Source organism: Durio zibethinus, chromosome 4, assembly GCF_047325235.1.
Source record: "Durio zibethinus cultivar Kanyao isolate XHJ-2024 chromosome 4, ASM4732523v1, whole genome shotgun sequence".
NCBI classification, from domain to species: Eukaryota; Viridiplantae; Streptophyta; class Magnoliopsida; order Malvales; family Malvaceae; genus Durio; species Durio zibethinus.
In genome coordinates, this window is record NC_143165.1 from 11,367,527 (window position 1) to 11,432,940 (window position 65,414).

The following is a 65,414-nucleotide window of genomic DNA, read 5'->3' on the forward strand; positions in this document are numbered from 1 at the left end:
TGACTCTTTAATTATCCAGCTCAAAATTGAGAAGATAAAGGTACACGAATAGTTTTCCATCTTGATTTTTCTTTTTTTTGTCATCTACCATTTGACTGGCAAGCTCCGAAAACTCTTCCATGAATCTTGCATTTAGGGCCCCAGACAAATCTAGGTAAATATATCCTCTCGAAAAAAAATCATAAAAGTATGGAATAACTATAGGCTCTGACTCTGGCTCATATCCCCCAAGATTAGCCATTCTTTTATCTTTTTTCTCATCCACCATTTTCATTTTATCCTCTTTTGTTGGCTTATATCCTAAGCCAAATCTGTCTTTCTTGTCATATACTACTAGTGGCTCTATGATTCCTTATAGGTTCTTTCCTAGTCTAGTTCCAAGTTACCATCCCATTTCAGTAAGCTGCTTAATGACCATTTTAGTAGTCGTAGACAGGTGCAATGAATATAATTTAGATCTTTCAGTCATATAGGTTGCGTTAGCAATCTCGAAAGATCTATAAGAATAGTCCAGTGCTTCATCTACTGATTCCACATAAGAAGTATTTACTGGTTGAATTACCAGTAAATCTTTTTTCCCTGTCACACATGTTAATTTTCTATCAATAATGAATTTGATTTTTTAATGCAATGAAAATGGAACAGTACTTGCCATATGAATCCATGGCTTGTCCAATAAGTAACTGTACGAGGAAGAGATATCCATAACTTGAAATTTCACGTTGAAAGTACATAGGCCAATCTATAATGGCATTTTTATATCTTTCAGTATCTTTTTTCAGGTCCCATCAAAGGCTCACACTATCATATGACTAGGTTTCATATAAGATCCATCAATAAGGAGTTTTGCCAGAGTAGTCATAGGCATAACATTGATGGATAAGCCATTATCAATTAAAACCTTAGCCATTATATGATTCTTGCATTTCACAGTAATATGAAGAGTTTTGGTACTTCTTTAACTTTCAGGAGAAATCTCTTCATCACTGAAAGAGATATAATTTGAAATTGTTGGTTTGCCAACAAGCTATTCTACATACTTAGCAAAAATATTGTGAGACACATATACTTGATTAAGCACTTTCAGTAGAGCATTACGGTGTGACCCTAAGCTTAGCAATAATGATAATAGTAAAATTCTGCTGGCATCTTGTTCAGTTATTCTACCACACTGTACTCATTATGTTTTATTAACTTTAGAAATTCACAAGCTTCACTCTTAGAGACTAGCTCTTGACATTTTTTTTTTTTGGACTGTAACAGGATTATTCTGATTTCCCTCATCTTCTCTCACCTTTGCTTTCATTTTTTTGGCTTTCTCTAGAGCTTCTAGAGTATAATACCTTCCACTTCAAGTTATATCTTTTATGCCTATTATGTTCGTAGTATTTGGATTGACTATGACATTATGATCGTACTTCTATGACACTACTTTGTCATTCTGGTATGAAAAAAGGCCAAAAACTTTAATTGTCACTATTGATTGGGAGATGGGTTTTTCTAGCCTCGGTATTGACTTTTCATCATAATAAATTGTTACTGGTCTACGAACAAACTTATTCTTTGAATCAATGGTAGACACTTTAGCTTCTATCTACTCTTCTTTTTCTTCATAAAACTCTATCTGACCCATATCCATTAACTTCTTCACCTTTTGAAGAAATTCATGATAACTTTCGATAGAATGCCTCAAAGCACCTTTGTGATAATTACAACTTTCAGTTAAGTTAATTGTTTCAGAGCAATTCTGAGGTTCTGTTAACTTTAACATATCAATCTTAACCAAGACTTTAAACACCTTAGCCATTGGAGTCTTAACTTCATTTATTTTTTCCTTCACGTGGCTTTTTTGCCCATTAATTAAGGCATTTATTGATGGTCTGGTATGGTTTAGTAGAGGGTTCCCATTAACATTTAGAGTCTCTCATTGGCTGGTCTCAAAGTTTAACACTCATTCATTAATTAACCCTTGCACTTTATGCTTCAAAACAGTATAGTTCTCAGTGAAATGACCTGAATTTCCATAATGATAATCACAATATGCATTGAGATCATACCATTTAGGAAACACAGGTTTCAGAAGTTCAACAATAACAAGAGCAAGTAAATGTTTCTCAATAAGTCGGGGATATAAATCTATGTATGTCATGGGAATAGGGTTAAAGGTGAGTTTTTCTTGGGTATTTTTTAGGGCCCTTGGACCATTACTGGGTCTCCATTCTTGTCTGGTAGGTACAACAGGACGATTGTATGTGGATGTTCGAAAGGATGGCTGAAACTGAGGTGAATAAGTTGGTTGTGGTAATGGTTAGTATGGCTGATATAGATGAAGAGTGGATGTAATATTATTTATGAGAAGGTAATGGGTTTGGTAGATTGGTGTAGGATAGGGCATGAAACCTCTGGACTATTGCGTAGTTCACCACTTAAGCTTCATTCTCTTTCTTTTTGGGAACTTCACTTTTCTTTACTCCACTCATCTCTCCTGTATCGAGCTTGCCATTCTTTATGCCACTTTCAATAATCTCACCTAATATCACCATATTTGTAAAATTCTTGGTTGTATTACCTATCAATCACTCATAGTACGATGCCTTCAGAGTGTTCACAAATAAGACAGTTGTCTCTTTCTCGATGAGAGGAGGTTGAACTTGTGCAACCACATCTTTCCATCTCTGTGCATACTTTTTAAAACTTTTTGTTACCTTTTTTTTCATACATTATAGAGATAGACGATCTAGAATTAGATCCATGACATGCTGATATTGTGTAAAGAATGCCCTTGTGAGTTTTTACCAAGAATGAATATGAGTCTTATCTAGTTAAACATACCATTTGGCTACTGATCTCATAAGGCTATCCTAAAATATGTGCATCAACAACTTCTCATCACGAGCATGTGCTACCATTTTACGATAATACATGGTGAGATGGGTTATCAAGCATTTTGTACCATTATATTTTTCAAATTTAGGGACTTGAATTTAGGTGGAATAACAACGTCTGGGACCAAACAAAGGTCAGCTGCATTTGTGGAGCCATAAAAATTCATTCCTTCTACTGCCCTAAGCCTTTCTTTCAATAACTTCATCTTTTCCTGGGCACTATTATCTTTCACTTTTTCAAGTATTTTCATCCCTAGCATTTCTCTCTCTTTAGGATCATCTAAGTCAGGAACTAAGATTGGCTTTGGTGGTTTTTTCGTCATAACAGGATTAACAAAATTTTGGAATTGTCCTAGAGTAGGTGTGGATGTCATTCCTGGATAAGGATTATGATAACCACCGGGAGTAGAAATTTGTACTCTAGTTTTTTTAGAATGGTGGATCAATCATGGCTTAAACCCTAGAGGGTAAACAAGATCTAGAAATTGCTATTGAAAGCTAGGATTTTCTTCCATTACTTTTCCTTTGTCAAGTTTTTTGAGCATATCCATTATTGTACTGAGATCCCCTTTTAGTTCTTCTTGAGCTTTCTCGATTCTCTCAAATCTACTAGCTTGTTCTTGCTCCATGATTCTTATTTAAGTCCTGGTATTGTATGAATGATGAGTAGGTTAGGTCAAAAATTTTGATGGGTGAGCTATTTTTCAATCTTTATTACCACAAAGTTTTTTTGAAAAAGAGAAAAAAATCATAATGCTATGTGTTGAAAATTTTATTTTTTCACTTATTTTATAAAAATGATCTACATGATACATGAATGCAAGTGAGAGATATTTGTTCTTGGATGATTTTCAACACTAGAAATTTTTATTGATTTCATATAACTTTTATTACATGGGATTTACCATCCTAGAATTATATCCATAGAAGCACTTGACTTGTTCATAATGGTCTTTTGCCTCATCTAAAAAGTTTACTAGGCGCTGTCCATATTCTCCTATGGGATTGACTTCTCTTTTTAATGCTTCTACTTTTTCAACCATCTCTCATGCTTTCTTCACTGCCTTGCAAACTTGATTAGTTATTTGCTCTATGTATTGTTGCCTCCCTAAACTTTTTGCTTTCCATCTTATGTGAGCATCTCTTTCTGAATCATATGTGAAGATCCAATCTTTTTTCCTTCTATGCCACTCATCTATTATTGTTGAACTATGGCTCTTATGGTCTTGCAGTTGCATCTCTAATCCTTGGATCACTTGGTGAAGTGATTCTTTTTCATTTAGTACCTTAAAGTGCTTTCTTCTTTCTTTTACGAGCATGGCTTTCAGCTTTTCCTTTTCTTTTTGGCATTCCACCAATCTTGCTGAGTTTGTAGAGTATAACCACTTCCAATTCTGACATTCTTGAGAAATTCTGGTGGTTTCTTTTTGCTTTTCTTGAGCTTTACCCTTTCATTGGTTCATTTTCTCTCGGAGCTCTTTCATTTCACGTTGTTGACTAAGTAAGACTTGGTGATGTTTTTGGTTTTGAATTGAACTCGTAATCTCTTATTTTCTTGATGTAGATCTTTCAAATCATTGTTGACCACATCTCGTTCTTTTATGATCTTTGTCAATCTACTCCCTTGTAATTCTGCTTCATATTTCAATTGTCCCACCTTTTCACGAAGTCTTAAATTTTCTCTTATTATTTTTTCTTTTTTAGATTCTAATTCTTTTTTAACTAGCTCAACTTTTGATAATTGTACTTTTGTCAAAAGATTAGCCGATTAATATGAGTTATCATCAGGAAAAAGTACTATGTCTCTAGGCCGCTTTGCTTTCCAAATCTGATAATCAGGAGTGACTTTGCCGATGAGAGGTTTTAATCTCATTCTTTGCATTTTCTTCCATTCTTAGATCAATTGCTCTGAGGTTCTTGGTGGATTTGGTTCCTTATAAATAATTCTACCTGAACCAGGCCATGAGTAGCAGGAACAAACTACTTTGCACCCAATTGCCTAAGCACCATCAACGGAGCGTAACTTACAACACCTTATAGCCCTAACAATGGTATCCATGGCTCGTTTCCTCCATGATACAACAAAGGCACATGAGACATCCAAGGTGCCATCCATTCAATTTCATCCCCGGTAAGCCTTCGTAAGAAAATGACCCATTTTTCTTTCGTCTTCAATGTTGGCCATTAACTTTTGTAAAACTCTTCAATTGGTGCCTTATTTCAAAAATACGGCTTTGAGAAAGCATTCTTTCTGCACTTGAAGTGACTTCTAACCTATGCATATAATAGCGATGCAAATCCTATGAATCATCTTTTTTTATTCCATCGATAGAAACTCAATGACTTGATGGTTTCAGCTAGGACTGCTGGAGTGAGATTAATTGTTTGGGTTTTAATTTGCTCAAAAAAGTCTACTATAATTATCTCAATGTAACCCAAAGTCTTTGTAAAAATTGCCATGCCATACAATGCTAGAGCAAACATAGCCATACCTTGATCATCATTTAAATGCCCCTAAATGAAGTTTCGAAAAAAGTCCCAACGGACTCCAAGATGTTCACCTTTAGGCTTTGTAAAGGAATCAGTGGTTTTTACTTTGACCTTCATAAGCTTAGCCAACTTTTTACGATAACTTGATTTCGATTTTTAGGTAAATACTTTATCTGGACACTATAGTTTTATTCCAAGCAAAATCGAATACTCTTCAATAGTTGGCATCAAATCTTCCTAATTAAAAGTGAAGCATCTATAGGATGGATCCCAAAACTATATAGCTGCCATGATCAGCTATTCATCGATCATTACTGGAATGAGGGAAGCAATCTGCCTATACTTCTTGTAAAAGCTTTCTTTTCTTTCTTCACTTAACTGACTCCAAATAGTAGCTAAGTCCTCTAAATCATTTTGTGTGAAATTTAAATGCACTTTCTCGGGTAACTCAAACACATAGCCAATAGGCAAGCAATCTCTATTCTTTTGTTGGGCTTCTTTCGACCAAATATATATTTCATTATACGGCTCACATGGGACACTAACTAAGGATAAGCAAATCTGTAGTTCTACGAGATCCATAAAAACTTCTTGAAAAAAATATGTCCTAGAGCAAATATCTTAATGTAGAACTGTATGATATGATTAATGCAAAAAAGAAAAAAAATAAAACAAAATTGAGTTATGTGAGGATGTGGTTTGAAAACAACTTTTTTTTTTAGTTTTGAGATTTTTTGTTTTGTTTTGTTTTGTTTTGTATTACACATAACTTTTATTCTTAGGTATTTCCTACAAGAAGGTGGATGAGGCTGTATGTAAGGCTGGTTTCCTAGGCTTATTACATGCTCGGTTTGGATTGACACGTGTCTAAAGGTTCTCAAATTATTCCTCATTGTCATCCACGCTGGATTAGTCAGGCACCCCAATCCTCATTCATTACAAGCTAGGAACAGAAAGAGTTCAATTTGAGTGGAAGTATTTTGCTTGCCATTACGGAGGTTATCACCTCATAAGGGCAGGTACTCTACTTCCTCCTATAAAGGACAAAGCCCAAGTATAGAGCTCATGCATAAGATGCACCGTGTCATTGTGTGTGCAAATATATACTAATTTATTGAGAGTAAAAAAATAAATAAATAAAGCATAAGAAGCATAGTAAAAGAAACGTGTGTGAATTTTTTCTTTTTGATTTGTTTGTTAGTTTTTTTTTTTTACCATTTTATTGAAAGTGAAAAATAAAAAACTAAGAAACCGAGTAGGACTATTTAAATCAAAATTTAAAGATAACACGTAATTAATTTTGGCTTGACTCTCGAAAATAAAAGGCATCCCCAATGGAGTCACCAAGCCTGTTGTAACGGTTTTACGTCTGCCCAATGAATTTGAAAACAAAATAAAAGATAACAACGGAGTCACCATTAATCTTTTTTGGCAAGGTGCGATTGACCACCTATTAAGACATATCCTTTTAATGAAATCTTAAAATTAATTTAAATTTATTAAAAGGATAATTTTAGGGTCTGCATAAGAATTTGGGTTCAGGAGTCAATTACGTGTGGGAAAGAATTAACACCCCACAACGCCTATTTAAAAATGGTACCACTTAATTATGTGTTATCCTTTGATTTTGATAAAAACAGTCTTATTTTTAGTGTTTGAAAAAAATAATTTTCTTGATTTTTTTTATTGATACTCAAATTTATTCAAGAAAAATAAATTAAGACCTTTTTTATTCAAATAGTTCTTAAAATGTTCCATTACGTTGGTAACATTAGAAGAACTTTTTCTCACCTAGAGATTTTTTAGGCATCACTTCTTGGAATACCTTAGAATCTCATTCTTGGAGGTCCAAATTTACTTTTCATAAAAAATATGTCATGCATGCAATGCAAATAATAACATGTTGATGCACACATTTTATTTTTTATTAGAAAAATTTATTAATTTTTATTAATATTTTTCGTTTTAAAAAAATGAAGAAAAAAGGAATTTTTATTATACTGAAGATTTTCTATAAATATTCTAATACATTGGTAATATTTAAAAAAAATATCTTATCACCTAGAGATTTCTTAAAGCATCTCTACTTAGAATACTTTTAGAATCCCATCATTGGATAAATTTTCCTTTTTTCTCATTTTTATTACTTATTCTTAATTTATTAATTAATTTTTATTTATTATTTTTTATATAAAAAAATTTTATTGTATTGAAAATTTTTTATAAATACTCTAATATACTGGTAGTATTTAAAAAAAAATCTTCTTACCTAGAGATTTCATAGGTATCACTACTCGGAATACTTTTGAATTTCATCATCAGATAAAATTTTCTTTTTTACTATATATTTTAATATATATTTTTTATTAATTATTATTATAAAACAACAAAATTTTATTCTGGTAAATTTAAACATTTTAACATGCATAAATATTAAGAATAATAATTAAAATAACAAAAATAATATATAAAAAAAATCTAAAAGAATTCAAAATAAAAATTTTTCTACCTAAACCAGACCGATCAATAGTCCGATCAATGCGCGGTTCGGTGTAACAATTTGATCATGTTCAGCGGTTCGATTTCAGTTCAATCAGATCGGTCAGAGTTAAAGATGAAGTTGGGTCGGTGGGTCAGGTGTGTGGACCTCAGGTCGGGTTACGGGTTGACACGTAGATCCTTAGGGTTTTAAAATGATGTCGTTTTGAGGTTTTATTGAAACGACATCGTTTGGTTTTGGCAGTTTCTATAAAAGGCCTAAAATTTTTTTTCGACATTTCCTTCATTCTCAGAAAAAAAGCCTCTCAACCCAAGCGCAGGGGGGGTCGACCAGTTGGTGTCCGATAGCTGTCGTTGTCGTTCCTGTCGCCATTGGTGGTCATTGGTCGATCGTTGAAAAATACCCAAAAACACCAAACGTTTCCATCAACCCCCTCTTGCAAGATCCAAACTCCTTTTTGCCAAAAATAGCCTCAATCAACGTAGATCGGGGTTTAAAGTTTCGGTCTCTTTTTTTTAAACTAAAACAAACTATTTTTTTGTTTCTGCAGGTATTCCTTGGTGTTGGATTCCTCGCCAATTCGGCAAGGACTGTGATTTTTTTGTATTTTTTTTGTTGTTTTTTTGGCAAAAAGTTTTTTTTTTTTTAAAGTCTCTTCCTCCCCCCCTTTTTTTAAGTTCAGCTAGGAGCTCTATTTATAGAGCATTGACCATGCCTTGTGCCTGAGTAGGTGGCACAGTGCTCGACATAGGGGTGTAAGCATGAGCTCCTCACCCTTTTTATTTCCTTTATCTTATTCGATAGTGGTAAGGTACAATGGTTAAGAGTATAGGGTTTGCAGGGTATGGGTGAGGGATGGGTGATTAGAGGGGTGGATGGCCAGTGGTGCCATGCAAGGCACCATTGCCATCAGCCCCTTCTTTTTTTATTTTTTTTTTGTATTTTGTATTTTTGTTTAATTTAATAAAACAAAGAAAATAAAAGATAGGTTGGGCTTAAAGAACAAAATGGTCTTCAGGCCCGATCGAAATCAGACTTTAGGCCCAATGGAATTGAAGCCCAATTGAATTGAAATCAGGTCTCGTTCTTATAACCCGAGAACTATTAATTAAAATCTAGACAAATTTGGTGTCTACATTTACTAATAATGTTCAATTCTGTATAATAGTAATTGATTCACTGGTATTGAATAGATCTTTAGTTTTTGCTATTGGTACTTCGCATCATTTATGCAATTTTTTGTCACATCGAATTAAGGCATTTTTTATAATGCTTGTTACTTGTTCAATAAAATGCTTCAATGAAAACATAGCAAATGAGTTTCCGTCCATTTAGGTTTATTTTTTCTTCCGTTGTTGCTTCTGAGTTTTAAAACCATGGTCTTTAAAAATATTTTATTTTAAAACCATGGATAAATTGATAAACCTTGTGGAGTTGGCTGTAGCTTTTATAGTTAAATGTTCAAACCTAAACATGAATGAATTTGATAGATCATTTTCTTTCAGTTTTTGTAGTTAGTATTTGCGTCGAGAAATGGATTAAACTTTATAGTTTAACTTTTCTTTTTATGGTGTGTTTGAGGTGGGGGTGTAGATACCCATTCAGAAGGAGACATGCCAAAATTTACACTCTTTCATATAGTTTTTTGACCCTTAACTGCCAACATCATGAACCAATTAGTTGATATTTTGTTAGCTCATCTTGACACATTCTTTGGCTGATTCCCTACATGCTATGTAAAGAGCTTTATTTTTTTGACTATTCCTTTAAGCACAATGGAATTGGATAAAAGAATTAGATGCAGTAGATGTAATGATGTAATTATGAAGACATGCTATTTTATATCTATTTAGTTATTTCTTTTTATTGAATCCTTTTTTATGCAACTATGATACTCACTTAATATTTTATTTCATTGTTTTCTTTGGTAGCTGCGCCTATGAAAGATGACTTTATCATTGCTCACTTGCAGTTTGTCTACACATGCTGCCATAGACCTATATTATCCTGATGGCTCTTTGTAAAAGCTTTCAGCTATGTGAATGGTAATCATTATTTGTCATCTTATTTATTAGAATCTGCTCTTTGGTAGTTTTTGTGCAATTTTTTCTTGTTGACTTCTAGTTGGCACTATATTTCTTTCTTGGAACTCCATCGAGGCATCAAGTTATAAGTAACCTCAACTGGATAAACTCTTAACTTTTAGATGGCTATGCCCTGTCTAGAAGTAAATATGAGAATATAAAGCTATAAGATGATAACAATATTAAGTTTCTTTATTGATTCAGTTTGTGTATAAATATTCAAATTGGAACAATGTAGAGTTCAAAACTTTTTAAGAATGCTTGAAAAGCAACTTATCACCTTTGTGAAATGAGTTTTTTGCTACCAAGTTTAGTATTGTAGCTTACAAATGGGAAATGTATTATTATACCTACCAATAAAAGGAAGATAGAATTGCCCTTTTCCTGCTCATTAACTTTTAGCATCAAACATGAAAGTTATGGAAGATTGTCTAGTGGTACTTTCCCATTGCCTTTCATGGTCTATAAAAGTAAATAAAGAACAAATTTGATATACTAAATAACAGATTACTTTTAAAATATTGATTCTTTTTTGTTGAAAATGTTGTAAACAATGAGTTTTTGATTGTCAAAGCAAGATTATTATTTTTTTTTAGAATGACCAAGAAAAGAATGGTGTAAAAGGCAGAGAGATACAAGTTGGAGGATGAGGATGTGAAAAAAAAGGTGAAGACCAAGAATGCCTTTGAGAACTATGCATACAATATTAGGAACACCGTGAAAGATGAGAAGTTTTTTGGAAAACTTGACCCGACGAACAAGCAGGAGATCAAGAAGACCATTAATGAGACTGTTGAATGGCTTGATAGGAACCAATTAGCAAAAATTGATGAATTTGAGGATAAGTTGAAGGAATTAGAAGGGTTATGCAATCCAATCATTGCAAATATGTATCAAGGTGGTGGTGGAAATGTGCCCTTGAGTGGTGCTTGTTAGGTCAAAAGCCCTAATCTAATTCACATCAGCGAAAGCAAAATCAAATAATCAATCAAACACACAAGAGACAACAATTTAACGTAGTTTGATCCAACTGACCTACATCCACAGATGAGAAAAAGATCCACTAGTTGTAGAGAACTACAAACATACAAATCAAATCATCAACCTCACTCAACAATAAATACTCATAAGACACTCTCAATCTCTTCTAGTCCTATGAAGTATTCTCAACCCAAACAAACACATACCCATATGTACCCATTCATCATATCTATGTGGACCCTCTCAATCTCCTCTAGTCAACTCTCAAACATTCAAACATACACACCTATAAGACGTAAATCCTCAATACTCCTATGGGGTATCTATTCTATAAAACCTTAAAACTTTCTTACATATTTTTCTCATACCTAACCCTATAGAGACTCCATCTATTTATAAGCATACAAATTTGCCTATTAAGAAATCTTTTTTTCTTAAAATTCTTCTTATACAAGTCAAACTTGCCTATTAAAAATCTATTTTCCTCTTAGAATTTTTCTTCTACAAGTTTTCTTGTCTATCAAGCAATATCTAGTCAATCCCAAATAAATTTCTTATGGGATTTGAGTTACTATATCCAACAATCTCCACCTTAACTCAAATTCCATCAAATCATTTATCTTTATGCTAGATATGCTTGGCTCCACCTGCAATGAAAGTTTCACAATCATCTTCTCTTAAGTGTCTTCACGTTTCACGTAAATCAATCATCAATCCTCAAAATTTAAACTCAAACTCTTTTTTTAAACTAAGCACCTCTAGACTTACCTCTTCTTATGTCTTGAACCATGCTCTGATACCACTTATTAGGCCAAAAGTCTTAATCTAATTTATGTCAGTGGAAGCATAATCAAATAATTAATTAAACACACAAGAGACAACAATTTAACATGGTTCGGTTCAATCGACCTAAGTCCACGAATGAGAAAAAAGATCTACTAGTTATAAAAATTACTAATATAAAAATCAAATCATCAACCTCACTCAACAGTCAATACTCATAAGACACTTTCAATTTTCTCTAGTCCTATAGAGTATTCTCAACCCAAACAAACATATACCCATGTGCACCTTTTCAACACAAACAAGTACATACCCATATGTACCCATTCATCATATCTATGTGGACTCTCTCAGTCTCATTTAATCCACTCTCAAACATTCAAACATACACACCCATAAGATGTAAATCCCCAGTACTCCTATACGGTGTCTATCCCATAAAATTCTACAACTCTCTTACATCTTTTTTTCATACTTAACTCCACAAAGACTCTATCTATTTATAAGCATACAAACTTACCTATTAAAAAACTCTTTCTGTTTAAAATTTTTTTTTGCAAATCAAACTTGCCTATTAAAAATCCTTTTTCCTATTGGAATTCTTCTTCTACAAGTTTCCTTGTCTATCAAGTAATATTTAGTCAATCTCAAATAAATCTCTTATGGGATTTGAATCACTATTTCCAACAGTGCTGAGATGTTGAAGAGTGGTGGATACAGCAAAACTGGGTATGGGGGTACTGGTACTAGACCAAAGATTAAAAAATTATCAAGTCTCATCAAGGGGATTTTAGAGGATGTTCTACATATGAAATTTAATGGTGTTGCCTCTATTTTTGCTATTTTTTTGTTTTTTTTTTTTTTTCCCCTAAGTGGTAGTTATGTAATGTACCAAGTGTGGTTTGAGAGTGATAAAATGAAAACTTTGTAGATGTAAACCATTCAAACATAACAACGAAATAAAAAGCTTTTGCTCCAACTTTCTAATAATGATTAATTAACTAGTTTTTAATAATTTTAATGCATGTCATTTCAAATTGTAATTCATTTAGTTCAAGCTATTATTTTTTTAAAAAATCAATAAAAAGGTATTTAAGTTTATAAAGGTAAGCTATAATTGATAGTAGTAGAAGTTGCAACAAATATCAAAACAAAATACACTACATAGATGAGGATACAAAAGATTATTATATCAAGAACTGAAAATGACACTATTAAATAGAATGATAAAAACAAAAATACTCCAATTCACACTTCATCAAGCAAAACAATAATCTGATAACCAACAAAAAGAATAACCAATCAAATAAATAATATAGTACTTAAGCTTCAATCATTACAATTTCCCAAAAAATTACCTTTTGTTTAATTATTTTTTCATGTTGGCAAAAAACAAAAGTTAAAAAAGTAGCAGCCATTTACAAAAAGTTCCTGATATACTAATTCTTCTAGACTGTGGTGACTTGAGATTTAATTTTATCTTTTTATGGAAGCATATCTAGCAACATATCCTACATAATACAAAATAAAATATCACTCGAATAATTAAAGCACATCATGAAAAAATATAAAATAAACAAAAGATCAACATACCATAAAATATTAAAGTTTCATCACATTAATAGTGCTAGAAGTTAACTTTGAATTGAACTCATTATTGCAATATTCGTAAAACCATATAAATAAAAATTGCTACTTTTAAAGTTAAAAAATATAGAACAAAGTAAAAAAAAAATAGGCTTAGTTAATTACTTACTTTAGTTGTTGATGCTTATCACAAGCATGCTTTGTATGACTTTGAGATTACAAGATGAACATGTCATACTCTTTTTACCACTTTTCTTAATACTATCTTTTTTCCTTATTGAAGGAGGGCATCTTTTGGTAAGAACATGTAAAAGATCTTGTAACGTCATTTCGGCACATGAAACATTTTGCCCTAAAAAACTACATAATCCATAATGAAATTTAACTTCTTAGCCTCATCAACTTCAGCATTCTCAATGATCAAATTATTAAGTTCCTCACATAAGTTTTTGATATCTTAAATTGCATTATGATAATGTTTACTTCATCTTGTTGCCTTTTTAAAAAGACCAAGATAGTGTAACATAACACTGTTGAACCACATAATAGATGATTTATTGATCTTATCAACAAGCATATTTTGTTGTATTTCTACAATAGCATTTTTCTTAGCATCTCATGTCCACATACATAAAATGTATTGAAAAGGTAATGAAAATACCTATTTTTTAATGAAAATTGCCAAAATGTGTTAACACAAAATTCCCATAAGTTCAAACTTGTGGCAATTACACATGGCATCTTTCAATAACACGATAAAAGTTACCATGTAAATAGGCTTCTCCTTACCAATCTCATGCACCTTGTATATTTTTGAATTACCATTGACTTCAATTTGATCAATAACATACTCTTGAGCATGAATCAATTCATTCTGAAACATTCTAAATAACTTTCTTCTATATATGAGAAATGTTTTAGCTTTCATAGGATATAATGTCTTCAAATTGGATTTCAAATTATAGTCTTCAAGCTTTTTTTCAAATTCTTTGTTGTACCGAGCATCCAATGCCTCTTTAAATTTCACCACAAATTTACTAACCAAAGTACTAGCATTAACATAGTCATTGAAAATTTTATTCAAACTGTTGCTTTTTTGAGTTGTTGACAGTCCAGCACAAAATGTGTTACATAAAAAAGCAAGTACCTATTTCTCATGAATGGAATAAATTATGTCCAACGAAGAAATACCTTGTAATTTATAGGTTTCCATAACTCTCATCCAAGTAGCTTCAAACTCATTAAGTGTAATTGTGTTGTGAATACAATTATTGAACTCTTTCTTAAAATCATAATTATGATGGTAAACATGACTCAAAACTTCATGAAACTTCTTCTTAATATTCCACATATAAAAATGGTGATTTGCATTAGGCAAAACTTTTGTAATTGCATTAGTAATTGCAGTGTCTTGATTTGTGATAATTGTTGTTGGTAGACATTCATACATAGCTTCAAGCCTAGTTCTCAATAACCAAAAAAATGTTTCTTCAGTTTCATCCCATAATAAAGCATATCCAAATAAAATGGACTAAAAATGATGATTCACATCGACAAAGGGAACAAAAGGCATCTTATACTTATTTGTTAAATAAGTAGGATCAAATGCTACCACATCACCAAAATGTTTGTATGCCATCCTAGATGTCGCATCTGTCCAAAAGCAATTTGCAAGGCAACCATCGATATCAGTTTGAATTGCATAAAAAAAACTTGGGTTTTTTTTATTGGCAATCATGAAAATAATCTAACATTATTTAAGCATCTTTTTTTTCCAATTACTTTCACCTTCTACAACTTAAATAGTTAAAAATATCATGATCAGTCATATTAAGAATACCAATCCCACCAAACTTATGAGATAAAATAGAAACTATTTTACTTGGATAAATATTGGAATCATCAATAACATCCATAAGATCTTTTTGAACTTTTGCTCGTACTCTATGTGAGCGACTAAATTGCATGCTATTTGGTGAAGCTAGCATATGATTATGCTCTGCATGTAATTGAGAAACAATCCACTTTTTTTTCTTTCTTGGATATTTAAAGCACTGCTTTACAACCTTCTCTTATCTCATCTGGTTCTGCACATAATCTATCTTCTTTCTTCAAGCATTTTTTTGCTCACACACCTTCTTTTAAACAAACAAATTCTTGATCAATCATTGCTTGATTAGTTCTTGATCTAGTAATACGATTTTTTCATATACCAAAGCCTTTGGATCTCATATATTTATTTTAATATTCTTGAGCATCATTTGATGACTCAAATTCTATGCAAACTTACGGTTCGAATAATGTCTCAATCCTTGATTCTTCGATGACATGCTCTATTGTATTTTCACCTACAAATACTTGTTTTATTTTCATGTTATCAATCTTATCATCCTCAACTTCTTTCATTTCCATCATATCAACCTCTTGTATTGACATATTTTACATTTTAATCTTGAAAAAAAAAGGCAAAGAAACAATCTAAATATTCAGTTTAATTAGGATATAAAAAACGTAAAAAGTTATATGTCATACATATAGGATATAAGACAATTCTATAAATTGCAAACTTTAGGAAAAATAAAAATGTTCTTGTAAGTTAATTTATATTTTAGTGTTTGCTTCGAGAATGATACCTTTTTGGTGCAAAAGAATAAACTCATTTGTATAAGAAAATAATAGTAATATTATGCAAGGACCATAATTTGAACCATGGCATGGATGTGATCTTGGCAAATTACAAAAACACACACTTGAATAAGTAAATATCGATACTTCAAATGTTCCCATTTGCTATATCTAAAGTGAGATTTCATGTGAAAAAGAAACTAGAAGTTCAAAGGTGAACCCTTTAGCAAAAATTTTCACACATTCTAAATAGAATAATTGTACAAACTAACCCTGTCAAAAATCATAGATGCTCAAAATGATAACCATAAATAAAAAAGGTATCCTCCCTCCCCTTATCTCTCTCTATATATGAAGAATAGGCAACCAATGAGAAACATACATCCTTGGTCCAAGGACATTTATTTTTGAAGTTATAGAACTTTATAGTTTGTATTTCTTTACAGAAAGCGATACTAACATACACCATATAAATGAATATATACATGTGAGTGTAGGTACAACAAAACAATCAGTAATCAACAAAAAAAAGATATAATTAGCAATATCATATATAATTGGCTTTAGTGATGAAAAACCTTCGCTCTAATGCTTGTAAAGTGCATTTTTTTTTTATTTATAGAACCTGAGGTCGTAGCCGTTAGAACTAAACTAGTCTAACCCAATTTAAAAATAGGAACTGAATTTGCATTAAGTCAAGTAAAAAACAACTAAAATGGTTGCAATAATAATCCAAAGATTACTTCCTAGCAAAATTAGTTTTCAACCAAAAAAAGAGAAAGGAAACTAAAAGTTTATGAATCATTTCTAGGGTAACTAATCAAACATCTAACCCATAATTTATTAGAAGAACATTCACATGTCAATTGTAAAATTATGAAAAATAATTTAATAAAATGTGCATTCAGCCCATTAGAGAGGAAAACTAAAAATTAATACTTGTGTGGAATAAACACAAAAAAAAAAAATTACCTTGCAAAGAGAATTGAAATTAATGAAATGAACAGAGGTCTGCAATGAAAGCTTGAAAGAAAGAATTGAGGGATTATGATAGAGAAAAGGTCTGAGATGGAAGGTCGAAAGAAAGCTTCTAAGTTTGGGAGACGCATGAATGAGAGAGGTGTGGAGAGAGATTGCAAAAGCTTGGGAATTAACAATAGTGAGTGTAAAGTTGACATTAACAGCAAAAAAGAAAATTTTTCTATAAAGATACATGGCAAGTAAAAAGAGCCACTTCTAAAGTTTTTAGTTTCCACTGATAGTGGATTGAATAATAATCTTATGAGTATTTAGGAATGTGAGGGTTTAGAGCAAATCATTGCCAATGATGATAATAATGAAAAAGATCAAATGTCATCATTGTCGTCATCACCATCATCATTATTATCAATGGGTTTTTTTAAACATATATGCTTCTGTTCACAACATGAATCAAAATCTGAAAGTTCAATAAGTTGAAAAATGTCTTTTCAGTTAGTATTGCTCTACCATGCTTATAAAAAATATGGTAGATGGTGCTTATGAACTAGAGCAAATAAAAGTAATGGTTCTCCTTACATTATGGATGTTAGATCTCCTTTAACTACCAAGAGGTCCAAAACTTAACAATTTTTTCTTTATGAGTTACCATTTTGTAATTTTTAGATATCCTTCATCATTCATTGGTTTTGTTGGGATTTTTCTTGAATCTCATAATCTCACATCAAAAGTTATAAGAGTTTTGAGTTTATCTTGTATCCCACATCGGGAGTTTACTAAAGGTATAAGGGGTTTCACTCTTATAAATAAGATATTTTGTTTTGGCTTGGTAATCTCAAATAGTTAGGCACAAAAAGAATAGCTAGGTGAGTAGGGTATTAAAAGGGTATAATTGGGTTTTGGGTTAAGTTTTGAGTAAGGAATTTTGGGAAACTTTTCTCATTCTAAAAGTCTCACAATTGTAAATATTTATTTGTTAGTGGATTAGTTTTGAAGTAGGCCACTTTAAGTTAGGCCGAAACAAATATATTTATGTGTTCTTATTTTTTATTTGAGCTTGCTATTTTGTTTGTGGGTGCTGTGTGTGTGCGTTGATTTTTCAACAAGTGGTATCGAAGCTGCAATGATCTTAAGGTTCATGAAAAGAAGAGGCTGGTCCAAAAAATCGTGAAGCAAATATTTCAAGATATCTGAAAAAAGTATATCTAGTATGTCTATGCCTAAGTTTGAGATTTCGTTATTTGATGGAAAGAGTAATTTTAAGTTATGACAAAGTACAATTCAAGATCTATTAGTACAATAAAGGTTGGATCAGGCATTAGAGAGTAGTAAGCCTTAAGAAATGTCTGATAATAATTAAAATAGAATTCAGAAGAAAACTATTAGTACTATTAGATTGACGTTAGCTCTAGAGCTAAAGTATAGTGTGTTGACTAAAAGTACTCTGAAGAGTTTGTGGGATAAGCTTGAAGGTATTTATGCTTCAAAGTTGTTGACTAATAGATTATGTTTGAAGATGGATCTGTATTCTCTAAAGATAAAAGAATGTACAAGTCTTCATAATCACCTGAATGAGTTTAATAGATTGGCTTCTCAATTATTGATGATTTCTGTTGATAAGTTAAAAGATGAAGAGAAGGCTTTAATTTTGCTGTCATCTTTGTCCAAGTCTTATAGAATTTTAGTTTAGACTTTGTTGGTGGGTAGGTCTATTTTGAAGTTAGATGATGTGATTGTTCTATTACGTGAGAACGAAAGGTTTATAGGAGCACAGAATTTATCATTTGTGGATAGTGTACTAGCTGTAGAGGGTTTTGATCGAGGGAAGACTTAAAAGATGATTGATGGATCAAGAGGGAGATCCAAGTCAAGAGATAGAGATTACAATGACATAGAATGTTATTATTGTGGTAAAAAAAAGACATATTCAAGTGTGCTGCAAGAAGCTAAGAAGGGATATGGCTACTTTCAAAAGGATGAATGATGAAAAGAAATTAGATAAAGGAAAGTGTGCTACTATTGCTTTGTATCTGATGATGATGATGTCATTTTGATGACTTATGTGGATAAGACTCAAACTTTAAAAGGTGATAAAGGTTGGGTTTTAGATTCAGCTGCTACAGTTCATATCTACAATGATAAGAGTTATTTTGTGGAATTTGAAGAGAATGAGAAGTATAAGGATATTATGGTTACTAACAACGAAAAGGTACAGGTTCAAGGCATTGAGAGTGTTCACCTTACATCTCACGAACAATGGTTTCATGAAAATACCCTTCCTTAACAAAGAGTCTATATATTTTAAGAAGGGAAAAATAGTAAATGGTTAAAGAGTTGAGATGGAGAATTTTGCGTTTATATGAAAAATCTGTGTAACTATCATTTATCAAAAAAAATGTTATCTGATAAAAAGAATATAAAATCTTACTATAAAATTTTAATTTTGATAAATTACTTAAACAGTTGAGTTCAGTGACAAATACAAAAAGAATAATTGAAAAAAAAAAGGATTAGTCAACGATATGATTTGTTGATAAAACGATAAATTTTTTATTTTAAAAATTAAGATTTAAATTTTGATAATCTTAAAGGTATAGCTCCCAATACTAGGAAATATGTTTAGCCAGCCCTTGTCTCGTTGTATTTCACCAAGGAATTGAATAAGAAAAATGGTAATCTATAACTATATATAACATCTATACCCTGATTCAATTTGCCTAGACACCTCTTTATTGGCTTAAAAAAATTATGGGAAAAATATGGGAAGAAAAAGATTCCAAAGCTTCTCCTCTTTTTTTGTTCTTCTTCTCCTTTTTCTTTTTTTCCCTTCTTTTTCCTTATTTCTTTTTTGTTGTCTTTTTCTTATCTCCTAGCCAATTCTGGGCCTTGCTTGGTCGCCGATCGTCACCTCTTTTCTCTTCTCCTTTTCTCTTTTGCCAGCCAAATCTTTGCCGAATTTACTGGGTTTCTTACAATTTGTGAGGATTGCGGTTTTTGCTTTTTTTTTTTTTTGTGTTTTTTGGTTATGAGTCTTGTGATGGGTTTTTTATAATATATTGTTTATTCTTTAAATCGTTTATTCTTTATAATTTTGTGATAGATATATGAAAATTTGTTTTGAGTTTGAATGTATTTGCTTTGTTTGTCTGACTATTTTTTATCATTTTGTTTGATGTAGAAGGAGGTGTGTTTTGAGTATAAATTTGGTTTGAGTTTATGTTGTAAGTTGTTTTTATTTCATGCATGAATTTCTTTGCATGTGCTATAAACTGATATAATCTATTGTCTTTCCAGTAAAAAATGTAAGCAAAAATAAAAAGGAACTGGGTTTTCTACAGTAGAATTCTCTGTATGTCGATAATTATCCTTTCCTTTTTTTTTGTTTTTCATGTTTAGTAAATAAAACAGGGGCCTTTTATTAATTAATTTTCAAAGGTAAAATTTTATATTATTAAATATTAATATATTTAAAATAAAATAAAGTTTAAATAGAAAAAATTTGATAGAGGAAGTACGTATAACATTGTCTGTGATTCGCTGTCGTAATTAATTTTTTTGCTGAAAATCTCAGATTCTACGAAGATGAATTTCAAGGCGTAATTTTTTGCATAATATTTCTGTCATGGTTTTCACTTTCATTCTCATTGGCGATAGAAAATGTTGAAGTTGTCATTGAATGAGCAAATAATTTTATTGTTTGGTTTACTTTTTAGGATCAAATTTGTTTGTTGTAATTTTTCACTACAGTTATTGGTTTATTTGGAATGGAGTTAAGAAAAGTTTGTAGCTTTACTTAGATTTTTGTTTGATCTGATGGTTGTATTTGTAGATTGAATGCTTTTAGATCTGTTAATTAGATTTCTGTCATGCTTTTAGACTAAGCTTTACTCGGTCTGGTATTGCTTAAACAGGGGATGATAGACTTTTTGGTCTGTTCAAGTGTAGAGGAACTGAAAGATTGAATGCCATAAGGTTGAATAGAAAAAGACTGCAAAATTCAAATGATAATTTAACAATGCCTGTTGAAGATGGATTGATGAGATGTGATGTAAATGGCGGATTATCAACCTCATATATCAATTTGTTTTACTGTTGGTATAAATAGAGAGTCAAACAATCTGAATATATATGCCTAAACTTTTAAAGGTGGCATAGAAACTCTGGCTATCACACAGAAGCATTTGGATAACTTAGGCGACAATGGCAGTGATATTTTACTTCAATAGACTACTACTATAAGATAATATAATATAATGTAATATTTGCCTGTTGAAATCTTTCTGCTTTCGATCCTTACTCTGATGCATCATTGAATTGCCTGCTAATCTTCATTGTCAATTTTAGGTCAGGCAAAACACAACTGGCACATACTCTGCGTTTCTACACAGGTTCCTTTCTCACCTTTGTGATCCATGACTGTGAGATCTTTATTAATCCTTTGAAATTAGGGATGAAAGAAAAAAGAAGAGAGTTAACCCTGCTAAATCAACTCCAAACAACCTGTGCTATTTGCTTGATTTTGGAGGAGATTCCATTTGTCCCATATTGGTTCTTTGAATAAGAAAACCTTGCAAAAGTTTAACATGGGTAATGATAGATATGCTATGTCTGAATCATAAAAATGCACAACAAATCACTTTTGCTCACTTATCCTTGGATTTGTTTTTAGTGAAAGGCAGGACTGCGAGAGTATATATAATATGACTCCTCAGTCTATCATAAATTGAAATATTATCTGTCAATCAAAAGAATTGTTTGTTGGTATTCAAAACATAGATTATGTGGTAAAAACATTATGTTTCGTGGATGGTATTGCTTTAGTTCAATTAGCTTACCATATTTTCGATATTCAAATTGAACTTTGTTGATGAGATCTTTATCTTGCCTTTGCAGCTTCCTACAAACATGCGAGGTGGGAATGGAAAAGTGGCTTACATTGATACTGAAGGAACTTAGTATACTTTCTATTCTTTTAAATTTTCAAATTACCTACTATAGTTTCTCTGGTGTGAGAAGTTAACTAAAATAAGAGTATTATCTTCAATAATTACAAACTACATTTACCGTGTTTTCTTCAACTACATGCACTGATCGAATTATACCCATAGCTGAAAGATTTGGGATGGACCCAGGAGCTGTTCTTGACAATGTAAGCATCGATATTAGTAGAACCTTAATTGAATTTGTAGAAACAGATGTTAATTATTGGTTATTTTCTATGATGGCAAAGATTGTTTATGCTCGTGTATACACATATGAGCATCAGTACAATCTGCTTCTTGGTTTGGCCGCAAAAATCTCTGAAGAACCATTCAGACTTTTGGTGAGTATCTTATTGTATGTTAAAACCCCATGTCTCCAAAAAGGTATTTTACATGGGAGTTTGTTTGGCTTTGAAGTTTTGTTTCCAATATTTTTTCATCTTCCCAAAATCATATTCTTTTGTTTATAGCACTATTTTTCTTGTGTTTCCTTTTTAAAAAAAAAAAAAATCTATATCATGTAAACCTTCAATGTTTTTGTATTGTATTTAGGATTAAAAACATTGATAATTCTTCTATTAAATTAACAGTTGCAATTTTTTATAGTATCCTTTCTGACATTCAAAATGAATAAATTGATATCTTCTAGATTGTTTTATGTTCATGTTTTTTAACAAGTGGGGTTGAAAAGAAAAGTAATTTGTAGAGAAAAGTAATTAATCTTATTATTTTGGAAACTTGGATTTGTCTGACAATGTAAGCTTTCTGCAAATTTGGATAGACTTCTGCAATGTGGTATTAGAGTAGAAGGAAAAGGAACAATACAGACAAGAAACACAAAGGACCAAAGAAACAAGCCAACTTAGATAACAGAAGAAGAAAAAACAAAGGAAACTGGCCAACCAGAAAAATTCTGAAGCTAAAAAGAAGAAAGCAACGGAATTATTGAGCTAATAGTCCCAATCTCCAAGTTTAATCCATACATCAATATATAATTGATTAAAAATGAAATAGCTGGTTGATAATAGTATAGTATTTGACATGCATATGCCCCTTTTTTTTTCCGCTTTAAACAACGTGACAAGTCCTATAACTGAGATTTCTAGAGTAAGTATGTAGTGACATTCCAAACTTCAAACTTGTTTTATATATGACACAGCACGAACCTTGATGCTGTATGTCTTGCTCTTACATGTTGTTCCTCACTTGGCTTGGCATGTTTGTGGTCCTTAATGTCCCTGTTGATCAACAAGGTTTTAGAGCACAAAACAACACTTTTCTCTATGGTGGGTAGAGATTTATGACTAAATTCGTAAGCAATCAAACAAGGAGGGAGTCTAATGCTGATATCGTGGATTTTGTTTGACGATGTTGTTTGCGCTCATATTTTCAGATTGTGGATTCTGTCATTGCTTTATTTCGAGTGGATTTCACAGGGAGAGAAGAACTTGCTAAGTGCCAGGTTTATCTTGAAATAGCTATTACCACTTAAATATATAAAACCTTGCTTTTGAGTCGATTCTCTTTCATCATATGAAAAAACGATAGATATTTATGTCGATTGTATTGCTCATGGCACTCGCTTTGCAGTATATATCATTGTAAACGAGGTCACAGTAAGAATATATAACTTGGTTCTCTTAAGCTAAAATTTTTGTTCACTTTAGTTCTAAAATGCTATGTGTTGTATGCCCCACAATATAGATAGTGTTTAGGGTTCGATTTGTTGTTCTAAGAAGATACTTTCCATTTATTTTAATTTTGTAGCTAAATTACAAATATATAATTTTATTTTACTTTCGTAATAAGCACAAACTTGAAATCTAATAATCATAATAAAAGAGACTCCAAATAAATTTAAAAAAATAAAGAAGTCTTTGATGCAACTTTTCTCCGTAGTTTCAATTGGTCAATGAGATTTCAAGTAAAAATTTTCAATATTTGTGGATAGTTGAAGGTTTTGTTCATTTGAAGCAAAGTTTATTTCTATTGCTTTGAACTCCGAAAAAAAATTTATCACTTGCATTAATGAAATATTTTATAAATATTTTAATTCTAATTTTTTTTGTAAAAATTAACAAATTGAAATTATAATGATAAAATTTAATATTCTCCCATCTCAAAATAATCGTCCCTAATTGATTTTTTGGTTAAATTAATTTGATTTTGATAATTATTTTTAATAAAATTTTAAAATTTTAAAAAATAAGATTTGCAAATTTTGAACTTCAAATTTTTTCAAAATATATTTTTTAAAGTTTTAATTTAATATAATATTTTACAAAATGAAGATGAAAATTGAATTAATTTGAATGAAAATCGATAAAATATAATTATTTTGGGATAGAAGGAGTATTAAACCATAATATACAGACAAATTTGACTTTAATCTCAAAATTTTTTAACTAATTTACTGTTAGCAAACCTCAAATGGTATTTGGATACAGAAAAAAATTTATTTTATGAAGTATTTGAAGCATATATACTAATTGTGTTTGGAAAATTTTTCTACCATTAGATAGGACCTTGCAACATATATGCAATACGTTAGACTTGGTAATATTTTAAGTGTTAAAAGACGTGTGGAATCTAATTAACTCTAATTAATTTTGATGTTCATTGTCTATATCCAAAATCAATACGTGAATCGACTTTTAGATATGATCAATCGAGTTGAATGGGATGATAAATTTTCTTCTCAGAGCCTGTAGATAACAAAATTTTCTAGACCAAATTTTATATGTAAGAGTATTATTAATAAAGGTGTTTTGGGATTTTTCATAAAAAATTTGGTTGCTCTAATTATACTTATATTTGAAGACTTTCGATTTGAGGTGGTGTATATTTTAGAGAGAAAGAGAAAAAAAACGTTAGAGAGATGGTGAAATGTGCAATTGGAGTTTGTTTGTAATCTCTCTTTTATCATAATGAAGATATGTAGCATCTGCAAATAAACATGACTTTCACGTTAAGAGAAAATCACTATAATTTGTGTGCATCTTTTGTATTCTATTTTTTTTTTATGTATTTATTTATCATTGTTTCTTTCAATTAAGTTCAGAGCTTTAACTCTAAAATAATAAGTTGTTTCTTTTCATTGTCTACCAGAAAATGACAGAACAATAAAGGATAGGTGCGACATGTGAGAGTTGAGATTGTAATTGCAGGTGGCAATTTAGTTGTGTTTACAGATATAATGAAATGATATTTAGTCTTATACAAAAAGGAAATGTCAAGTAATGAAATTTATCCTTGTACTATAATTAAAATGAATATTTAATCACTGTATAACATTACTAAAAAATAATCATGGACCCTTGTATGGTTGGTCATTAAATAGCATGAGGGTATAATCTGATACAGAATTTAATCTCTAAAATAAACTAAAAGTAGTGGGTTTTTATTCTATTTAAAAATGCTTATGATCGAATTTAATTCTGATTGAGCATAACTAGATTAATAATAAATTTTAGATTTATTAAGCTCGACTCAATCAAAAAGTGATCTTGATTTTAATCTTTCAAATAACAAAAATAAATTTTATAATAAATGTTAATTATGATAAATAAAACTTAAAAAATGATTTTATTAATTTAATATTTAATTGAAATTGATACATGTAGGTATAAAAAAATTAATATACACATATGTATTATTTATTTTTATATAATATATATATAACTATCAAGTCCGACTATTATAAAAATAAAAATTATAAAATTAGGCTTGGGCCATAAATGTTATTCACAAAAGCTTATCTATTTAAAAAAAAAAAAATTCAATTTAAATCTTGATCCATTTGGCAAACTTAATATTTATGTGTAAACACTTTCAAACTTTGAACTAATTTTCAGCCGTGAATGATTATTTTGATTCTTGAATAGATGTATCCGCAAAGGTCAATCAAAAATAAAATAAAATAATGCAGAAAAATAATTGAAAATATATATATAGGTAGATCAATTCAAAAGTGCATCAATGATGCCATGTCCCACTAACGAAAGCTGTGAATTGCAATCTAATGCAATTGAGATAAATGATAGATCAGTTTCCTTCAAAATTTCGAACAAGCAAAAAATATAATAATAAAGGTGTGAAATAAAGTCATTACTCCCATCTTCCAACTCCCAACTCCCATCTGCCAACTCCCAACTCCCAACTCCTAAGAAAAGGACAAGATGCTTGGGCCCTCATCTAGTTCTCTTCCATTAAGGATTTGAATAAGAAAAATGGTTATAGTTACAGTTCAAAGAAATTAAGGAAGTATTTGATGCCACATTTCTCAGTAGTTTCAATTGGTCACAGGATTTCAAGCAGAATTTTCCGGTATTCATGGATACTTTAAGGTTTTTCTTTTTCTTTTTTTCATGTGTAGGAAAGTTAGATTGTTACTTCAATTTTCTTTTAATTAAAAAAAATGACGGAATTAAAAACTCATGGAGTCTGAAAGTTCATATTTTCTAGTATATTTATTATAAGGTATAAGTAAGTAAATTTGATTATTAAATATAAAATATGGAATTATCATCAAAATTTTTATTTAAATGCAATTGTTCCCTTAATCAAATTTATTTTTTTTAAAAGAGATTTTAAGTTTAATTAATTCAGGCTCTTTAAAATAATAGATTCTATTTTATAAAATCAGATCAAATTCAAAAATACGATTACGTACAAGAAAAGATATAGCATCCCTATAACGTTTATCTAAAAAATGATACCAATTAATTTTATGTTATCCATTAAACCTTCAAAACATCTAAAAAATTTTCAAAATTATTTTTGTATTGAAAATTATCCTTAATCAAAATTTTAGAAAAAATTAATATCTTAACTTTTTTCTAATTGTTCAAAATTTTATCTTAAAAAAATTAATATTTCAACTTGTCTTAACATTTTCAAAACAATTTAATTTGAAGGAAAATTTTATATTTTAATTTTTTTAAATTTATTTTCAAATCAATAAAATCTTTTAATATATTGATAAAATTTATTTTTACAAAATTATTTTCAAACTCATAAAAATCTTCCAATCTATTGGTAGAAATTTATGGATTTTCTTTCTAAAATTTTATAAACAAACTTATAAAATATTTTGACATGTTAGTAAGATTTTATTTTAAAATGAATTTTTAAAATTTTAATTTAAAAAAATTTTCAATATATTAGTAAGATTTTAGTTTCAAAATGAATTTTTAAAATTAATGTTTACTTTTCTTTTTTTCTTTTATTTCTTGAAAAATACTAGCAAATAAATAAAAACAAATAAATGAATAAACAAAAATAAAAATAAAATACCCAAAAAAACAACTCAACTTAATCAACAGCTTGGTCAATGATCAACACCTCAACTAACAGATCAATCAACTTGGATAAACAATTGAAAAGGCCCGGCTTGGCTCTGGATCAGCTCTAATTGGGTGCATGAATCCTAAGTGCCAGGTCGCACGTGGATCAGCTACCGAAACTTGTTATTTATCTAAATAATTATGTTAAATTAAATAATAGGTTTCATTCAAAAATTAATACACATTTAGTTTAATAAATAATTTTAATGTATTTAAAATCTTAAACTTAGATTTGATTATAAAAATTATTTAAATAAGATTTAATGAAAAAAATATAAAAATTATTTGATAGATAATTTTACCTTTGTGGGATGGAATTATAATTCTATTTCATTTAATAAATTAATAAAAAATTATTTTATTAAAATTAGTTAATGATAAATTTGTATTATATGTTGATAAGTTTGTGATAGATTTTTAATAAATTTGTGTAAATTTTTTTTTCCATATGACCACACACACTAAACTATCATTATGATAGAAAATTGTGACAATATTAATAACAGGTTTTAAATTTGAAGATAAAATGTAATAAGAAATAATAACGAAATTAGTAATAGTATTTCGCATGGTGTGACAAAATTTGTGATAAAATTTATTGACAATATATGAAAATCATGATAGAATATTATAATAGATTTTTCAATATTGTAATAGAATATTGTAACATAATATTGTGGCATTTATTTTGAATTTAATATTTTAAAAAATTAAAAAATTTCAAAAAAAATTCAAAATATTTTTATCTTAGAGAAATTAAATTTCATATTTTATTAGAGTATATGAATTAAATTTCAAATTTCATGCTAATACAAAAATTAAATTTTAAATTTTATTTTAATATAAAAATTATTTATATAATTTAATAATTAATTTTATCTATCTCAATTATCATGTCAGCAAATCATGCTAATACATAATCAAAATTAACGTTTACATCGTTAAGCTAACACCTACGTCAACAATTTTTAATAAAAAATTTTAATAAAATTAATGAATAAACTAAAATTATTAAATTAAAATAATATAAAAACTAAAACTATATAAATTATAATATAAAAATTAAATTTTAAATTTTCATAAAATATAAAATCCTCTAGTATAATTTAACTTTACATCTTTTATCGTATGAGGCGTAATTCAATACAGAATTTAATTTCATAAAACAAACAAAAAAAGTAGTTGAGAAAGTTATTGTTAAAAAATAATTGAAAAAAAATAAAAATAAAAATAAAAGGATCAATAATTTAAAATAGCATTAATGATGCCATGTCCCACTAGCATCATCTTGTCCTTTTCCTGGCAGTTGGGAGCAATGCTTTTAATTCAAAATAGCATTAATGTTGCCATGTCGCAGTTGCCAGTTTTCTTCAAAAATTCGTACGAGCAAAAGAAAAAAAAAAAAAAAGGTGTGAATTAAAGGCATAACTCCCAACTGCCAAAAAAGGACAAGATGCTTGGGCCCTCGTTTCGTTGTCTTCCAGTAAGTACTTGGAAAATGGTAATAATGACGATAAAGGAGAATCCAAATAAATTAAATGAGTCTTTCATGAAACTTTTCTTTGCAGTTTCAACGGGACACAAACAAAATAATTAATAAAAAAATATAATAATTAATAAATGAAAATGAATAAAGAAAAAAATAAATAAATAAATAAAGTTAGAATTGGACCTTTGAATCAAACTCAAACAAATTGCAAACTAAATTTCAAACGGATCAATTAAAATTTAGAATTTTATTAACGAACTCAAATTAAATTTAAAAGCTCCAACTAAATGAAATGTTTATAATATTTATCTTATTCTTCTATTTTTATCTCTCTCCAATAAAAAAATGTTGTTATATAATTTTATGGATTTCTTTGACTTCTAATTTCTATTTTATTTCATGTTATATCTTTTATGATTTGCTTTTAAACACCAAAGAAAAATAAACGATTTTGAGATCGTCGGACGTAAAGAATTTTAAAAATCGAAAAAAATAAAAAGAATTATTACCAATCTTTTTTAAGGTGTGATTGATCATCCAAAAGTTTATCTTTTTAACAAAACTATAAAAACGGATTTAAAATTTATCAAAAAGATAAATTTTGATCTACGAAAATCAGGTTGGATTCAGGAGTCGATTACGTATGAGGAATGATTAGTACCCCCACAATGCCTATAAATTAGTATCAATTAATTATGTGTTATTTTCGATGTGGGATGAATAGTTTTAATTTGAAATTTAATAATAATCCCTTTCGTTTGAAAAAAAATTTGTTAAAACTTTTTATTTAGGAATATTGAGAAAATCTTTAAGTTAAATAATTATCTTCAAATTCTTCAAACATCTAAGTAGAATTTAAAATAACTCTTTTCACTTAAAATTTAACACAATAATCCTTAAAATAAAATAACACTCTTTATTGAAGATAATTGTTGGTAATTCTCTAACATCTAGGCAGAGCACCAAAAATTTTTTCTTTCGAAATGCTATTTTTGTTTTATTTTATAATATCACAAATATATTTTTTTAAAAGAATGTATTGTCTCTTTTTATTATAAGACACTTTATCATTCTATAGTAAAAATTAAAGAAAAAAGAATGCAAATGACTGCTAACGATAACATGTTAATGTATGTATGCCAATAAATATTATGCAGGATGAAACACAATTTTAAAATTCGGTTCTTAAGTATAATGAGACCACTTAAACTCTCCGATATCTAAGCAGAGCTTAGGTGCGATTATTTATATTTAAGATCCTAATTTACTATTATACTTTTTATTTATTAATGCCATTATTAATGCGAATTAAGAATTCGTGTGAAAAAAAAAAAAACTTAATGGAATAAAGTTTCCTAAATACCCCATCATCTAGGCTATATTTGGGAGCAAATCATTTCATTTAAGATTTTCACACGTATCCTTAAAGTTTCGAAATAGATTTAGGGTATAGGTTTAGGGCTTGCACGATTTTTAGGGAATGTTTAAGGGGTATATGCTAAATTTAGGGTTCAGACTCTTAGGGTTTAGGATTTTGGATTTTAGGGTTAAAGAAAACGCAAACATCTCTAAAAATCTCCAACATCTAGACGGACTTTTGGAGCAAGTTTGATTTTTATGATTTTTAAAAATTAATTTTTTGTTATAAAGAGTTAATATTAATTTGCTTAGTTAAAATATTAATTATTATTTTTAATAATAATTTCTCAACATCTAGGCAAAATTATTATTATTTAAAACACGATTGTATTCCTTCCAACATCTAGGCAAGGAAAAGTTATTATTATTATTATTATTATTATTATTATTATTATTATTATTTTATGCATATTTTATTGTTTTTTATTTAATACTTGGATTATTAAAAAAAACATTAATAGGAATTAAAAGTTTTTAAAAAACATTTGAATTTTATTATTGTTATTGTCATTTAATTATTATTATTGTTAATTATTACCATAAATCAAAAAGTATTTATTTTAATAAACTCTAAAAATTTTAAAGCGTGCAGAAATAATAATAATAATAATGTTAGAAAAATATAAATAAATAATATATAAAAAAAATTAAAAAAAAATTTTACCTGAACCAGATCGGTTAACGGTCTAATCAATAACGGTTCAGCTAAACCGAAAACAGGGGTGGTTGACAAGTAGTTCGGTTGAGCCGATTGAGTGGCGGTTTGACTAACGGTTCGACTGAGTCGATTCAGGGTTAGTTGAGGGACGGGTCACCAAGTCAATTGTTTAAATCTCTAGTTGGGTTCGGGTAAACGCGTGAATCCTCTTGGGTCCAATACGACGTTGTTTTAGGCTTTGTTTTTCTTATATAAAAGCCAACATTTTTTTTAACTCATTTTTTCCCTTCTCCAAAAAAAAAAAAAAGTTTTCAGTTCAGAAGCTTTCTCTGGCTTCACCAAAGTCTAGAGTACTATTGTTACGTCAGCCGCCGTATGGTTCACCATTGGTGGTCGTTGTTGGTGATTGTCAATGATTGAAAAATTTTACAATTAATCGAAAAGTTCCTTTCGACCTCCTGAGCTCAGATCCGCTATCTTTTTTAACGAGAAATAGCCTCTATTGACGTAGTCGAGGTTTAAAATTTTTTATGTTTTTTTTTAAGATTAACTGATGATTTTTTTTGTGCAGGTGGCTTCGGCGCTAAAGCTCCTTCCTACGAGGAGGACTGTGTTTTTGTTTTGTTTTTTGTTTTTTTTTTTATGGATCTATTTTGGGTTTTTTTATTTTTTTATAGGTAGGGATGGGGAAATGTTTGGGTTTCTAAGAATGGTTTTAAGCCTCTGGGTGTGGAAGTTTTTGTGTTTTTAGAAATGGAGGTGTGTCCTAGAGCTTGAAAGGGGAGGAAATTGGGTTCTTTATAAGGTTGGGTATATGTTCAAGACAATAGGTAGTTTAGGGCCTGTAGGGGTGGTTGTAGGAGTCTGTAGGGCGGCTATAGAGCTTTGGTAAAGGGTGGCTAGTCTAGTTAGGTCATAAGCGTGGTTGGTCTGATGAGACTAGTCTGGTGGTTGGTCTGGTTAGGTCACAATGGCCGTTGGTCTGATGGGACTAGGGTGATTGGTCTGATAGGACTGGATAGAGGTGCCGTATACCAACCCCCTATTTTCTGTCTTTTTTTATTAATTAATTGTAATTTTTGTTTAATTAATAAATATTAAAGTAAAAAATAAAATAAAATAAAATAAAATATGTTTTAAGATTAAGAATGAGATTGGGTTTCAAGCTTAATTGGATCAAATTGGGCTTGAAGCCCAATTGGGTCAAAATCAGGCCTTGGAGCCTAGTTGAGCCAAAATCGAGACTAGGGCCCAGTCAAATTGAAATAGGCCTAAGCCTAAAAATCCAATACCCATATGCACTTTAAAACGAGACTTGATTAGAAATCGAACAAATTTGGTATCTACAACTGGCTCTCTTTGCACATTACTGAGAATCAGTAATAAGGTAAAGATAAAGACAAAGACGTCAATTTTGTCTGAAACTAAAAAATTTTGCTGTCTTTTTTTTTGTTTTTGTTGTTTTTTCTTTGTTATCATGAGTCAAAAAACTAAGATGATCAAAATTAAATCGTGAGTCGATGGATAACGAGATCAAAATTTAACTGTAAGTCTAAAAATAAAGAGACCGAGATTAAATCGTAACTCAAAGAAATAATGAGGATTGAGATTAAACCATGACTTAGAAGTAAAGATATCGGGATTGAATCATGAGTCAAGAAAATAAAGAGACCGAGATTAAACCGCAAGTCAGAGAAATAATAAGGATCAGGATTAAACCGTGACTTAGAAAGAAAAGGATCAAGATTGAACCGCGAGTCAAAAAAAAAGAGATCGAGATTGAACCGCAAGTCAAAGAGATAATATAATCAGGATTAGACCGCGAGTCAAAAAATAATAAGACCATTGAACTACAAGTCAAGGAATAACGATGACTGAGATTAAACCATGGTCAAGAAAATAATGATGACCAGGATTAAATTACGAGTCAATGAATCACAAGGACTAGGGTTGAACTGTAAGTCAAAAGGATAAAAACGACCGAGACTGAACCACGAGTCAAGAGGATAAAGACGATTGGGACTAAACCACGAGTTAAAAAAATAATGATGATCGAGATTAAATCACGAGTCAAGGATTAATGAGGACTGGGGTTGAACCGCGAGTCTAAAGGAATAACAAAAACTGAGATTGAACCACAAGTTAAGAAAATAATGACGATCGAGATGAAATCACGAGTCAAGAAATCACAAGGACTGGGGTTGAACTGCAAGTTAAGAGGATAAAGACAACTGGGACTGAACCATGAGTCAAAAGGATAAAGACGACTGGGACTAAACCACGACTCAAGAAAATAATGACAATCGAGATTAAACCATGAGTTGAGAGAATAAATATGACCAAGACTGAGCTGTAAGTTGAAAAATAGGGGATTGCTCACTCTATAGATTGACAGTTTCGATTTTAAAAATCGTGCTAGAGATAACATATCATCTTCAAGGCCATCATCTTTGTTTTGAAAAAAAAAATGTTGATTCTTCCTGATGTCTCATAAAAAACCTTTTATGCAACTTATCATAAGGTATGAGATGTATACAATGATTATGATGAATGAAAAGACAAAGATGTAATCAAAGAATTATATCATGCATTTTCAGCCAAGTTAATTCAACTTTTTGGTTTAATTCTTTCAAACTTTAAAAGTCATTTTCAATAGCTCGTCCTTCTAAGTCTTTCGATTTATGTCTAGAAATCTCCATCTTCTGATGGACCTATTTGGCTTTTAGTTGCTCTAAAATCTTCTTTGAATTCTTTCTTTATTTCATCCATTTTCTTTATTTTCAATGATCAATCAATTTCATTTCATTCTTTTTGACCTTGTATTATTATTTCTGTCATTCTTATATTACATTCTCTTTTCGAGTGATGTATTAGTCTATTATGAACTTTATCAATCGTTATCTTAATTTTAAATGACAAATGCAATGATTTCGGGTTCAAGGTTGAGTGTGAAACATGGTTAGTAATGGGGTATTTTGGGTTTAGAAAGATAAAGATAAGTCTTTTGAGACACAAAGAACAGTTAACTCAAAAGTATTTCAAGAATCAAATGTCAATTCTCTAGATAATGAACATTTGAACGACCTTGGCCTATTCAGACCAAGTCTTTTTCAAAAACTCATTACATTTACGATCTTGTCACGTTTGATTTCATATAATCAATCCTTGCCCCATATCTGTGACTAATGAGAACTTGCCTTTTAAAAGTCCTCTCTCTTAATTCTGGCAAAGATTTGTCCATTTGGTGCCACTTCTTCATTCTTTGAAGGATTTTCTCCTAGCTTCACCTTCATTTAAGCTACCTTTTTAGGTTTTTAGCTTAAATGACCTTTTTTTGGTTCAAACCACTCTTTTCAGGTTTTCAGTTTAACTCATCTCCCTTTTTTCTTTTTTTTTTTGTATTTTTTTTGTATTTTTTTTGCATCTTTTTTTTAAGCAAAATATTTCTTGATAGTGTCTGAATTCATAAGATTTGATAATTCATCACCATCCATTTCTGCAAGGATCAGAGCTCCACCAAAGAATGTTTTTTTTACCACATATAGACCTTCTCAATTAGGCGTCCATTTTCCTCTATTGTCATGTTGATATGGCAAAATCTTTTTTCAAAACCAATTCACCCTCACAAAAACATCAAGATTGTATCTTCTTGTCATGTGCTCGCATGATTCTTTTTGGTATATTTGCCCATAGCAAAGTGCCGAGAGCCTTTTCTCTTCAATAAGGTTCAATTGCTCGAAACGATCTCGAACCCAATTTGCTTCGTCTAATTTTGCCTCGATCAAAACTCTTAGGGAAGGAATTTCTACTTCAATCAATAGTACAACTTCCATCCCATACACTAACGAAAATGAGGTGATCCCTATACAGGTTCAAATTGATATTCTATAGGCAAGTAAGACAAAAGATAACTTTTCATGTTATTCTCTATATGTATCAGTCATTTTTCCAATATTCTTTTGATGTTCTTATTCGTAGCTTCCACTGCACCATTCATTTTTGGGCGATATGGTGCTAAATGATGATGTTTTATCTTAAACTGTGCACACAATTCTTTCATCATTTTATTGTTTAAATTGCTAGCATTATCTGAAATGATCCTTTCTTGGAGCTCATAACGACATATTATTTCTCTTTTTATGAATCTGCACACTACTAATCATGTAATACTAGCGTACGAAGCTGCTTCTACCCATTTGGTAAAGTAATCGATTACCACAAAGGTAAAGTAATGCCCATTTGAAGCTTTTGGGATTATGGGTCCGATCACATCCATTCTCCACATAGAGAAGAGCCATGGTGGTGCCAAGACATGCAGTAAGACTGGAAGGGAATGAATTTTATCTACATAAATTTGGCATTTACGATACTTTCTTGCATAATTGATGTAATCATTTTTCATAATAGACCAGTAGTAACCTGCTCTCATAATCTGTTTGGCCATCATATACCCATTAGCATGTGTTCCACAAATGTTTAGATGATCTTAATATAAGAAGCCGCATATATTTTAGTAAGGGCTGTTTACTAAGTGTCCAACCATAAAATGCACTATGGGGAGCCCTCCAGTCGGACTCCTAAATGGACGCTAAATGATGACAAAGCATAAAGTAAAATAAAGATAGATTTTCTATAAATCTATGAAGTGACAAAAAAAAAAAAGCTTTAATTCCAAGTAATGGTATCAATTTTGATCCTCAGCTTAAAGGATAGAAGATCCCGTGCAGCATTTTGTGCTTTAAGGTCATAACCGTCCAGGGATCATTTAGCTCTTTCGCCTAGTTTAGGATCTAAAACATTTTACAGAATCCATCTGATTCAACTAAAACACTCTACAAAATGCGAGCTAGCCCAGAACCTGTTAGTAAAATGCCTGTTGAATTAGACCCTCGAAACCTGTGAATGCTTGTTGGAATCATGCATTTCTTTATCTCAATGATAAGTGTCTCCAAATCTAATAGCTGGCTCTTCAGTGCGAGATGCTTGGGTTTCCCTCTTGTTTTTCGAACAGCCTTGAAGAGGAGTGCAGTGTATCGGTCTATGTCAAACCTCAAGGCATAATGGAAATAATAGATCAAGAAGCAGGTCGACGCTCGGGTCAGGTCGAATCTCGACAAAACGTGCGGATCCTCTGGGTCACGTAAGACAAAAACGACGTCGTTTTGGGAGGGTATATAAGGCTCTTTCCTCTCTTTTTCGACAGAAAGCTTCTCTTCTCTCTCTCTCTTCTTCCTTTTTCCTCTCGCTTCTCTCTAAACAGTCGAAAAACTCCGATTGAATGTTCACCGGATTCTAGAAAATATCACCGAAATCTAGGTTTTTCGTCGAAAGTTCGTCGAAAAGTTGGTCGGTTTCTGGGATCCTTCACCGAAAACTGGGCAGCTAGCCGAAAACTTCAAAGTTGACCGGAATCTTCGTCGAAAAATGCAACTTTCACCGAAAATTTCAACCGAAATATGAAATTTTCCAGAAATTCCCAGAAAAAAAATCTCCAAAAATCTCTAAAAAATTTCTGCTAATTCCCAAAACACTTCTAAACATTTTCTTAGCTTTCAAAAATTTTCTACATGCTCTTTTTCTCTCAAATCAGTAGCTTTTGCTCACTGTTTTTTTTCTTGCTTCTGTTCCAGAGGGTCTCTTTTATAGGGATTGATCAGGAGTTTCTGATCAATCCCAATTCTTCTTTGGATCGGGATTCAATCATTGAATCCAACATGGACTCTTCTGATTGAATCCCAATCCAATTTCCAACCAGATAAATCAAAAAATAAAAAATAAAAAATAAAATAAAAGGAAAAAATTAAACGAAAATAAATCAGATAAATCAGATAAATTAACAGATAAATTAAAATTAAAAACAGATAATTACATAAATATTAACAGGAAAAAAAAGAGAAAAAATAAATAAATAATAATAATAATAAAGATATATACGTATTAATAAATACATAAATAGCTAAAATAAAAATAAAAGAAAAAATATATAAAAAATAAAAATAAAATAAAATAAAATAAAAATAGAATAAAAATTAAAATTAAAAATAAATAAAATAAAATAAAATAAAAAATAAAAATGAAAAAAAAAAAAAGAAAAAAAAAAAGCATAGACTTACCTATTTGGGTCAAGCCCAATTGATCCGGGCCTGGACCAAATTGGGTGTCTACACTCGTAATAAACTAGCTTATTTTTAATATTATAAAAAAAATTCTTTTATATTTTGATTATTTAATGATTGTTATAAATTTAATTTTAATAATATAAGAGCAGTTGAAACATTGATCACGCGTTATAATAAGGTCATTATAATAAAAACTTTTTATTATGTAATTTAATTTTTTCTCTAATTAAATACAAAAATCAAACATTCAAATAACATAAAAAATCATCTATTATTGAAAATTTACATTTACTCAAAATTCATTTTTTTAAAAAAAATTTAAGATTTCATAAATCAAATTCTCCTTTATAAAAGTATGAATAAGACACATCCTCTTGCCATTACACTTCTTGAAAAAGCATCTTCGTCTTTTTCTTTTTAATTTCCTAAGAAAGAATATTATTTAGTTGGAATACTTCTTTTCGTTGAAATCATGATGAATTTAATTATTTATCTTCTTCTATCAGTCCATTTGATAATTCATACTTTACCTTTAATTGAAATATATATTATGTCATAACAATTTAAGATATATTAAAGTCTATACTTTAGAGTAGTGTATAGACTTTAGCTAGCTCTCTTCCACTAAGATTTGAATAACAAAAAATAATAATAATTATAACAAAAGAGAATCCAAGAAAATTGCGTGATATTCGACTCTTAAGTTATTTAAAAGAGAATTTAAAAATTGGAATCGAATGAACCAAGAAGTTAGTGTCGAAATTAATGCTACACAGTTTAATATTTGAAATTGAGGATGGCATTTCGTTGAAGCTAAAGATCAAATCAATGTGGAAATGAGGATTTCAAGATAAGGGAATACGTCGGGGTGAGGGGGTGGTCCCCGACGCAGACCAAAGACAAGCCCTTGCTCCGCTCGTAAGTCGTAATTGGTTGTTGTGTCTCATACGTTTATTTTTAGGGACGTGAAAGACTAGATACGGGAAAGATAAAATATTTATTATTTTTATTTATATATTTATATATTATATTTGTTTTTATATCTATATTTAATAAATTTTTAAATTTATTTTGTTTTTATAACTATTTAATAGATATAAGTAATTTTTATTTTTATAGTCTTTAAAAAAATAAAAAAATTATTTTTTTATTTTTTATTTTTAATTTGTATTTATAGATAATTTTTAATAAATATCTATTAATTTATTTTTTAATAAAAATATATTTATTTTAATTAATCTAAAATAATAATTTATATTATTTAATAAAAAAATTATTTATTAATTATATATAAATATATACAAAATATAAATATGAAACAAGTGTTATATTATTTTTTTCCATACTTGTTTTCATATTCGTATTTTATAAAAATTTAAAGTTATATTTATTTTTATTTATATAATATAATTTTTATTTTTATTTTCGTTCAGATGAAAAATTAAATTTTTTATTAAATATGAATAAAATTGAGATCTTATGCCTCTTAAAAGCCTCGCGTCATAAAACCACTGTTTGCGCCGTGAATGATAAGGAAACAACTTTTTTTTTTAGAAACAGTAACAGGGATTACACCGACAAAAAAACAAACAAAACTTTAACAAACCTGTTAGGGATCGTTAAAGCGCACGTGACCTGCATGTGCGGTCAATTTGTTGCTAATACATGTGCCATTGCACTTTTATTTACTGGTTAAATAATTTAGTAGAAGAAAAGGATGCTTGGGCCCCTTCTCTTGCTGTCTTTCACAAGGATTTGAATAAGAAAAATGGTAATGACAATGTAGGAAAATTATTAGGTTTTTAATGTTATTTATTTTGATGTTGATTTCAATTTTTAAAATTAATTTATTTACATTTTTTCACAAAATTTTGAAATTATATTTAAAAAAATTATTTGATAAATTAATAGTAAAATTTTTAATTTTATAAATCAAATTAAAATAATAATATATATTTTTAAATTAAATTTTTTAAATATATAAAAGATGTGTTATTTTGTTTATAAAATTAAAAAATTTTACTATTAATGTATTTAATAAAATTTTGTATATTTTTTATACAACTCTTCAAATAATTTTTAGATTTTTTTAATTTATGAAACAATTAATAAAATTATCCATAAATATCAAATTATGAAATTTGTCTCTTTATTTTAATTAAAATGAAGATTTAATTTGTTCGGCATTAAATCTTGTTTCGCATGTTGCATAATTTATCACTTATATTAATAGAATATTTTGAAAATATTTTTTATTTTATTATTTTTATTTAAAAATCAATAAATTAAAAATCCAATGACAGTTTAATATTAAACCGTAATATAGTGATAAATTAAAGAAGGTACAGCTTCGAAGAAGAGAAAGAGACGTTCAGGCCCTAATCTAATCGCCTTCCACTAAGGATTAGAATAAGAAAAATAGTAATTACAATAATAATAAACAAAGACTCCAAAGAAATTGAAGAAGTCTTTGGTGAAACTTACTTTTCTCGGAAGCGAAGTTCTTTGATGGTTGAATTTTTTATTCAATTGAAGCAAAGTTGTTGGATCTTGAAACTTCACATTTCTTTGTTATTTCTATCTTTTCTTCTTTTGTATTGCTGCCTTACCTTTCGCTTACAGCTCTCTCCTCAAACAGTTTCCATCGAGGCAATCAAGCATCGTCTTCTATCATTATCTCCACATCTTCCAGCTAGTTAGAGTACCAAATCCTTTGCTTGATTTCTGCTTTATTGCTCTTCTTTTTATAACTCAACAAAAAAAATTTGGTGCTTTTTTAATTTCCTTGATTTTCTACTTTGCTTTTATAACTAAAAAAAGCGTTCTTTTTTTTTTTTTGGCTTTTATTGATTTCTAATTTTCTGTTCTTTTAACAGGGAAATAGAAAAAAAAAAAAAAAAACTGGTCCTTGATTTTCCTTTACTGATCCATACGGCTTTTGAAGATCCATCTCAAGTGAGGTATGCTTCAATAAACCATTATATATAAATTTTATTCTCCGTAATTTTTGCTATGCTCAACTTCATTTCTCGTTTGCCTCGATTAGTCTTCGATTTTTCACTTTCTTACTTGTTTATGAATTTACTTCAAAATAAAAAATAATAAAATATATATTTTAAAATTTTTAAAATAATTAGTATCTCTTAAAATAGCTAAAAAGTATTATTAAACAAAAAATATGATTCTATATAAATTAATAAAATATTAACATAAAAATAATTTCAAGGAAAATATAAAAGAATTATTTTTTAAAATGAAAGAATAAAAAAATATTGATGTAAAGATGTGAGATCTAGAAATAATAAAATTTGTTTCAATTGACATAAAATTTATTAAAAATATTGTAACATTTTAAAAAATAAGTTATGAAAATTTTAAAAGTAATAAAAGGTAAGAATAAGGTTTTACTTGATATAGAAAATGAAAAGGGGTAAGGATACAACTTTTTAATTTAAAGTATAAAATAAAAAAATATTATAAATTTTAATTATTGGATTAATAAGTTTTTCACTCATGATTTTTTTTTTACCTTTAATTTTAACCAGGCAAAATTTAAGTGTTGAAAGATATTATTTTAACATAAATAATTACATTAGTAATGTAAAATTTAAATTAATTATTTTTTTAATTAATAGATATATAACATCAATGGCTAAACAAATACTTTCAAGGCTAAAATGATAACATAAAAAGTTAATATTTTAAAATTTATTGTAAAAAATTATTAATGTAAATAATTGAGAAGAATAATAAAATTTATAGCAGTTAGTTTAAAATATGTTAAAAGTGATGTAATAACTTAAGATAAAATTATAAAAATTTTAAATATGATAGAAAGATAAAAATAAATCGTAAAAAGATATTTTTTAACATAAATGATTAAGTTGTTATGTAAAATTTAAATTAATTATATTCATGTAAATATTTTTTTGGGCAATGACTAAAAAATACTTAAAAGTTAAAAAATTAATTTTTGAAAATAAAATATCAAAAAAATTATTAATGTAAACATGTGTGAAAAATTATAAAATTAGTATAATTTGTTGTAAAATAGGTCATAAGTATTATAAAAAAAGTTATAAATCTTTTAACATAAATAATTAAGAAAAAAAAAGTATAAAAATATATTATTTTAACATAAATAATTAAGAAAAAAATAAGTGTAAACATTATTATTTTAACATAGATAATTAAGTTTGCAATGTAAAATTTAAATTAATAATTATTTTTTTTGTAAATTTTTTAAGCCAATGGCTAAAAATACTTTAAAGGCTAAAAAGTTAATGTTAAAAAATTAATATTAAAAAATTTAAAAATAACTTAATTAGAAGTGTCGTAACATTAAAATAAACATTTATAAAAATTTAAAATGTAATAAAAAGTAAGAATAAACATAAATATTTGAGAATAATAATAAAACTCATATCAATTAAGGCAAAAGGAGTTGGAAATATTTTTTTTTTCAAAAAATTACTAGTGTAAATAAGTGAGAAGAATAATAAAATTCATATCAATTAGTATAAAATGATTTAGAAGTATCATAACATCATTAAAAAGAGTTATGAAAATTTTAAACATAATAAAAGATAAAGAATAAACGTAAACATGTAAGAGTAATAAAATTCATATTGATGTAAAATATGTTAAAAATATCTTAATGGATTAAGAAATGGCTATAAAAATTATAGTCATAATATAATATAAGAGTAGACGTTAGATAATATTATTTTAATATAAATAATTAAATTGGTAATGTAAAATTTAAATTAATTATTTTTTTATAAATAATTTTAGGTTAATCGCTAAAAAATATTTTAAGGTCTAAAAAAGAAAATGTTAACAATTAATATTTGAAAATAAAAAAAAACTTCTTAAAAAAAAACTTAATAACATAAACAAATAAAAAAGATGATAAAATTAATATCATTTTACGTAAAATGAATTAAAAGTGTTATAACACCTTAAGAATGATAAATGAAAATAAGACTGAAGTAGGCAACATAAAATTTAAATTAATTATTTTTCCAGTAAATAGTTAAGATAAATGGCTAAAAAATACTTTTAAGGACAAAAAAAGTAAAAAGATTGATATTTTTAAAATTAAAAATTTCATAAAAAGTATTAACTTAAACAGGTAAGAGGAATAATAAAGACATTAACTTAAACAATGTTGCTATATGTTTTTGGCTTTCATTGCTTTCTACTTTCTTTTTCATTTTTAATGATAAAAAAGTACTGTATTATTTTGTTTCATGCTATATCTATTTTGATTTGCTTTTAGCTCCAAAGAAAGAAAAAAATAATTTCATGTTTTTATAATTTTATTGTTGTTGATTTTTTTACCCTTTCTTTTTAAATTTCTATTTAGGTTGGTTCTTAATTTTCCCTTCCTAATGATCTGTGGAGTTGGTGATGTAAAACGTCCACGTACCTTAATTTAGAAGATCCATTCCTAGTTAGGTAAGCTTAAATAATATATATTTTTTAATTTTTCATAATTTTTTATTTATTCCAAAGTTCTTTACTTGTTTCTTTCCCTACCAAATTTAAATAAAAACTGCATTTATACTGTTTCTTTACTCTAAAACATTATGATATATTCTTAATATATACGCGCATGAACACTGAAGAATTTCTACTATCTGCTGAAAATTTAATTTCCAAGTTGATCCATCAACAATTGTTTCTGTTTGTTACTGTAATGGATTAGAGCAAGTCTTTGATTTTTCCAAACAAATGGGTGAGCTTGAGGTACCTCTTTTCTCTCCATTTCTCGATTTCTTTTATTTATTCTTTTTCCCTGAGACAAAATAAAAAATATAACTAAAAGTGTAAATGGTTAGAGAGTTGAGAACTCGAGATGAGGAATTATGCATTTGTGTGAAAAATCTATTTATAACTACACATTCCGTTTCTTTTTTTTTTGTTATTTTTTTGGGATGTTACATATATGATAAATATTTTGAGATGGAAATAATATCAATTAACAAATAATTATTACCATATAAAAAATAAAAAATCTTATTATAAGATTTTAATTTTGATAAATTTATTTAAGCTGTGGAGTTTCATGTATATCAGCTAAGATGATTTAAAAAACTATTTCTTCCATACGTTAGGATAAATCAACGGAGGAAATAAACAAGATTTTTAATTATTAAATCTGTCAACGCGTCGAATTTAATCCATGGAAACCAACAAAATAAAGTAGGGGTGAAAGTGATTGTTGAAAAATAATTGAAAAAAGACAAAACTAAGGGGTCAATAATTCAAAAGTGCATCAATGATGCCATGTCCCACTAAGGATTTGAACAAGCAAAATGATAATAATGATGATAAAAGAGAATCCAAAGAAATTAAACAAATCTTTGATCAAACTTTTCTCTGTAGTTTCAATCAGTCACAAAGATTTCAATCACAACTTCTCAATATTTGTGGATACTTGAAGCTCTTTGTTCATTTGAAACAAAGTTGGTTTCCACTTAAGTTTTCTCCGAACTCAAAAAAAAAAAAAAAATCTGCGTGGATCCCGAGAATTCATGTTTCCTAGATATATTTATCTTGTTTTCTGTGTTTTTCTCTCTAGAATGAAACAAAATAGTGTTGCTCTATAATTTTTTTTGCTTTCTTTGCTTTCTATTTTCTATTTTGTTTTATGCTATATCTATTCTGATTTGCTTTTAACTCCAAAAAAAATGGAAAAAAAATAATTCAATGTTCTCATAATTTTATTGCTGCTAATCTTTATTACCTTTTTCTTTTAATTTCTATTTAGGTTGGTCCTTAATTCTCCTTTCCTAATGATCTCTGGAGTTGGTGATGTAAAGAGTTCACACAGTTTAATTTAGAAGATCCATCCCCAACTAGGTATGCTTAAATAATTATTTTTATTTCCATAATTTTTTATATGCTCAAAAGTTGTTTACTTGTTTGTTACCCTGGCATATTTAAAAAAGAAAACTGTATTTATAAGGAAAAAAGTGAAATAAATTGATTCATTTAAAAATTGAGAAAATATTAGATAGATTAATGATCAAAATATATAGTATGCCCTTACTCTAACACTTAACATATATTCTTAATATACGCATAAACACTGAATAATTTCTTCCATCTGCAGAATTTTTAATTTTCAAGTTGATCCATCAACAATTTGTTCTCTTTTACTTCTCATTTTCATAGAGCTATATGTTGCTCCTAAAGTAATTAAGATACTTCGCAGCATATCAGCTAATATAATCTAAAAATTTGCTTCTTTCAAGTGTTAGGATGAATCAATGGAGGAAAAAAAAAAAACCAAGAGATTTAGAATCATTAACCCATTCTTTTGTTTGTTTGGTCATTAAATCTAATTGCATTGCATGGAGCATAATTTGATACAGAATCCAATCCATGAAAACCAACAAAACTGAGTAAGTGAGAAAATTATTGTTGAAAAATAAATTTAATCCATGAAAACCAACAAAACCGAGTAGGTGACAAAATCATTGCTGAAAAATAATTGAAAAAGGAGAAAAATAAAGGGATCAATAATTCAAAAGTGAGCTTGAGGTTCCTCTTTTCTCTCCGATTCTCCATTTCTTTTACTTATTCTTTTTTCCTGAGACAAAACAAAAGGTGCTAAAAGAGTAAATGGTTAGAGAGTCGAGAACTTGAGATGAGGAATTACGCATTTGTGTGAAAAATCTATTTATAGCTACTCATTCCGTTCCTTTTTTTTTTTGTCATTTTTTTGGGATGTTACTTTTATATCCTATTTCTTTTTTCAAAATCTAAAATTCTTATTTAATTTTTTATATTTTAAATTATTTTTTATTTTTTTAACATAAAAAATTATGAAAATTTAATTTTATACAAAATTAAATTTTAATATTATATATATTAAAATCAAAGTTTTTTTTTAATTTCGTAAAAATTAATATATGAGAAATATTTTTAAATGAAAGTAATATCAATTATCAAATAATTATTGTCTTAAAAAAATAAAAATTTTTATTATAAGATTTTAATTTCGATAAATTTGTGTAAGCTGTGGAATTTCCCAGTATATCAGCAAATGACGATATGAAAAACTATTTCTTTCATACGTTAGGATAAATCAACGGAGGAAATAAACAAGATTTTGAATCATTAAATCTTTCAATGCATCGAATTTAATCCATGAAAAACCAACAAAACAAAGTAGGTGAGAAAGTGATTGTTGAAAAATAATTGAAAAAATACAAAATAAAGGGGTCCATAATTCAAAAGTGCATCAATGACGCCATGTCCCACTACCATCAATAGATCAGTTTTCTTCAAGGAAAAAAAAAAAAATTTGACCGAGCACAAAAAAGAAAAAGTAAACGTGTGACTTGAAGGCATTGCACCCAACTCCCAACAAAAGGAAAAGATGCTTGGGCCCTTGTCCTGTCCAGCTGTTTTCCACTAAGGATCTGAGCAAGTAAAATGATAATGACGGTGATAAAAGAGAATCCAAAGAAATTAAACAAGTCTTTGATCAAACTTTTCTCTGTAGTTTCAATCAGTCACGAAAATTTCAAGCACAACTTCTCAATATTTGTAAATACTTAGAAACTCTTTTGTTCATTTCAAATAAGGTTGGTTTCTACTTAAGTTTTCTTTGAACTCAAAAAAAAAAAAAAAAACTGCGTGGATAGAAATAAAAAGCTCGATCTTGAATCCTGAAAATTCATATGTCCTTGGTATATTTGTCTCTTTTTTTTTTCTTGTGTTTTTCTCTCTGCAATAAAAGAAGCAAAAATAGTATTGCTGTATAATTTTGTGGTTTCTTTGAGTTCTATTTTTTATTTTATTTCATGCTATATCTATTCTGATTTGCGTTTAACTTCAAAAAAAGAAAAAAATAATTCAATGTTCTTATAATCTTATTGTTACTAATCTTTATTTCCTTTTTCTTTTAATTTCTATTAAGGTTGATGATGAAAAAAATTCTCACAGCTTAATTTAGAATGTCCATCCCCAATTTGGCATGCTTGAATAATTATTTTTATTTCCATAATTTTTTATATGCTCAAAAGTTGTTTACTTGTTTGTTTCCCTACCTTATTTAAATAAAAGACTGCATTTATAAGGAAAAAAAATGAAAAAAATGGATTTATTTAAAAATTGAGAAAATATTAGATAGATTAATGATCAAAATATATACTGCCTTTACTCTTAAGACATGTAACATATATTCTTAATATACGCATGAACACTGAATAATTTCTTCCATTTGCAGAATTTTCAATTTCCAAGTTGATCCTTCAACAATTTTTCTCTTCTACTTCACAATTGGCTCTCAAAGTAATTAAGGTACTTTGCAAACATTCACAATTGCTTTTGTCTCTCTAGATGTTTATGTTAGGTCAAAAGGTTTCAATATAATCACGTCAGCGAAAGCGAAAATAAATAATTAATCAAACACACAAGAAATAATAATTTAACGTAATTCGGTTCAACCGATCTACGTCCATGGATAAAAATAAAATTCACTAGTTGTAGAGAATTACAAACATACATCATAACATATCAATCACTCAACAGTCAATACTCATAGATCCTCTCAATCTTCTCTAATTTTATGAAGTATTCTAAACTCAAATAAACATATACCCATATGCATCTTTTCAACACAACCAAACACATATTTATATGTATCCATGCATCATATCTATGTGGATTTTTTTAGTCTCCTCTAGTCCACTCACAAACAAATATACACACTCGTAAGACGTAGAGTTTTAATACTCCTATGGGTGTATATCCCATAAAACCCTACAACTGTATTTTTATTTTTATTTTGAGCTTGTTATTTTGTGTGTGGGTCTTGCATGTGCGTGTTGATTTTCCCAACAATTTATATGTTTACTAATCATTAAAGTTGTTTTTCAATCTCAGATCATCAAAGAATGGCTGCTGAATTTGCTGCCTCTGGTGCTGCTAATGCTGTAGGAAACCTCGCAACAGAATATGCATCACCTTATGTTGGTTACTTTTTCCGATTTGGGAAAATTGTTGAAGAATTCAAGAATAGGAGAAAAGAACTTGAATTGAAAAGTGATCGGGTAAAAAATGATGTCGAAGAGGCTATAAGGCAAAATGAGGTAATTGAGAAGGATGTCCAAGACTGGCAACCAAGGGCAGAGACAGAACTGAAAGAAACCCAGAGTTTGGAAGCTGAAATAGAACGTAAGAAGTGTTTCGATTGGTGTCCAAGTTGGGGTTGGCGATACTGCTTAAGTAAGAAAGTGGCAAAGAAGACGATCTCTATCAATAAACTTCTTGAGAGTTGTAACTTTCCACGGGTGGGCCACCTTGCTCCTCTTCAGGGGATAGAATTCTTCCCATCTGAGGATTTCATGCCTTCTAAATCTTCAAACTCAACTTTAAATGACATCATCAAGGCTCTAGACACTAATGGTGTGAACATGATTGGATTGTATGGAATGCCAGGGGTGGGCAAAACAACTTTGGCAAAAGAAGTTGGGAAGCATGCCAAAGAGCTCTTTGACAAAGTTGTGATGGCTACAATGTCCCAAACGCCAAACATCAACAAAATTCAAGATAAATTTGCAGAATTATTAGGTTTGAAATTTAAAGCAAGCACGGAAGAAGGAAAAGCAGAAGAGCTATGGCGGAGATTGCAAGGAGTGGAGAAGATCCTCATAATTATCGATGATGTTTGGAATGAGTTTAAATTGCAGACTGTAGGTATTCCATTCGGAGTTAAACACGGAGGTTGCAAAGTTCTTCTGACCACACGTCTTCAACAAGTCTGTGTTCGTATGAATTGTCAACAGAAATTTCAACTTGACATCTTATGCAAAGATGACGCATGGGCTTTGTTCAAAGATACTGCTGGTCTAAAAGATGCTTCTTCGAGATTGAATGATGTTGCCGAGGATGTTGCTAGTGAATGCAAGGGTTTGCCTCTTGCAATTGTAACAATCGGAAAAGCTTTAAAAGGTGCAAGTCTAGATGGGTGGCAAGCAGCAAATAAGCGACTCAAGGACTCAAGACATTTAGACAATGAAGAGGTTTCTCAAGACATCTACAACTGCCTTAAGCTGAGTTATGATTATTTGAAGCGAGATAATATTCGAACATGTTTCTTGCTGTGTTCCCTTTTTCCAGAAGATTGGGGTATCAAGATTGAGGAGTTGGTTATGTTTGCAATTGGTCATGGATTATTTTCTCATATTTACTTAATTGAAGACTTGCGGAGAGAAATTCGTGAAGCACTAAGAAACCTCCAGGAGTCTGGTTTGTTATTGAGAACTGATGATGATGATGATGAAAGATATGTAAGGATGCATGACGTGGTTCGTGATTTTGCTCATTGGATAACATCTACAGGGAAAAACATATTCATGGTAAAAGAGGGGTTGATGGAATTGCCTACAAGTGAAAGTTGTGGATCTCATACAGCAATCTCCTTTTGGAACAGCAACATAAATTTTTTTCCTGAAAAATTAGAATTTCCAGAACTCAAAATTTTGATTTTTACAGGAAAGACTTTAGTGAAAGTTCCGATTGCATTTGTTGGAGGAATGAAAGCCCTCCGAGTTTTGCATCTCGAAAATGTCATTTTCTCACTAGAAGTACTTAATTTGGTAACAAATCTTCGAACTCTGTGCCTTGTAAAATGCCAGTTGGAGAACATCTCACCGTTGGGAAATATGAAAAACCTTGAGATTCTTGCATTTTCTGATACTAATATTTATGAGCTACCTGAAGAATTAGCGGCATTGCGTGGCCTAAAATCGCTACATTTTTTTAACTCTAGAAGGGAACAGATCAATTTTCCCCCTAATTTACTATCAAGGTAATATTAGATGTCAATTATTTTATTTAATCATATTGCCCAAAATTAAGTATTTAGTTTTATGTTATTTATTTTTTTTATTTACTTTATTAAATAATTTGATTTTAGACTATGGGAAAAATATCTACCTTAAGCTTTTGGTCACTCCCATTATTATGAAGCATTAAGAGCTGTAGTCATTTCCATTAAAAAAAACATGCTATTATATAACATGATTGTCACATGAATTACAAAACAATAAAAAAAATGCTCAAACCTTTTTTTATAAGAAAAGGTGCTGAAGAATCATGCTATATTTGCTGAGGTAATTAAAATTAATTTATGTTTATTTCTATTTCTATGATCCGCTTTAAGTGTTTGATAATACTTTTTTGTATTTGTGTGTAACAAATAGGTTGACATCACTCCAAGAACTGTACGTGATATGTGAAAACAATGTTGACTTATTGGAGCTGAATTCATTGTCTCGTTTGACTGTGCTGTCACTGAGGGTTTCTACTGCTCAATGTTTTCCAGAAAACTTTGTGTTCCCTAAACTACAAAGCTACATTATAGTTGTAAATAAATATGTTAAATTTATGCCGGGGCCAAACTTTAGAACCTTGGAAATTGTTGACTCAACGTCATTAAGTGCATACAACGAGTTGTTCTGCAATGTGGAAAAGTTGGCTCTGGAGAATGTCATGGGACACAAAAATATTGTCCCAAACGTAGATCCTGAGGGTCTAAATGCAAGCCTCCAAAGTCTAAAGAATGCAACCATTCGGGAGTGCAGTGAATTGAAATCCATCTTCCCGCCTTGCCTTGCTCAAAGTTTGTTGCATCTACAAGAACTTGAAATATCTGAGTGCGATAGATTAGAACAAGTCTTTGATTTTCCCCAAGAAGTGGGAGAGCTTGAGGTATCTGTTTTCTCTCCATTTTTCCTTTAATGGATAATGAGAAATTGCTAAACTTTATATATTGCTCATATAATTAACTTCTATTGAAGATTAGAAGAGATAAAGTTTAATTAAATTATATTAGTAACTAATCTAAATGTATATTTATTACATGACTTGCAAGTTGAGAAAACTAACACTATATATCTTTTTTTTTTTCTCTTTATTAGTACACTTTATAAAATCATTGTATTTTTTCTCTTTTTTTTTATTCTTTATTAAATTATATATTATTCAATAACTACTATTATTGCCTTTGTATGTAATGTTTTCTCTATATTTATTTACCTTTTCAATCAATGAATTCATGTCAGGCACGACCACTCTCTAATTTAACTTCTTTGGAGCTAGAGTCATTACCAGAACTACAGTGGATATGGAAAGGGCCCACCCATCTTGTTAACCTCCAAAGTCTTGAGACTATGAGAATGTGGGACTGTGCGAAACTGGCATATCTCTTTCCGACTCCCCTTGCTCAAAGTTTGGTGCATCTACAGGAACTTGACATATCTAGGTGCGATAGATTAGAACAAGTCTTTGATTTTCCCCAAGAAGTGGGAGAGCTTGAGGTATCTGTTTTCTCTCCATTTTTCCTATAATGGATAATGAGAAATCGCTAAACTTTATATATTGCTCATATAATTAACCTCTATTGAAGATTAGAAGAGACGAAGTTTAATTAAATTATATTAGTAACTAATCTAAATATATATTTATTACATGACTTGCAAGTTGAGAAAACTAACACTATATATCTTTTTTTTTTCTCTTTATTAGTACACTTTATAAAATCATTGTATTTTTTCTCTTTTTTTTTATTCTTTATTAAATTATATATTATTCAATAACTACTATTATTGCCTTTGTATGTAATGTTTTTTCTATATTTATTTACCTTTTCAATCAATGAATTCATGTCAGGCACGACCACTCTCTAATTTAATTTCTTTGGAGCTAGAGTCATTACCAGAACTACAGTGGATATGGAAAGGGCCCACCCATCTTGTTAACCTCCAAAGTCTTAAGACTATGAAAGTATGGAATTGTGCGAAACTGGCATATCTCTTTCTGACTCCCCTTGCTCAAAGTTTGGTGCATCTAGAAGAACTCTACATAAAAGATTGCGGCTCTTTGGAACATGTAATCTTCGGAGAAGCAGAAAATGAGGTCTTCAATATGACAAAGGATAAGGGTGGACTTCCACCACAAGCCATTGTGCTACAGAGATTGCAAATTTTAAGACTTAAAAATTTAGAGAAGTTGAGTAGTTTTTGTCCAGGAAATTTTATTATGTCATTATCTTTGAAGGAGTTCGAAGTTTGCAATTGTCCCCAATTAACTGAGTTTAAGACATTGCAGGCCCATTTAAAGGTACGTACTTCTCTTATACTATATTTTGGTTTTAATTTTGTTTATTTTGGTAATAATTAATTGAATTATTTATCTTATAACACAAACGTCAAAATTTAGTACATTCACATCTACATGTAAAAGTATCATATATAATTGGCTTCTGTTGATGTTTAAAAGAAAAAAGTTTAATTCAATGTATATTTATTGCATGCTTGCAGGTTGAGAAAACGAATACTGTATCTTTTTTTCTTTTTATTAACACACATTATAAAATCTTTGTATTTTTTTCTCTTTTTTTATTCTTTATATAATAAAATATTATTCAATAACAAGTAGTATTGAATTTATAAAGCTCTTAAATCGTACAATTTGATAAACGGTAAAAAGGGAAAATTAAAAATAAAAAATAAAAAAAGGAAACAGGAAGGAGAACGAGAAAGAAAAGAAAAAAAAAAGAAAATGTAGGAAGAGAAAGAAAAAGAAGGAAAAAAAAAGAAAAGAAAAGAAAAAAAAAGGGAAAATGAAATTATTTAAAAAGTTTATAATTTTATAATCTATTGTATTAAAAATTAAATTAATAAAATTAATTATATTGATTATTTTTTCCTACATAATTTTAATCTTGTTTATAAATTTATTTTATTTTACTTTTACACACACCATTAATTACATTGTAATTGCATTCAATTTATATTCGTATAAAATATTTATGGATAAAAAATATATAAAAATATATTTTATTGTAGCGTCTTACCATACCTATGTCCTCCTTTTATAATTGTTGTGTTGTCGTGTCCATGTCATGTTTTAACTATATTATTTGTCATTATTCATGCTTTCTAGATTCTAGTTATACTCAACTTAATTTGGATTGTTTAAATTTCTAGGATAATGAATTTTTAATGAAAAGCGAGAGATAAAATTGTTCTTTTAACTCAAATCTTTCTTTTTCTAATAAAAGAAATCCAATTATATGTTTCTAATTCTGCTAATAGTTTCCATTATATTGTGAATTTATCAGGATGTCCCATCATATGGTTTCAAGGAATTGTTATGCAATGTCAAAGAACTTACCATGGATGGAATCATGTATCACAATTTGAAACATCTCTTCTCACCATCACTTGTTCAAAGCTTGGGGATGCTAGAACAACTCACGATAGAATGCTGCGATGAACTGGAACACATTGCCACTGAGTTGGAAATTGATAATAATGTAGAATCAGACAGTGGCCTTCTCCATCATCCGCCCTTGCCAAAATTGACATCTCTTGAAATAGATGGGCATATTAGGTCCTTACAAAAGTTAAAAGATTTGACCATTCGATATTGTAAGCGGTTGAAAGTGGTATTTGAAATGGATGGGCTTCTTGAAAAGGAAGAAATTAGTCAGACACCGCTACTCTCAAATTTAACAAGTTTGGATCTAGCTTTTTTACCGGAATTGGAGAGTATATGGAAATCACAATCAACCCATCAATATCATGCAAGCCTCCGAAGTCTGAAGGTTGTATACATTTTTAAGTGTGATAAATTGAAAGCGATCTTCCCGCCTTGCCTTGCTCAAAGTTTGTCGCATCTACAAAAACTCTCTATATGTGCCTGTAAGGGATTAGAGCAAATCATTGATTTTCCCCATGAAATGGGTGAGCTTGAGGTACTTGTTCTCTCTCCATTTCTCCTTTAATGAATAATTAGAAATTACTAAACTTTTTATATTGATCATATAATTAACCTCTGTTGAAGTTTAAAAGAAATAAAGTTTAATTAAATTATATTAGTAAATAAATTAAATTTATACTGATTACATGGCTTGCAAGTTGAGAAGGCTAACACTATATATCTTTTTTCTCTTTATTAACACAATTTATAAAATATTTGTATTTTTTTCTCTTTTTTTGTTCTTTATGTAAAAATATATTATTCAATAACTACTATTATTGCCTTTGTACGTAATGCTTTTTCTATATTTATTTACCTTTTCAATCAATGAATTCATGTCAGGTACGATCACTCTCTAATTTAACTTCTTTGGAGCTAACCTCATTACCAGAATTGAAGTGGATATGGAAAGGGCCCACCCATCTTGTTAACCTCCAAAGTCTTAAGACTATGGGAATATGGGAATGTGCGAAACTGGCATATCTCTTTTCGACTCCCCTTGCTCAAAGTTTGGAGCATCTAGAAGAACTCGAAATAAAAGATTGCGGCTTTTTGGAACATGTAATCTTCGGAGAAGCAGAAAATGAGGATCAAATAGTTTCAAACGTGGATGGCTATCCTTTCCGCTGGCCTAAGTTGAGAACTCTCAAGATAATTAATTGCGGAAGATTGAATTATGTGTTTCCAATCACTTTGGCTCAAGGACTTCCTTATTTGGAATCTGTTGAGATAACTGATTGTTCTCAACTAAAGCAGGTCTTCAATATGACAAAGGACAAGGGTGGACGTCCACTACAAGACATTGTGCTACAGAGATTGCAATTTTTAAGGCTTAAAAATTTAGAGAAGTTGAGTAGTTTTTGTCCAGAAAATTTTGTCATGTCATTATCTTTGAAGATGTTCGAAGTTTTCAGTTGTCCCCAATTAACTGAGTTTAAGACGTTGCAGGCCAATTTAAAGGTACTTCACTTATACTATAATTTTGTTTTAATTTTTTTTATTTTGGTAATAATTAATTGAATTATTTATCTTATAACACAAACATCAAAATTCAGTACATTCACATTTAAATGTAAAAGTATTATATAGTATTATATATAATTAGCTTCTGTTGATGTTTAAAAGAAAAAAAGGTTGATTAAATGTATACTTATTACATGGTTTGCAGGTTGAGAAAAACTAGCACTACATATTTTTTTCTCTCTATTAACACACTTTATAAAATCTTTGTATTTTTTTCTCTTTTTAATTCTGTACATAATAAAATATTATTCAATAACTACTATTATTGAATTTATAAAGCTTATAAATCGTATGATTTGGGGAAGGGAAAAAGGGGAAAATGAAAGAAAAAAAAGAAGAAACGGGATGAAAAAGAGAGAAAAGAAAAAGAAGAAAATGTAGGAAGAAAAAGAAAAAGAAGGAAAAAAAAGAAAAGAAAAGAAAAAAAGGAAAAAATGAAACTATTTAAAAAGTTTAAAATTTTATAATTTATTAGTATTAAAAATTAAATTAAAAAAATTATAATTATATTGATTATTTTTTCCTATATAATTTTAATCTTGTTTATAAATTTATTTTATTTTACTTTTACACATACCATTAATTATTTTATAATTGTGTTCAATTTATATCCGTATAAAAAATTTATGGATAAAAAATATATTTTATTGTCATGTTTTACCGTACCCATATTTTTTATGTTTAAAATTATTTAATTGTCTTATCCATGTCATATCATACCTGTATTATTTGTCACTATCCATGCTTTCTAAACAGTAATTATACTCAGCTTAATTTGAATTATTTAAATTTCTGCAGTAACAAACTTTTAGTGAAAAGCGAGGAATAAAAATATTCTTTTAACTCAAATCTTTCTCTTTCCTAATAAAAGAAATCTAATTATATGTTTCTAATGTTGCTGCTATTTTTCATTATATTGTGATTTTATCAGGATGTCAGAAAACTTGCCATGGATGGAATCATGTATCACAAAAATCTCATTCCAAGCGTAGATCCACAGGGACTAAATGAATTAACTTTTCTTACACTTAGAGATGATAAAGAGCTGGAATGCTTGATTGATACAACAGACCAAGGCCATGTCTCAACCGTTCCGCTGCTGCCAAATTTAACAAGTTTGGAGCTAGAGCTATTACCAGAATTGAAGTGGATATGTAAAGGGCCCAACCATTCGGTCTGCCTCCAAAGCCTGAAGGTTGCAGTAATTAGTCGCTGCAATAAATTGAAATATCTCTTCTCACAATCACTTGTTCAAAGCTTGGTGATGCTAGAACAACTCAAGATAGAATACTGCGATGAACTGGAACACATTGCCACAGAGTTGGAAATTGATGATAATATAGAATCAGACAGTGACCTTCTCCATCCTCCGCCCTTGCCAAAATTGACATCTCTTGAAATACATGGTTGTCCAAGACTACAATATGTCTTCATTGTGGCAAAAGTAAAGAATGGAGTTGATCATGCAATTGCGCTCCCTCACCTTCAACATCTACAACTTGAAAACTTGATAAATTTGAGTAGCTTCTGCTCAGAAAACTGTCTCATCATTTCACCATCCTTGGAAAAGTTACTCGTTGTAGTCTGCCCTCGATTGGAAAATTTCATAATTCAACAAACGGTCCACAAACAGCTTCAACCAAAGGTAATTTTACACTCTTTTCCTTCAATTGCAGTTCAAGATTTTGCTTTTGGCCCAAATCTTTTCTATGCTTATCAAAATACGTAGGTTTTACATGATAAAAATTAGAATAAATCATTCAAGACTTATGTTCAATTCTCATCTTTAGCAATCTTTTATGTTCAACTCATTCAATACTTAGTTAAACTTGTGTGTTAATTAAAAAAAAAAAAAAACATGTTCTGACTTGTTTGCTATTTAAAAAAAAAAATTGTTCTGTTAAGTAATGGCAAAATAGTAAAAGAAGCTCTCTAACTATATTATAATCAAATTTTCACTTAAGCCCTTTCATTGCTATTGTGTGCAATTTAGCCATCCTATTATTTTAATTTAATGAAACCCAATTTTGATGGGAAATTCAAACTGGTGACATGCATATATGTAGACAAACTTTGATGACATGGCACTCATGGAGAACATTTAAATAACATTTCACTTGCTTATAAAATAAATAAAATTTGAAAATCAATTAAACATATTTAATTTGTACATTGTAATTAAATATTAAGAATGGTTTTTGTTTTACATATATACTAGCTTTTTTAATCGTGTTATTATTTTCATAATTGAAATTTATTTTTTAATTAACTTTAATTTTTTATATTTCCTTAATAAAAGAATATTTAAACTTTTATTAATCAACTATATATAATCATACATTCATAAATTTTAAGATACGATTATATGATAGCATTCACATATTGTCGTTTTAAGTTTAATTTTTTACAAAATTTCAAAAATCCTTTCTTTTTTATCAAAAAATTAATTTTTTTTATTTATTTGCTAAACACCAAAAATTTTGTTACTAATTATTTATTTTTTGATAAAAAAAGCAAGGGTCAGTCTTTTAATAGTCAAAATTAATAATTTTTTATGATAATATTAATATGGATATAAAAAATCATTTTATTAAATTGTAAAGAAATTTATATTAATAGAATATTCATAAACTATTAAATCTTATAAACCCGAACCAAAAATAAAACATCAAATAATAATAATTTCTTTTATATATATATTTGATTGAACAATAAAGCATATATAATTATTATGATAATATTAATATGGATATAAAAAAAATCATTTTATTAAATTGTAAAAGACATTTATATTAATAGAATATTCATAAACTATTAAATCTTATAAACCCGAACCAAAAATAAAACATCAAATAATAATAATTTTATATATATATATTTGATTGAACAATAAAGCATATATAATTATTAATTTGTTCATAGCTATTTGCTTTTTATTAGTTTTTTTTTTTTTACATACTTCAACACATATATTTGCTTTTATTAAAACATAAGTCAAAGATACGCTTATAATAAAAAATCAAATATACAAACTGAGAATGCATATACAGTTGAAATCTCTTGAACTTATGCGTGACAAATATCCAACTTAACTAAATATATAAATATATATAAATAAAAAAAAATTTAGAATAAATCAAATTAAATGTATATATCACATAATAGAAATAAGACCAAATAAATAATTTGAAGGAACAAACAAATGGAGGAAATAAAAAAAATAAAATACGAAAAAAAGTAATGAACCATACCTATTACCGAGTTGAAATCAATCCAAATGTACGTATGTTTTCTTTCCATTATTGAAATTTGATAAAAAAAAATCAATGTCATTTAAGCAAAAAATATACAAAAGTAAAAACAATCCAACACCATCACATATTGATTTTTGCAAATAAAAAAGAAAATAAAAGAAAAAAGAGAATAATAAAGGCAAAAATGAACTTGTTCACGGTATGATGTGGTTTACTCTTCTTTCCAACTTTTGTCCATTCCCATCAAAACCAATAAATCATAACTGTCAAGTAAAAAAAAAAAGGCTTGTATTCTTCAATGTCCAATTCTAATAACAATAAATAAAATAAGCTTGGTTAGAAGGTGACCTCTCACTTTATAAACTCTTTATTTTCAATTTTAGATTCTGATTTCATCAAATAAAAATGTATTAAGTGTGTATATATATATATTATGATTAAATTTTAAAAAAAATAAATTATGATTTAATACATTTAAATGCAAAACTTATGCAAAATTTTCAACCTTTGTTAGAGTTTGATTTGAATTTAAATAGTTATCCAAAAATATTAAATTTAGATAATTTATTAAACAGAATTATTTGATGGTAGATAAAAATATATTAACCATATAAATACATATATATTTTTGGAACTATGATTAATTTAAAAAGAAAACGTAAATTATAATTTAATATATTTGAATTTAAAATTTATGCAAAAAATTTTTTTATAGATTTTGATTTGAATTTAAATAATATTCAAAAATATTAAATTTAAATAATTTATTAAATAGAGTTATTTGATAAATAATATAATAATATAAACATTATCCTACATGTCATAAAGAGAAGTTACTCACATAAACGTACTTATATATATATATATTAGATTTTGTACTTTTGAAGTCATATATTATTTGACCATTGTAATTTATTCAAATTTTAATGAAATTATGATATTTTTATATTTATACAGGAGTTACGAATCTCTGAGTTGGGACAAGACAATGTGTGTGACACTATTAATTGGGAGAATGTATTTCAAATTCAAGGCAGACACTTGTTCTCAAAGATAGAGATTTTAAATATAAAGGGTATACATCAGTTGCAGGGTCCCATCCAAGTTGCAAGCCTTCCTTATCTTAAAGACTTAAAAGTGTCAAGTTGTAAAAGGCTGAAATCTCTCTTCTCTTCTATGCTTGCTCCAAATATGCCGCAATTGAAAGCTTTGAAAATAAAGTGTTGTGAGGAGTTGGAAGAAATCATTGAAATGGACCAAACTTCAATAGCATCATCATCACAGAGTCATCTCCAACCTATATCCTTCCCTAGTCTTAAATTTATATCTATTTCTGGGTGCAGCAATTTGAAAAGCTTGTTTCCTATTAGTGTCGCCCGTTCTTTTACCAACCTCGAGAAAATTGAAATTAAAGGGCCTTCTAAACTAGAGCAAGTCTTTGGGTATCAAGGTGAACTAGACATTGAAGATGATCAAAAGGGAATAGTGCTCCCTCAATTAGAAATAGTGGATCTTTCTGAGCTATCAGACCTAAAGAGTTTTGCTCCAACTGGTTGTCATTTCCGATTCCCTTCTATGAGGTTGTTTGAAATAACCAAATCTCCCAAGTTGACCAGAAGTGTCATCATGGATTCAAAACATCCTGTGCCTGCCATAACAGAGGTAACAGAGGTACCTAACCAATTTTTTTTTTTCTAACTATTATGCTGAATTAATTAATTTGTTGTTCTTGATCATATTGATACTAATGATGAAACGATGATGGAAACAAAAGTTATGTTAGTATATAACTACATATTATTATGAATTGGATGACTCTTTTATATACATACATAAGTCATATGCATAATTAATTAATTAATTACTTACTTCTAGCATAACTTACTTAATGAGAATTGTCTTTTGTTGTGAAGGAACCCCAACAAGTTCAGAATAATACAACAGAAGGTTTCACCACAATGGAAGAAATAGTTGATAATCAATCCACCTGCAATGATATATTTTGGGGTCGTTTTCAATATCAAATACCTCTAGATATGACTCTGGGAGAAACAAGGATAATGTTTTGCTAGGAAGTGGAAATTTAAGGAGAAACTTGTTAGCTAAACAGGTAAATATGGCTTTTTTCCATGTCTAGTGGTGGATTTACATGGCATTGTGGGGTGTACTTTGAAAATCAAAAAAATTTAAAGAAAAATTGTATTGGATACCCTCAATATCTTTTTTGGGACACTGTTAAAAATTAGAAAATAAGAAATTTTAAAAGAAAATTTTCCATAAACATTCAAAATTTTCTTTTAAACACTATTTTCATGGATAATATTACTTCCCAACAAAAACCTTGAATCTGCCTCTGTCCATGTATTTATGATTTCCTTAATCAAGTTTCTTGTTTAAATTCTTATTCATTCTTTGCCTCAATGATAGGTGGTTGATACTTGATTATGCTTATCATCGTTTGAGCTTTCTGTTTTATGGCACCGTCAACTGGTTGGATCTCTATTTTTCAGTTTTACTTTGCAGTGAAGAACTAGTTTACTCTACATTTCATAGCATTTGCATATTTGATATTGTGAATAAAGTCATGTTTAGCCATTCATGTAAGACAAATTTCATGTATTTTTTTATTTGGACTTGAACTCAAGCTTACATGTCTCATAAATCCTCTTCTTATCGCTTGGCCAAGACATTGTTGGCAAAATTCATGTACTCTAAAGAAACATGGTTTTTTGTGTTCAGTTTGGTTTGCTGGTTCTTTATTAGTTCCTTATAGCAGCTTGTATGGATGAGCAGTATGTAATTATGTCTACTTGCATGTCATAGATGGTTCCCCATGCTTGTTTTTATTGTGGTGATTTAATAATTAATTCAGTGATATGTTATTTATACACCATGTTATATGAAGTCGTGTGATAAGACATCAAACATGAATAAATTTTGTTTTGATAATTTTTTATATTAATTTTGAAAATCAAAGTATCATATACATATGAACAGTAAAGTGTTCAAAAAATATCAAGACCCATACGGAGCCAAATTGAATTGAAAGTTAATTATCCGACAAATTTACATACAATATACTTTGTGGAGATTATTTGTTGTAGCAAAATTTGTAGAAGCAGCCCCAACAATAATACCAAAAGATACCATGCAATAATGATGATGAAATTCATGACATTTAAAAAGGAAAAATAAAAATATAAACCAAATCAAAACATGTAAATAGCAAAAATACTATTATGTAATTCAACTTTTACATCATATAATGTTTTAAATTCCACTGAGATCTTTATAATTTTTTATTATTCATCTAATTAGTGGGAATTTTTGGGTGGCTAATTTGGAAGAAGACAGCATGCTACCCCAAGGCCATCACTTTCCTCAAAGGCCAAGGGATAAATATTGTTGGAAGGAGCATCATTATGAAAAGGGACCAAAGGTTTTGGCCTTTTTTATTATATTTTCTTTTAGCTTTTATTGATTTCGACAATATAAACATATTTTCACTGATTTGTTAATTAATTGAAGATTGTCCATATTTCATCCATATTCTCATTTCTTGATCTAGCTATATATCGAATATCATTCTTTTTGAACAGTGTGAAATGAAATTAATTTAATTAATGAAGACGCATTTGCATACATGTGAATATTTTCTCTAGTTTTAAATTTTGAATTATTTCATTACTAGATTGATTGATTATTTATTATTTATTATTAAAAAAATGCATTTCCATAGACAAAAAATTCAAAATATAAACCATTCATGTTTTAGGCTGATAATTTATAGCTAGCTGCTTTATGTTTACATACTTTTTTTTTCATTTTTTCTTAATATAATTAAAAAGAATTTGATTAACCATGTTTACCATAAGTAAACCTAACGATTCACATATTCATATAGTGTGATATAATAAAATTCATATATTCGTTTCGTGTTTTACACAAAAATTATGTCATATTTCGTATCGATATAAAAATATAAAATATATATTTTTGATTTTGTTAAACTTATATATAATTATTATTATAATTTTAAATTCTATCACTTTCGTATTCTATTTTTATATTATATTCATATTATATAATCATGTCATATTTTAAATTATCAACTCTAATCATAATAAGTGATTATGGTATTCGGGTCATGGGGAGGGGGGATTTTTAATTGCTAGTTTTGAATTTCAAATTAAAACAAGAAAGTCATTCTCCTTATTTCTAGTTAGGATTATATATGACTTTTTCCGGTTATTATAAAGCAAAAAAGCTAGTCTTGATGCCAAGCCTTCAAGAGTTCCAAAAAAAAAATTGCTATGTCAATGAAAATTTTAGGAAATTCTTTAGTTATTAATTTTTTTATGAACTTAATAGTATAAGAAAGTATTATATAAGAAAAACATTGAATTAAATCAATAAATGAATCAACACATAATTAAATAAGTTTAATATAAAATTAAATTAAATTCACATATGATGAGAATTGAACTTAAAAATTTAATATTATCAGATTTATAAATATTATAATGTTGATAATGCACAAAGGTTACTTTTAAAAACACAAAAATATTTTCATTTTATCACTAAATATTAAAAAAAAAAACAACAATGAAAAAATATAAAGTGATAAAGTTAAAGATTTATAATATGAATTAAATTGGTCATTTTTATCTTTTAGTTTATATTTGTATCATTAATTTGCTTCATGTTGCGTCACATACATTTTACTATTCTTTAAAAATATATAATGTAGTAAAAGATGACTATAAAAGAAATTATTTTTTTAAAAACAAAATAAGATAATATGCTAAGTAAAATATTTCTTGAGACTCTACCGAAATATTAGAGGAATTCTTAATAATTATTTCTTATGAAAATAATATTATCTTTGGTTTTACGGATTATCATGAAAATAACTAAGTCAAAAACATTTTTCTAAATTTTATCTAGATATTGAGAAATTTGAAACACAAAATTTTTATTTTATTTCTAAATAAAATGATTCTAAAAAGGATGGCAAAAAAAGGGGTTTTATGATAATAAATGGGATTTAAGACATTAATTTTAAAATTTAAAATTTAGGCCATTTTTTTATCAATATCAAAGGAATATATGTTATTAATTGAGACTTTTTTTTTAACCGGTACTATGGGGCATAAAATACTTTTTAGGAGGGAGTAAAGTACCTACACTCTTGTGAGATGAATACATTTACAATGGTTGGTGAAATACTCTTATTCAAATTAAACCTTTTTCATTTGTATTCTATAATAGTTGAAGATCAAGGCACCTTGCTAGACTAGCATGGGCAATAGTGAAGAGCAATTTGAGAATCTTTAGATACGTAGAAATCTTAGTCAAGCATATAGAAAACCATAAAGAACTACCATGTAGGTAGAGCCATGCAGAACCTTTTTCATAGAATGCACCCAAATTAGAACACATGAAAAAACACTTCTTACCCTTTACTTGATTTTGGACAAATACATGGATCGTAGAATAGGAGAAGTTTAATAGCATCTTGATATCTGTAATAGGATGACACCACCGTTTCGAGGCTTCTGCAATACCTGATGAAAGCCTAAATGTATATATTTTCTTCAAAAAAAAAGGAATTTTCTTTGATAAGTAAAAAGGCAAATGTTTTCAAAACAATGAAACCAATTTCTTTTCCTATTTTGAAAATTTATTCATTATAAATCTATTTTTACTAACTTTTTTATTTTTGTGTTTTTTCTTTTTTGCATGCATCATCAAAAATATAAAATAGTTGCATTGAGGTGTATTTTTATTTTAGATAATGTCCAGCCAAAAGAACTACTATTGTGACCGTGCAATCTCAGGATTCACTTTCAGTATTTACTATTAGTAAGACATATTGGGAAATTAATGATCAATCTGAGAATGGGCAACAAAAGGATGGGGATTGTTTAATTAAAGGACATGTCTTGTAATAGTCCACTTAGACCTATGTTAGAATGACTTGACTAAGTTGGAAAACATTTGGAATTAATGGAGGTAGAAAGAAAAAATGCTTTTATTAAGAAGTACATAAATATTGTGCTACTTATTTTGGTAAAGACAAATGAAAAGTAAATTAAGGTGATAATATGATTTTGGAACCTCATCATACTGTTGCTTAACTTTCAACAAAAAAGATATGACATTAACTATTGAAGAATATTCCACTTTGCTTCAATAAAGTTTCCAAGTCCAAATAGGATATACTAGAAAGAATAAAAGAAATCAAGTTATCAAAAGAAGCTTTATAAGATAACTGGTGTGGATGTCAAAGTGATCAATAAGAAGAAAACAGTCATTGATGGTATCCCACAGGCTTTCTTACATAATCTTAAATTTAAGAACCATAATGAAAAGCAAGTTATTGAAATATTTTCCTTGGCGATTTATGGTTGCTAATCTTTTTGAGGGTATTAGGGCATGTCAAGGTATAAATGGTAGATTCTTCAGCATACTTGCATAAATATTTCAATCCCTTAATAGTTATCTTAGCAAAGATAATTAAATCATTGAATTGTTGTCGAAAAAAAAGAGAATGGCATTTTTTGGGATGTGTGCAGCTTTTATACATCTAGCTTCAAAGCCATTTTTAGGGCAAAGATAAAGTTCCTCTAAACCATACAAGAAATCCTAGTCCTTATCACAAAGTTTTATAAGAAAGAATGGCTAAAGGACCTAAAAATACCTATACCTAATGGAGAATCTAATTTTTTACCTAAATGAAGATGAAAAAGGGTATTACATTATGGGTATAGAGATAAATATATATATGATTTTAAATTTTTATTAGGTATAGGGATGGGGATGGGTAATATAACACCCAACCCATATTTGTACTTTACATATATATTTATATATACTTAGTAAATAGATTTTTTGTTAAATGATATAAATTATTATTTTAGATTAATTAGAATTAATATATTTTTATTGAAAAATATATATTAATATATATTTATGAAAAAATTACCTAAATATATAATATAAAAATAAAAATAAGCTAAAAAAATAAATTATAGTTTTTATTTAAAAAAAAAAAGCTATGGATATAAGGATTACCTATACTTATTAAATACTTAGGAGGATAGGGGTGAGGATAGATTTGAAATACCTATTTGATATGGATACTGGGATAGGTATAATATAAAAATTTGGGAATGGGATAGGGAATGCTCTATCCGCCTTATACCTTACCTACTGACATCCGTAGAAGGACCTCATTAAAGAGCAATGGGTTGCATTCTTTCAAAATCTTAATATGAAATATTTGATTTGGAGAGCACTTTGGATGCTTCATACATCTATATTGTATAGTTGAAGTGATAAAACATGGGTCCACTTTTATGAATTTTGGGAGTTATGAGTTATGTACCCTTTTATGGTCAGGAGATAGTATAAGTCTAAACAGTTTGTTCAGATGACTCATGGGTTAAACCAGTTAGAGTTTGATTATGGAAAATCTAACTATGTGGTTAGACCACACAATATCACTAAAGCATAAAAATAAACCTATTGATCACAGCTGAGAAGATGTACTTATGATGTCACTCAAAGATACTTAGTATGGAGAGCAAAATGGGTTAATAATATGGTACCCTCCATATGATGGTTTGCTCAACTAGTTTATTTATGGGCAAAGGTGCTGATGTTGGAAATCAAAATCACAAGATTGGAATTTAAGGCAAAAAAAGCAAGGACACAAAAAGAGAATCTCAGACTTTAAGAAAAATTGAGACAATTGAATTATTAAGCCATTGTATAGGAAAGACAATTGGAGAAAGTTACTAAAGATAAAGATGTAAATCGTGGTTACTTTAAAGCTTGCATAAGAAAAATCAGAGGTTAAAAGCTTAATTAAAAGATGAAAAGATCAGATCCGATGAAAGCTAAAAAAAAAATGTTTGTTTTGTTTAGTAATGGCATAACAATAAAATAAACCATCTAACTATATTTAATCAAATTTTCACTTAAGCCTTTACTTTGTTATCGTGTGATTAAGTCAAACTATTTGAGTTTAATGAAACCTAATTTGGATGGGAAATTCTAGTGATGATCCTATTAATTCAAATTGATGACATATATATATATAGGCAAACTTTAATGACATTGCACTATGTGGGAAAAATTAATTGACAGTTGAAAACTAATTAAACATATGTTTAAAGTTATTCATTCTTCAACCTTTGTAATTTATTCAATTTTTAATGAAATTCTGATTTTTTTTATATTTATATGAACTATAACTTTCTGAGTTAAGACCTAACAATGCGTGTAACATAATTAATTGGGAAAGAATACTTCAAATAAGCTAGATATTTTCTTTCAAGAATAAAGGTTATAAATTTAAAGCGTATACATTAGTTATATGGTCCTTTCCAAGTTGCAAGCCTTCAATGTCTTAGAGAGTT

At 28.8% G+C, this 65,414-nt stretch overlaps 3 protein-coding genes across 18 annotated transcripts; all 3 read left to right on the forward strand.

The window, feature by feature from the left end:
* The first annotated feature begins 2,147 nt into the window (after positions 1–2,147).
* Positions 2,148–10,895, forward strand: LOC149519155 (heat shock 70 kDa protein-like). Its single transcript, XM_089760217.1, has 3 exons — positions 2,148–2,165; positions 2,233–2,307; positions 10,584–10,895. Exons 1-3 carry the CDS (start codon positions 2,148–2,150, stop codon positions 10,893–10,895), a joined length of 405 nt encoding a protein of 134 aa, XP_089616343.1.
* Positions 10,896–19,529: 8,634 nt separating this feature from the next.
* On the forward strand, positions 19,530–23,667 carry LOC149519156 (meiotic recombination protein DMC1 homolog). Of its 5 annotated transcripts, none has more exons than XM_089759589.1 (6): positions 19,530–19,585; positions 21,258–21,301; positions 21,807–21,868; positions 22,004–22,062; positions 22,144–22,236; positions 23,289–23,663. In XM_089759589.1, exons 1-6 carry the CDS (start codon positions 19,583–19,585, stop codon positions 23,385–23,387), a joined length of 360 nt encoding a protein of 119 aa, XP_089615715.1. In that variant the 5' UTR covers positions 19,530–19,582; the 3' UTR covers positions 23,388–23,663. The 5 variants fall into 5 exon arrangements, 4 of the variants coding, with proteins under 4 accessions (XP_089615715.1, XP_089615716.1, XP_089615713.1 ...); XM_089759590.1 differs by lacking the exon at positions 23,289–23,663 and adding an exon at positions 23,149–23,280; XM_089759587.1 differs by having other exon boundaries at positions 22,004–22,236; positions 23,289–23,667.
* Positions 23,668–39,269: 15,602 nt separating this feature from the next.
* On the forward strand, positions 39,270–59,754 carry LOC149519157 (uncharacterized). Of its 12 annotated transcripts, none has more exons than XM_089759592.1 (15): positions 39,270–39,626; positions 39,802–39,885; positions 42,294–42,385; positions 43,701–43,792; positions 46,170–46,243; positions 46,829–48,755; positions 49,150–49,657; positions 50,011–50,265; positions 50,618–51,067; positions 52,071–52,706; positions 53,054–53,671; positions 54,666–55,379; positions 57,946–58,659; positions 58,902–59,098; positions 59,416–59,754. In XM_089759592.1, the coding sequence occupies exons 6-14, from the start codon at positions 46,840–46,842 to the stop codon at positions 59,058–59,060; spliced, it is 5,970 nt and encodes a 1,989-aa protein (XP_089615718.1). In that variant the 5' UTR covers positions 39,270–39,626; positions 39,802–39,885; positions 42,294–42,385; positions 43,701–43,792; positions 46,170–46,243; positions 46,829–46,839; the 3' UTR covers positions 59,061–59,098; positions 59,416–59,754. The 12 variants fall into 12 exon arrangements, with proteins under 12 accessions (XP_089615718.1, XP_089615724.1, XP_089615720.1 ...); XM_089759598.1 differs by having other exon boundaries at positions 57,946–58,650; XM_089759594.1 differs by lacking the exon at positions 46,170–46,243 and having other exon boundaries at positions 39,386–39,626.
* Positions 59,755–65,414: the final 5,660 nt, after the last annotated feature.

What these genes read in the sequence shown, in the direction of transcription:
- LOC149519155 (XM_089760217.1), top strand. An exon ending in ATAAGTTGGTTGTGGTAATG is followed by an intron (nt 2,308 to 10,583) that starts GTTAGTATGGCT and finishes ATGGTGTAAAAG; the next exon opens with GCAGAGAGATACAAGTTGGA.
- LOC149519156 (XM_089759587.1), top strand. An exon ending in TACTCTGCGTTTCTACACAG is followed by an intron (nt 21,302 to 21,806) that starts GTTCCTTTCTCA and finishes TTGCCTTTGCAG; the next exon opens with CTTCCTACAAACATGCGAGG. An exon ending in ATTGATACTGAAGGAACTTA is followed by an intron (nt 21,869 to 22,003) that starts GTATACTTTCTA and finishes CTACATGCACTG; the next exon opens with ATCGAATTATACCCATAGCT.
- LOC149519157 (XM_089759592.1), top strand. Translation starts at nt 46,840, where the DNA reads ATGGCTGCTGAATTTGCTGCCTCTGGTGCTGCTAATGCTGTAGGAAAC. An exon ending in CCCCCTAATTTACTATCAAG is followed by an intron (nt 48,756 to 49,149) that starts GTAATATTAGAT and finishes TGTAACAAATAG; the next exon opens with GTTGACATCACTCCAAGAAC. An exon ending in CGTTGCAGGCCAATTTAAAG is followed by an intron (nt 53,672 to 54,665) that starts GTACTTCACTTA and finishes TGATTTTATCAG; the next exon opens with GATGTCAGAAAACTTGCCAT.